We start from the raw sequence: 72089 nt of genomic DNA on the forward strand, positions 1-72089 counted from the left end.
TACATGCACAAATTGACTGGGAGCATCTCCTGTGCAAGGAGTGAATGTGCCACTCAGAGTTTTCAGTCTTTACACATATGAAGTCCCTAAAACTGTGTAAGGTGGAGCACAGCTGCATGTTTGCACCTGCTCCCCAATGACAGGCGCCTCACTGGCCTCACCTCCTTGGCATCCATGCTCTGAATGTGGACATCTGCAAAGGGCTATATATCCAGTCTATGTCACTTGGTGACCACTTTTGTATGGTGCAATTCCATATCACTCAGTAATATCTGAAATGATAATCCGATGAGTTGGGAGAAACACTTCCTGTCAACAAGAAAAGATTCATCCATGGACTAAATGTGGACATCTGCATAGGGGTGACTATACACAACCAGCTGCTCCTAGGTAGGTGCTCCACATAGTTGGACTCCCAAATGTGCAGAGGCTTGGTTGTATAGATGAATGAAGGTATGGGGCCTGAGTGGTGTTGAGTCAGGGCCAGCTGCTCAGTCCTGCTTTACCTTATACATGTGAAAGCCCTACACCAGGGTTAGAGAACCTTTATAAGATACATAGGGGATGGAGCTATTCTCCTATGAGGAAAAACTGCAGCATTTGGTGAATTTTAATTGAGAGAAAAGGCAAGTAAGAGGTGACATGATGAAAGTGTATAAAAGTATGCATGGCATGGATGAAGAACAGTTTTATTTCTCTCATAACACTAAAACTTGTGGACATCTAATGAAGCTGACTCTTGCAAGATTAAATGAAATGAACTGCCTTCAAGTCGATCCCGACTTTTGGTGACCCTATGAATAGGGTTTTCATGATAATTGGTATTCAGAGGTGAGGCTGAGAGGCAGTGAATGGCCCAAGGTCATCCAGTGAACTTCATGGCTGTGTGGGGATTCAAACCCTGGTCTCCCAGGTCACAGTCCAGCACTCTAACCACTACACCATACTGGCTCTCTGTTGCAAGATTAAACACAAACAAAAGAATATACTTCTTCATGCGGCACATAGTTAAACTATGGAATTTGCTCCCACAAGAGGCAGTGATGGCCACCAACTTGAACAGCTTTTTAAAAAGGATAAGACAAATTGATGGAGGATAAGACTATCAATAGCAATGATGGATATGCTCTGCCTTCACAGTCAGAGGTAGTATGCTTCTGAATAGTGTACCAGTTGCTAGAAACTGCAGGAGGGGAGAGTGCTCTTGAGCTCATGTCCTGCTTTGGGACTTCCCACAGGCATCTGGTTGGCCGCTGTGAGAACAGGATGCTGGACTAGATGGGCCGTTGGCCTGATCCAGCAAGCTCTTTTTATGTTCTTAAGATCAGGGGCCACATTCTCTTCTGGACAACCTTCTGAGGGCTACATGGCATTGGTAGGTAGGCAACAAAAAGTGCAAATTTTACCTTCATACAGAAAGCTAGTTTCTACACACACACCTCTCTATTCTCCATCCAGGCAACCACAAGGCATTATCAGAGACCAAGAACATATTCTGGCCAGGCAAAAACACTTGAGGAGGGTATGAAATAGGGTTGGTGAGGGGCATGGCCTTAGGAGAGTTCCGAGGGCCAAACAGGGAGGCCTGGAGGGCTATGTTTGGCCCCCAGGCTTGCGGAGCCCACCTTTGCCGCACATGCACAGACTATGTGAAAAGGGGTAACATAAACTTTGTAGCTAGGCCTTTTCTGAACAGTGATCTGTTAATGCAGCATGACTGTTAATAACATAAAATTTCTATAAATCTAGGTGTACTATATTATTCATTAACAAACATGACATCTCTACCAGATCAGGTTATCAATATCTGTGATGTATTATTATCATCACCATCCCACTCATCTATGAAAGGTACCCAGGGTGGCCTACAGGAAAATCATAAAACTATACAACATATTTGTTTATTTTTGTATCCCGCCCTTCCTTCAGAAAGGGAGGAGAGGGTGGCTACCATCATAAAACAATGCATTAATCATAAAACATCAAACACATGCTCATCAATAAAAACAGCAGCAGATCATCCTTCCCTAATAAAATCACTCATAATGGGCAAATGGGAGATTTCAACAAAATACAAAACAAAACAACCCACAGCAACCACTTAAAGGAAAATAAAAACCTAACAGCAACAAGGTGTTAAGACATTAAAACAGATAGCAATAAAACTAGGTTTTGTACATTAAAAGCCCATTGAACTAAAAGTGTCTTTGTTTTCTATGGAAAGACACACAAAGAGACAGGCTGTTGAATTTCAATTGGGAGAGGATCCCAGAGGTACATCACTGCTCCAGAACAGGCCCTGTCTCACATGCTCACCCACAAAATCTCCTGAGATACTCTTAAGTGCAAAACCCTCTTGCCCCACTTATCTTAATTCCTAAGGCAGGCATCTATGGGACCAAGTGGCCTTACGATAACTTGATCCTAAGCCATTTAGGGCTTTAAATGCTAGAACCAGAACTTTGAATTGAGCCTGGAAGCAAATAGGAATCCATTGAGGTTGTATGTTCTTACCTGTGAGTTCCAGACAAAAAGCTGCATTTTGAACCATTGAAACTTCCACACTGTCTTCAAAAGGCAGCTTTATCACAGAGCTTCATTCCCACAGGGCAGTTCGTGTCTGTTTACATAGTTGGACCCCCCCCCACCCCATTGGGCAGTATTCAATGATCTTGACCCATCAGCGCTAGCGGTAATCCTTGCACTGATGGGACCCTGATTTAACACTACGCTGGATACAACCCATTATAAATTAATTGCATTACTTAATAATATAAATGTAATATATAGTACATGTATATAAGGATATTTAGAAAGATGTTGACAAATGTTTGCATTCATTAAAATTGAAAGTGTTCTGTCATCTACCAGTACTTCTCCTTTCCCCTATTTACAAGTACCCTTGGAGGGAGAGTGGAGAGGAAATGCCATCTGAGAGGGATTGCTAAGGGGTCTCCGTAAGTTTCCAGGTCTTTTGCTGCTAAAGCTTCTGAGCATGATTGAGCAGCAGCATCTTTATTTATTTATATACCACTTGGTTGCAAAAGTGACTTCTAAGCAGTTTACAAGTATAAAACCAGTTGCAACACACACACACACACTTAAAATACACGATAAGACAATTACATCAAAACATTAAAATAAACATCCACAGTTAAAATGCAATAAGGCAAGCCCATTAAAACAGCACACAATTAAAACAGTTATAATTGCAGTTAAAACATTTGACACAGCAGGTTGAAGTCAGGGGCAGGGCCGGTTCTAAAGGGCAGCCAGGTTAGGCACTGGCCCGAGGGCCCCAGAGCTACAGGAGCCCCTGAGGGGCCCTCCGTGCCCCTTCTGCAATCCACGCCCCCCCACGCCCCCCACTTACCTGTCAGCTGGCTTTTTAGCATTGCCCTTAATGAAGATGGCAGCCGCAGCTTCCCTAAGGTACTGAAGCCGCTGCCGTCATCTTAGTTGATGGCAGAGATGTGTGCGTGTAGCACGCAAGTGTGCCATCAACAAAGATGGCGGCGGAGGCTTCATTCCCCTTAGGGAAACCACGGCTGCCATCTTCATTAAGGGCAATGGTAAAGACTAGACAGGTAGGGGGCCATGGGGGGTGCGCAGGGGGCCCATGTGCACACACGTGCATGTGCACTCCCACCCACCCACCGGGGGGCCAGGGCAAGCTGATGCCCAAGGGCCCCTGCATGCCTGGAGCCAGCCCTGGTCAGGGGAATGCTTGTGTAAACAGGTGTGTCTTCGAGAGCTGGTGGAATGGCAATACTGATGAGGCCTCTCAGATTTCATCAGGAAAAGCATTCCACAACATTGGTGCCACCAGTGGAAAAGACCACCTCCATGTTACCACAAGCCAATAGGCATCAGGCTGTGGCAAAACTCATTTCTTGATTCAAATGATTCCATTGTCAACTATAAGCATATTCATATGGAAAGGTGGCATATAAATTCAAGTAATAAATAATAAATAAATAAACTAAAGCTCTGGGAATTGTAGGGTCTGTTTGTGTGTATTCCTTCTAGTAAATGAGGTAGGAGGAGTAAAAAGAGCAACACTTTGCGGAGATGGCAATGCAAGCTCTGAGCATGCTGATAAATCTTCACTAATGAATGAGGGACTGCTTGGCTTAGTTCTGGAAGCTGCAGTATTGCTTTTGTTTTATGCCTCTTTGTCAATGAGTCAGGAGGAATGAATATGACACTTCCTCAGAGTTTGCACAACTGTATCTCCAATTGCTGTTTTTATCTTCCCCTCCCTGTCACAGGATGGTGAGTTTGTAGCCCTGTTGATGTGTTCAGGGCAGATGTGAGTACACTTAAAGTAGGGCGGGAGTGGGAGAATGCATATAAGCCTTGATCCCAACATCCCCTGAATGCAGTAACTACCCTTCAGATGTTCCCATGATCATATGAAGGTCTGTCTGAAGGAGATTTCTCAGCTTAGAATCCTCCTCATAATTGGGAACCCTGAAAATGTGTCCCAACCTATCCCTACTTGGTGGGTGGGTTGGGCTTGGCTCCTAATGGTTCATGAATTCTGAGCGGGAGGAGTTCATTGTTACACCACCATCACTTTCAAATACTTCTCCCTCCCTAGTTGGACTTTGGCCAGGAAAACCTGGATTCTAAACCCCACACAAGTAATACAGTAATACCTCAGTTAACAAAGGAGATGTGTTCCTGGACATACTTCTTTAACAGAAACATTGGTACCAGAGGTAGGAATAATATGTAAAGAATAGGGATAGGTTCCTACATCCGCTCATAGATGGTATGGTAGATGGCAAACACACAGACTGGTCAGTTTCCCCCTAGCCAAGCAAAGGCACAGGCTTGAAGTTTATCCATAGCAAAGCAAATCTGTCAGTGTCACCTTAAAAAAAAAGCCTTCCTTAAAAGGAGCTTCATTCCTGGAGGATTCCTTAACTGAGGTATTACTGTAAAGTTGACTGGCTGTCCTTGTACTCTCTAACCCAGACTTTTTCAACCAGTGTGCCTCCAGATGTTGTTGGACCACAACTCCCATCAGCCTCAGCCAGCATTGCCAATGGTCAGGAAAGATGGGAGTTGTGGTCCAACAACATCTGGAGGCACACTGGTTGGGAAAGGTTGCTCTAACCCATTGCACAAGACTGTTATGACAAAATGAGATAACCCCACGAACGCAAGTCCTTTGAGGAAATATGGGATAGAAATGTGATAAATTATTATATTAAGTTGGATCCAGAGTACACCGATGGATGGAAATATTTCTTTCATCCACAAAGGACTTTTGATCCAACAAAATAGCCAAACACAAACACAAATATCAAACAGTTCAATTCATTTTTAACAGACTACCTTCCCACTGGATTTCTGTTGAAAAACTGATGGCACAAAAGAAATTCAGAATGAATGTGCCTTCCCTTTCTCATGTCTCTTCTGTAAAAAAGAAAATTTTAAAAAGAATATTATATAATGCTATGTCCCAATGTGGTGCCATAATGTGTAATATACAGTAAAAGTGTCTAGGGCTTTTGAAAGCCAGTATAAATCTAACAGGCCAAAATATCTTCTTTTCAATGTGTTCGTTACTCATAAATCTCTCACAAACAGTTGGTCTCAAATTCCAATGGTTCATTTAGAGAGCATGCTGTAGACTGCTCTCCCACAAAAAGCCATTTAATTCCACCATCACCACTACCCTGGGAAAAAAAGGAATCATGTAGGTGTTTTACCTACAGTAGCATTTTGGACACAGTGAGAAACATGCAATGAAGAATTAGGACAAACAATATATTTGACAAGAGTTTAAGTGTTCAGGTGGAAATGAAAAAAAGAAAACCTTCAAAAGCTTGGATTAGTGCATGGACCAAAGCCTAATTGGAATTCTGTTGTCATGAAAGCGCAGATCACAAACGACAGAGTTCCTAAATCCAAATGAGTTTAGAGACGGCTCAAACGTCATAGGAGAGATGTACATTTTATGTCAGCATTAATCCGTCAGTTTTGTCTCCTTTTCCTGCCCCCCCAATCCTCACTGTGCTTTTTAGACTCTTGACATGACACTAAGTAAAAATAAAGGCTAACTTCTGAAGGATAGCTGATTTTGCAAAGAACCTTGACAGAATGGAATTGAAAGTGTCCTGACCAGTCAAATATTGCACAGACGTGCAAATACCTGGATCATACGGTGACAAGATTGTCATAACATTTTGCCTCCACTACCTTTCTTCTTCTTTTAGCATGCTGATTACTCTAAGGGATGTAGTGAAATGTTCTGGCACATGGACAATATAGGCTGGGGACATGCATGGGCCCAAAGATTTGCCTTGTATTTATGCATTTTTAAAATACTTTTCTATTTTTCTGAGTTGCTCTGGACTCTCTCCATTTCTATCTGTAATTCAGATATTGAGCCTCTCTGTATAAAGCCAAACTAGGTGTTTCCCATTTGCTATGATGGGGAATCTGAAATGGCCATAACTCCCCTCCCTTTGGGCCAAAATGGGAAAAGAAGACCATCCACGGTGAATGGAGTCTGCACAATTGCAGACAAATAGATCCAGGGCCTTCTGGGGGGTGGGAGGATAGGAGATTCAATTTCCTCCATAATCCCTTGTTCTTTCTTATCTTAAAATTGAGATATGGTTGAATGGTATGCATTCTTGCTTGCACATACTTAAAAAAAAACCCTTTGCACTTTAATTATTTATTTATTGTATTTATACACCGCCCCATAGCCGAAGCTCTCTGGGTGGTTTACAATAATGAAAAACATTAAAAACAAATATATGAATTTAAAAACACATTTTTTAAAAACAATTTAAAACACAATTTAAAACAGTTTAAAATTGACTTGGGAAGAGGGAAAAGATCCCCACATCACCCTGGTTCACCTCACTATTTGTCCTACATACAGACCTGATGCACACCCCTACTATAGGCTGGGAGGCGTAAACAGGATAGGAAAATGCCTCATGTTTCCTGCTCTGAGCACTTGTTTTGTTTCTCACAATGAGATGTAAAAGTTCAAACCCCTGTCAGAAACTTGCTGGGGTGGGAGTGGCGGGTGGAGAAACATTTTTTCCCAAGCTTTTTGCTTCTTTTGGATCCATATTTGTAAGGTCTTAGAATGTGTGTTGCCCCATTGTCTTCCTATTTCCATTTATCCATCTGCCTTCCCGCTATAGAATAAAATACAAAGGATATATCATTCCCCCTATTTCCAAAGTACAGAGCTGAGTGTGGATTCTTATGAAGCCAAAATGGCACTGACCATGCACAAGAGGGAGGTATTAGCCAGCTCAGGAGAATCCCAAGGTTTGCAGAAGTACAAACAATCCTTTCCAAAGATCTAGAGGGAGGGAACACCCCAAAAACACCACCACACACACACAAAAACCAGCTCTATGAGGACTGACACGTTCAATCGCCATGGTATACTGCCTGTTGGAGAAAAAGAATAGGAAACTATGTAGGAGAGAGAATGGAATGGAGTATCCTGGAGGTTGGCATTGATGGCAGAGTGGAACATTAAAAAAAAAAAGCACTCCACACTGCAACACTTTGTTGCAGGTCCCACTTGTAACTTACTTACTGTCTTACTTTTTAGGATGATTGAGTGGCTTTTTCTTGCCTTAGTGGGGCTCACTGAAACACTTGCACAGCCCTTAACTGCATGCATGTAGCTCTAGTTCTCTTATGTAATCAAGTAATCAAAATGTTAACATCATTTCGCTGTGGATTACAGCTGCACTCTGCCAAGCGAATATAAGATTACAATCATGTCTGGGTCTGGGGAAAGGGGAGGGAAAATTCCCACCTAATCTCCGGCAAACAGCTTGCTGAATCTGTACTCAGTACAGTGTGTGGAAACTAATTTTATTGTTGATTAGGTAGGTACATCTCTGAACTGATGATTTCCACCTCGTAGGGTAACAGAAGGTGAGTGGCTAGAAGTCTTTTCTGTGTATCAACAATTCCCCTGCTGTGACTTCCGGGAAGTGGTGCTGGCTGGTGGTTGTCTCTGAGGGAGCTCTGCCTCAGAGGAAGCTTTTTCCAGGTTAAAAGCCAGCCAAGAGGAATCTTGGACTGGCTCAAATGTTCTCCAAGGTATAGGAGAACCGATCAGATCTCCCACAAGACTTCGTTGAGCTGTCGGCGGCTGGAATTGATCAGGAAATTCCTGAGATAAGAAGGCAAGCCGATCGGCTGAAGACGGAGTCTGGACTTCCACGCAAGCTGCACTGGGATAAAGCGAAGCGTTTTTTCTTTTTAAAACGTTCTTAACCAGCGAGCCCACTTCTACCTAAATCTTATCATTCGGCTTACATTACTGCAATAAAAGGGATTTGTTTATGAATCAGCAACTGAGAAACCTGGGTGAGTCATACCTTTTCTCTTTTAAATATAATTAAGGAAGAAAGAAAATATAAACAACTTATATACTTTTTTTACGACAAAAAGCTGGCTTGAATATGGAGTTATAAAGTTTAAAAACGGATGAGAGGCAATTATTATATTTTGGACTAATTTTCTCTTTGGACTATTTCTTTTTGGATAAATCCGCTGCTCGTATATGCTAATAACTGTTTAGTCTTGGCAACAGAATTGTTTTGCATTCTTGGATGCAGATAAGAACTGCTGGCTGGATTTCAATAATAGGCCTGGAATATTAACTCTTTTTTCGGTGGAGAGAAAAAAGAAAAGAAATAGATTGCCTCTAGGTTCTGAAATAGTGATTAATATTAGAAATTAAAGGCTTCTTTTTGAAAATGGCAACTAAAAAAACAACCAAGGGGCGAAGAGGTTCTATTGATACACAGGAAGAGGATATACCCCCAGAAATGTTTAAAAAAATAATGGAAGGGATCAATGCTATGAAACAGGAAATGAATGAAATGAAAACTGAATTGACAGATATAAGAGACTATATTAAAACACAAGTGGATGAGATTAAAGGGACAATTGGGCAAATAAAGGAGGATGCAAAAAATACTAAAGAAAAGGTACAAACCTTGGAGAATAGAACAGATATACTAAATCTGGAATTAGAAAAAAATTTGGACTATTTAGCTATGACTGAAATGAGAAATAAAGAGCATTGTTTGAGATTCCGTGCAATCCCAGAGGAAACAGGTGAAGACATTAGAGACAAAATTGTTAATGCTTTAGTAAAATTTCTGGACTTGAATGAAGATAGGATGGAATTTGAAATAGACAAAGTTTATAGAATTAACTCCAGATATGCAACAATGAAAAAAATTCCAAGAGATGTGCTTGTTCACTTCGTAAAGAAAACGACCAGAGATATGGTTTTACAGCAACACTTTAAATATACCTTTAAAATTGATGGTAAGGAAATACTGGTGATGAAGGAAATTCCTATTAGACTTTTACGTAAGAGAAAAGAATATGCTTTCCTTACAGAAAAACTTAAGCAATGCAAAATTCAATTTAGGTGGGACGTTCCAGAAGGAGTGATTTTTACATTCAGACAACAGAAATATAGGTTGAATACGGTTCAAAAAGCAAGGGACTTCTTGAGAAAAGCTTCAAAAGATATGGAAGAAGATAAACTCAAAGATATGGATACAGTTCCTGGGAAACAAAGTCAACAAGGATACGCAGAGGAGGGGAAGGAAGATGATGGATCAAAAGGAGCATCAGGCAAATTTTAAAATACACGCTTAACGATGGATTACAAATACCTAACTTGGAATATAAATGGAGCCAACACGGCGCAGAAGAGAAAGAAAGTGTTTCATTATTTGAAAAAATTAAAATTGGATATAATTTGTCTACAAGAAACTCATATTCAGAAGAAAGATTCTAAATATTTGATTTGTAAAAATTTGGGTGAAGAATTTATTTCAGCTGGACCAAAAAAAAAAATGGAGTTGTTCTCTATATTAACCCACAATTGCTTCCTAAATTGGTATTATTGGACGATAGTGGTAGATTTGTGGGGGTTGAAATTACTTTACAAGGTACAAACATTTTGATAGTGGGTATTTATGCCCCCAATGAAGATAAAACAAGGTTTTATACAGGACTTATGGAAAAATTGTCAGAGTTTTCATATGAGCATTGGTGTGTCATGGGTGACTGGAATGGGGTAATCTCACCAAAAATTGATAGGCTTTCTGAAAAAAATATCAAAGAGACACAAGGTAAATTACCGAAGATTTGTTTTGAACTCATGGAACATCTAGAATTGGTGGATACCTGGAGATATATAAATGATAATGCAAAGGAATTTACTTATTTTTCAGAAAGACATAAAACATTTTCGAGGATTGATATGATTTGGATGTCAAAAATTTTAGCGAAGGATATTTTTAAAATGGATATATTACCAAAAACTTTTTCGGACCATAATCCTGTGATATTAACTTTAAAAAAAAAAAATCTTGGATTTAGATGGAGACTAAATGAATCTTTAATACAGAATGATAAAGTAGTACAAGAATGTAAGAAGAAATTAAAGGAGTTCTTTGAATATAATTTACATAAAGGAACAAGTGAAAATATTGTTTGGGATACAAGTAAGGCATTTATGAGGGGATACTTTATTAAATGTAATTCTGAATTAAAAAAAAAGAAACAACAGAAAATGCAATTAATTTTGGAAGAAATAAAACAAAAAGAGGAAGAATTGAAAAAGAATCCAGCTAAAGTTTCTATTGTAAATCAAATTAAAATGTTACAGAAGCAAGTATCAATGTTGACAGTTAGAGAAATTGAAAGGAAATTAAATTTTGCTAAACAAAGGACTTTTGAATTTGCAAATAAACCTGGGAAATGGTTAGCATATAAATTAAGAAAAGAACGTCAAAAAAATATTATTTTAAAGATACAAGAAGGAGATGAGACGCTGACAGACAATGTAAAAATCAAAAAGATTTTTCATCAATATTACTCAACATTGTATAAGTGTCAAGAAATTCCATCTGAAAAAATAGAAGAGTATTTATTTAAACAGAATTTGCCTAAAATTACAGATTTTCAGAGACAAGTTATTAATGGCCCTATTACGTCAAGAGAGATATCTGAAGCTATAAATAAAATTAAATTAGGAAAGGCACCAGGACCAGATGGGCTATCTGCAATGTATTATAAATGTTTGGAGGAAGAACTCCTGCTACCTTTACAGTCTACAATGAATTCTATTTTGCAAGAGGGAAAGATACCGGATAGTTGGAAAAATGCTAATATAACATTAATACCTAAAGAGGACCAAGATTTAACTAAAACAAAAAATTATCGGCCAATATCTCTACTGAACAATGACTATAAAATTTTTACAATGATTTTGGCTGAAAGATTGAAAATAATATTGCAACAATTTATTCAGGAAGATCAATCAGGGTTTTTACCTAAAAGACAATTACGTGACAACGTCAGGAATGTTTTGAATGTGTTGGAATATTTAGAACAACGAAATGATAAACAAGCAGCTCTGATTTTTTTAGATGCTGAAAAAGCATTTGATAATTTGAATTGGAAATTTATGTTCCAGGTTTTGGAGCAAATGGATTTTGGAGACAACTTTATAAAATGGATCAGATCGATTTATACATCACAGAAGGCCCAGATAATTGTTAATGGAGACTTAACGGATTCATGTGAAATACAAAAGGGTACAAGACAGGGATGTCCATTATCTCCCCTTTTATTTATTCTGGTTTTAGAAGTGCTGCTTAGAGATATAAGGCAAGATAAAAGGATTTCGGGATTAAAAATAAAAAAAGAAGAATATAAATTGAGAGCATTTGCTGATGATTTGATAATTGTACTAGAAAACCCTTTGGAAGGAATTCATATACTGATGGACAAACTAAAAGAATTTGGACCTTTAGCAGGATTTAAGATCAACAATCAAAAAACAAAGATGTTGGTGAAAAATTTAACTTTAAGGGAACAGAAAGAGTTAATGGACAAGACAGATTTTACAATAGAAAAAAAGTTGAAATATCTAGGCATCATCATGACAAATAAAAACTCAAAGTTGTTTCACAATAATTACGAAAAATTATGGACAGAGATTAAGAAAGATTTGCTAAGATGGGATAAACTACAACTGTCATTAATGGGTAGAATATCTGTGATAAAAATGAATGTATTACCGAGAATGATGTTTTTGTTTCAAACAATACCTGTAATATCCTCTGATTTACCTTTTAAACAATGGCAAAAAGATATTTCTAAATTTGTATGGCAAGGAAAAAAACCAAGAGTTAAATTTAAATTACTTCAAGACGCTAAAGAAAGAGGAGGACTGGGATTACCAAATTTGAGACTTTATTTTGCTGCCTGCTGTTTAGTCTGGATAAAGGAATGGATCTTATTGAGGAATAAAAGACTATTGGATTTGGAGGGCCACAATTTGAAGTGGGGATGGCATGGATATCTATGGTATGACAAAGTAAAAGTAAATGTAGACTTTAATAATCATTTTATAAGACGTCCTCTGTTGAAAATATGGAATAGATACAAACCAAGGTTTTATTCGAAAATACCATTATGTGTCTCAAGTCAAGAAGCGTTTTATAGAAGAGAAATGTCTGGAAAAGAGAAATGGTTAACTTATCAAGAACTATTAGAAAATGTACATGGAGAACACATAATGAAAGAGAGAGAACAATTGATAAAGGAAGGATATAGTTTTCATTGGTTTGCCTATTTACAATTGTTAGAAAGATATAAAATGGACAAGAAAATGTATGGGTTTGAAATAAATAAATCTGATTTTGAAATAGGTTTGTGTACAAATGATGAAAACATAATTGCAAAAATGTATAAACTTTTATTGAAAATGGATATGGAGGAAGAACAAGTAAAAGAGTGCATGGTAAAGTGGGCAAAAAATTTTGGTCATAACATACAAATGGATCAATGGGAAAATATGTGGAAAAAAGGTTTGAAATTTACATTATGTTATAATCTTAAAGAAAACTTTTATAAAATGATGTACCGTTGGTACATGACTCCAGAAAAGCTGTCAAAAATGTATAGTAATGTCTCTAATGTTTGTTGGAAATGTAAACAACAAGAAGGATCTTTTTATCATATGTGGTGGTCATGTAAAAAGGCAAAATTATTCTGGGCACAGATAGGCAGGAAGATGCAAAAAATTTTAAAAATAAATATTCAGTCAAAACCAGAATTTTTTTTATTGGGCTTTATGGATAAACAAATAGAAAAGAAATATGGAAGAATAATATTATATATGATTACGGCAGCAAGATTATTATATGCACAAAAGTGGAAAATGGATTCAATACCAACAATGGAAGAATGGCTATTGAAATTAATGGACTTAGTAGAAATGGATAAATTGACGTGTTTACTTAGAGAAAAATCGACAGATACATTCCTTAAGGATTGGAAGCCTCTCTTAGACTTTTTGTCGAAAGATCAAAATAAAATGATGATACTGGGATTTGATGATTAATTAAGACAGCTTATGGAGAAAAGGGATTTTGTATGTATATATATTAAGGGACAGGTTTGATGTATATTATATACTTATAGCTGATCTGTGACAAATCGGAAGTCAACCATTTTATTTTCATTTTTTGTTGTAATATTGTTATGTTTTTTCTTACTTTGTTTTGTTTGTTTTTGGAAAAATTTGAATAAAAATTATATAAAAAAAAAAAAAAACAATTCCCCTGCTGTAATCAAGGATGTTTTTATGTAGGCAAAAAAATGACATCCCATCATAATTATAGACTGTACTATTAGAATCGTTGCACCCAGGGAGAAGAGACTAGTAGCAGTCATCTGCAAATGAATGCTCACTTTAAAGAAACTAAAGTGCTGATAAATCACATAAGAAAAAAGTGTTTGAGGCAATAATGATCTGCTATGCCAGCTGCTTAAATATTTATTGCATTTATAATACACTGGCAATAGTTCCGTGTGTGTGTTTTAGCAACATACCTTTTAATTTGCTCTCAAGATCACAGTCTTTGAATGGAGAATTGTCAACTAGCATTGTACTTTTACAACAGTGAAATTGATAAATAAGAGTTGCTAATATATGAATTCTTAACATGATACAGAAAAAAAAGAGGACAGCTGCCCACCACTGCCTACTACCACCATCGTAAATTTATTAATTTCAGAACTTGTATATTCCATCTGTCTGTGTGCTCAGGATACACTATAATATATATATAAAATTGCCACAACAATGGTCCACAAAAACAAATGAACTGGGAATCTTGATAACTAGCAGAACATAATTTATAGTGACTAGGAACTCGCAGCCTATTTGACTAATTGAAAAACAGAAGGGAATTGGATAGCGAACCCCATCCTTAATAGCAAGCCTTGCCTTAACTACCAACAGCCATACTTTACAAAGTACTACAAGCAAAAGACAGTTTTCTGCCCTCCAAAGTGTACAACTTAGACAACGAGGTGAGTGAAACTAAGCACGAAAGAGTGTCAAAGAAACCAGGCATGAACGTGACAAAATCCAGTTGCATGTACTTGACCTTGCTTTCAGTTGCAGATGAGGGCTAAGAGGTTAGTCCTTTTTCAGAAGAAAAGAATGCTAATTGTTAGTGAGGAGCAGTATCTGAAGGAAGATAGCAAATCTTAATGTTCTCTAATCTGACATTCAGCATGAAGATGGCCTTATCTCCCAGCTACACAACCTTACAAATGGAATTACTGTAGTGTAGTGTGTACAATAGATGGATTTATTCTGATGTTTGGCAGTGGTGGGGGTCCAGGGAGGATTAATTCCATGACAACAATGACACATCTCCTTAAATTACACAGTAGAGCGATTAGCTCTAAAGTGGATCAATAAATCCAATAATCTAGGCTCCAGGATAAATGAAATCTGATGCTGGTAACATCACTGTTAAAAACTTAGATAAGACAGAAAACATCCAAGGTTGTGCATTTTCATCATGGCAGAAGTTTTGCTTTGTAGAAGAGCAGAACTAAACTTGAAAGATCCTAATAGGAACAGAATGGTATAATTTCAACAAAATAATGGTAAGCTATGGTTGCAGTGATCTACACGGGATATGGTTCAATACAAATCTTTACTCCCCAAATGGCACTGTTTAGAAATTGGACTCAGCAGCACTTTTCAATCTGGATTTTAATGTTTTATTTTAATACTGACTAAACATACATACACACACAAAACACAAACACATCGCAAAATCCCAAGCAATAGTACCAGTCAGCACCTACCATGGCTAGCTATTAATTAATTAATTAATTTGTATACCTCTTCACCCTTGAAAAAAGCCTCCAAGTGGTTTACAGTGTTGGGGGGAAAATCAAACGAAATTACACATTTAAAACAATATAAAATGTTTAAGAAACCATCTTGAATATTAACATCTTAACATTAACAATAAACATAATAAGAATCAAATTACACATTTTAAGACAATACCAAACATTTTTTTTAAAAAATCTTAAACATTAATATAACCTAAAATAACTAACGTAGTAAATCATAATCACTGCTACTGAATTATAGTAGTGAATGGCAACACCTGCCATCTCCAAAGATGGAGAATTATATTTGTGTATGTTTGTTGGTGGTGTTCTTAGTTTGCTTCTTTCCTATGTTACTAATTTTTCTACAGAGATCTAATCAAGAAAAAAATATTTCTCTCATTATTCATCTTAAGAACATAAGAACATAAGAAGAGCCTGCTGGATCAGGCCAGTGGCCCATCTAGTCCAGCATCCTGTTCTCACAGTGGCCAACCAGGTGCCTGGGGGAAGCCCACAAGCAGGACCCGAGTGCAAGAACACTCTCCCCTCCTGAGGCTTCCGGCAACTGGTTTTCAGAAGCATGCTGATGTCCCTGGCCGCATCCACACCTCGGCTTTATTTCACTTTGAACAGTCTTGGCTTCTCTGAAAGGATCCTGGGAAGTGCAGTTAGGGAAGGATGCTGACAGTTGCTAGGAGATGCCCTGTTCCCTTCACAGACTTTCAATCAGAGCGGCTGACTGTTAAACCATTCTGGCTACTGGAGCTCTGTCAGGGAAATAGGAGTCTCCTCTAGGCACCCTTCACAAACTACACTTCCCAGGATTCTTTGGGGGAAGCCATGGCTATCTCATGTGAAATCAAAGTCTGGTGTGAGTGTAGCCCCCTGATTAGGCAAGCCAAGCAGCTGTGAGTCTGGCTTTTAGAAAACTGACAGTTGGTTCTTACTGGGCATGCCCAACACTATCATTGAGTTCAATGCAAAATTTCTTAAATTAATTAAAAATCAGCCAGGCATTTTTTAAACTTTTAAATAGCAGAAGATGAAGGTCAGAGTATGGGGCAAGGTCAGTAATAGGATTCCAGGTACTCTGTGAACATGGCTGATTTTTAATGAATTTCAACAGATTATGAGAACTCTGACAGAAAAAAATCCAAAAGGACTCTGATTTTTTTCCCTCTCTTTTTAGATTTTGAACTCTCTATTCTTTCTGTTTTGTGTATCGCCACAAAAATTTAAAGGGTTGTTAAGCAAGCTTTTCTGAGTTCAGGACTATAAGTTTTGTAAGGTTTTGTTTTGAAATGAGCTTATAGGAAGGATCAGAATGGCAGGGGGGTATTTTCAATTTAACATTGCAGAATGTGAAAAATCCACCCTGGGTATAGTATACAGCCACTCTTGTGGCTATATAATATCTGATAGTAATGCGACAAAAAAAGTGATTTGACCTTTGGAGACCTGACAATTCTAGTCATGTTTACCACTTCTAAGTGCTCATATCTATTTACTGTTAAGCAATGCTTGGAAAGTCCATTTTAAAAAGGAAATGATTTTAATTCAGGTTCACCCTGTCCAAAAAGGAACTTGTTCCAGTTCAAGTTTGTCCTTTTACAAAATGAACTAGTTCAGTTCATCTAGATGAATTTTTTAGCTATAAAAAGTTCATCTTCAGCAAATGTATTCAGCATTCTGAATGTTACAGTGCTGAACTACAGCATCCAAAAATAAATCAAGGACCATACACAAGTAATAAGATGTCTGAAAAACAGAATGTCAGCAGGTGACCCTTTCCCCATAATTGTATTTCCATAGTAGAAAAGGCTTGCCCTGTTTCATTTGTGCCTGCCACACAGCTGTAAAAGACATAAGTCATCATTTGCTTCCTTCCTGTACCTGTACTTCTCAATGCATACCGCTCCTGTTGGGAGAGAGTGAATCTCTTCAGCAGGGAAGATACAGAAAATGCTTCACAATCCTTCTTTTTGATCACTTAGCAACAGTAATTAAGTGACCTTAGCAACAGCAGCACCATTGTATCTGCCTAATAATTCTTAGAACATTGTCTTGACATATTGCTTTCTAACTTTCTTTATAGATGTCCAATGAACTAACCTTTGTTCTTAAATAAATAAAAAAAAGCTAAGCATCCAAACCTCCTGCTGGGAGAGAGGAGGAAAAGGAGCCTGAAGCTGAACTAGAAATCATTCAAAGTTCTATGCCAAAACAAACTTAATTACCCTTTGGTTCATCTGGCAGTTATGGGAACTACTTTCAGGTGGTTCTGAACTAGTCCAGTGAACTTCCTTCAGCCAAATTAGTTCATTCCAAGCACTACTCGTAAGTGCTTATCTAACCAAGCAAAGGAACAAATGCAAAGGAATCCCACCTCGGGAATTTGACTGGTGCCTTCTCCCCTTCACCTGTCACCAGGCAGCAGTCATTATAGCAGGCTGCAGCAGTGGGAGAGATGTAAAGCACAGGCCACTCCATGAAGAGCAGCTTTAGCAGGCTCCTCCTGTTCACTGAACTGTATCCGTAACAGCTGGTCCTTACAAGAACTATTATTTAACGCCTGAGTTTTCTTTTTCCCTCCTTGCTCTTTCTTTCCCCCCCCCTTTCATGTCACTTCAATCCAAACAGTAACTACAATGCAGCAGCAGAAAACACACACCAAATAAGAGTAGTGCTATCTAAGGCACCTTGAGAAGCAGGAGCAGGCTTTATAGCTAGAGACAGTCAGGGCTCTGTCCTCTTTTAGGCCAGAGGGAGACTGGCCAGGTAGAGAGCAGGGTTTGGGTCTTGCAGATGGTCCCAACTAGATGGTCTCAGGAAGCAGGAGGGTTCATCTGATGATAGAAAGCCCCTCCTCTAAACTAATGAAGGATATGTGTTCTATCCATTTGTCTTTGTACTCACATGTTCTTTCTACCTAAATCAACCCCTGTTTTAAGCAATTGTGCTTCACGTCCACAGTATTTGGTCATATATTTGGGTTTTCTGATTATTATTTTTTTAAGCCCAGAAGTCTAAACAAGAGTTAAAAGAAAAAGAATGTTCACCCACCTTGATGTCATTTCACGTTTAATTCTCCCCCCCAAAAAAGCTTTTTAATCTGCTGTGAATTGCTTTGATTGCTGCTTTGTAGTTGTTTTATTTCTTCAGACTGCTTTTATGTTACTTTTCTGTATGAGGCTGCAATCCTAAATCCTTAGCTACGAGCAGTACGACTGAAGAGGGTGGTGGTGGTGGAGCCAGTGCTGCATCCAAAGCCCTGCCACTCATGCCAGCCAGGCCAGAAGAGCATTAATTCGGACAATTTTCACTGTGCCAGCTCCAAGATGGTGTAGCACAGATGCTGGGTCAGGCCTGTTGCTGGAAACTGGACTGGCTTAGAATCCAATGGATCCCTGGCCAGCCCAAATCTGCCCCTTCCCCACCCCAAAACTCCTCCTCGTTGGAGGCTTATGTTGGCTACTGCTGACAGGGATACTGCTAGCAGCCATTTTTGCCTACTTCCACTTCCAGTGGGAGCCCTCAGGGTGGCAGCACCCCCACCCACCACTGACAGAGCCCAGCACAACCTGGAGGAGGGAGACGTCTGCCACACCTAAGCCCCTCCAGGGAGCAGATTGGGGGTTAGGATTGCTGTACCAATTTGTTTATATCCCACCTTTCTTCCTTCATGGAACTCAAGGTGGCATTTCTTATAATAGGTAGCAGTTCCATCCAGCAGAGCGAACTGCAGGGAGACTGCCATGGAGATCTGGAGGCTGAACTCTAGTGTAAATATCAGGTGGGAGGAGCCTGAGCAGGCACGGTAGATCTGGTAAGCATTCTCTTAATAAAGCTATAGTTATAGCAAGCAGGTTTCAGTCTTCTCTCAGCAAAGAAGGAAATTAAAACATGGTGTCAGAAGTGAATCTACTTTTCTGAAGAAAAGGAGGGCTCAAGCACCACTGCTTGCAAATGCAACAAGCATACTGGTGGCAGAAGAGGCTACTTTGGCAATGGCAGCCAGCATGATTCCAGTTCCAGGACCCATGGACATGGCAGATGATATTTGTAATGATTGGATGTTTTTCAAAGCGCAGTGGGAGAATTATGAAATAAATAGCAACAGGATTGGATGGCAAAGATAAAAAGATTAGGGTTGCAACACTGCTATCAGTGATGGGAAAAGAATGTCATTCGCTCCAGCAGCACCTTGATACTACAGCAGCAGACAGACAAGATCCTTGCAAATTGCTAGAAGCGCTTCAAAGGCATTTTGGACCTACTAGAAATGTTATATATGAATTATATCTCTTTAACAAATGTGCCCAAGAACCTGATGAAACTACAGATCAGTATGTTACTAAATTACGCAAACAGGCAGATTCATGTGCATATAGCACTTTGAAGGAAGAATTGATTAGAGACAGATTGGTTATAGGCACTAAGGACAAGGGAGCACAGATGAGAATGCTCCAAAGACCTGTCTTGACTCTGCAGGAAGCCATAGATATATGCAAGGCTAGTGAACAAACCCTTGTGCAAATGCAAGAAAGGCACCCTTCAGAAGCTGATAGTATGCATTATATCAGCAAAAATAAACATTCTACCATCCATATGCCATCATGCAAAAACATGCATGTGCCATCATGCAAAAATAGTGCTGAGCCCAGAAGATTTCAAAGTAAGAGTTGTGGATACTGTGGCAAAATTCATGATCCTGGCGAATGCCCAGCATTTGGAACTATTTGCAGAAGCGGTGGTAAAAGAAATCATTATGCAAGAGTTTGCAAACAATCTAAACAGAAAAAATCTGCACAGCATGTGAAACAGAAAGGCAATGATGATCTATACAGTAAGTCAGACAGTGATATTTTCTACACGCATGACATCAAAACAGTGCATACTAAGACAAAAAAGTGGTTTATCAAACTTGTATTAGCACCTTGCCCAGAAACTTTGCAGTCCTGGCTCAAGCAAGACGCTGAATGTCAAATCGACAGTGGTGCATCTGTAAATGTAATGGGTTACAGAGATTATCTCAATATTATGCAAGATGGAGAGGCAAAGCCATCACCAAGCAAAGCTAAGCTGAGACTATACGATGGCACAATTCTCACACCACTAGGTCAATGTGTGCTGCAGGCAGAATATCAAGGAAAAAGATATCAGCTAGAATTCCAGATTGTGTATTCCAGGCAAAAGCCCCTCCTATCAGTAAGCACTAGTAACTGTGTGAAACTGGTAACATTAAATACTACACAAGACATCCATACACTCAGACTTGAAACCAACAGTACCTTGGCTATGGGACAAGTACAAGGTGGCGTAGCAAAGGCACAAATTCTTAAAAATTACCATGATGTCTTTGAGGGACTTGGCTGTCTTCCAGGCACCTTACATTTCAAAGTGGATGACACTGTGCAACCAGTGCAACATATGCCACGTAGAGTCCCTGTCACATTAAAAGAAAAAATCATTACTGCAATAAGACAAATGGAAAAAAGATGGAATAATTGCCAAAGTGACAGAACCTACCAAGTAGAAGCATCATGGCAGCCATAGAGAAACCTGTTAAACTTTGCATCTGTATAGATCCAAGTAATTTAAACAAGGCATTATTACGAGCTCACTACCAGATGCCCACCATAGAAGAAATCTTACCAGACCTTGCCAAGGCAAAAATATTCTCTGTCTTAGATGCAAAAGAAGGGTATTGGCAAAACTTATTAGATGAAGAAAGCAGCCACCTTACTATATTTTGGACCCCAGAAGGACATTATAGGTGGCTGAGAATGCCCTTTGGAATAAAACCATCAGCAGAAGAGTATCCGCGCCACCAACAAGATGCACTGGCGGGTCTCAAAGGAATCAATGTAATTGTAGATGACATTTTGGTATATGGCTGTGGAGAGAATGCCATAGCTGACCATGATCGCAACCTCATCTCTCTCCTGGAAAGGGCGAGAAAAGTCAATCTGAAACTTAATAAAAATAAGATGAGGCTACGACTAACAACAGTACCCTATATGGGACACCTCAAGGCTTACAACCAGACCCAGAAAAGGTGAGAGCTATCCAGCAGATGCCTAAACCATCCGTTACCAAATCTCTTCAGCAGTTACTGGGATTTGTTAATTATCTGACTAAATTTCTTCCTTGTCTTTCTGATGTTTGTGAGCCTCTCAGACGGCTATTGGACACGGGCACAACTATGGCTACCTCAACATATTCTATACTGGATCCTTGCCCCTCTTGGCTGATAAAAGCTAGCAGGGTTGGAACCGCCGGCTGGGCCACGGAGGTGATTAATGCCTCAATACGAGAGGGAGTGGTTTCTGGTTGCCTGAAGGAGGCGGTGGTGAGACCACTTCTGAAAAAATCTTCCTTGGACCCAGAAATTTTTAACAATTACAGGCCGGTAGAGAACGTTCCATTCCTGGGCAAGGTTCTAGAAAGAGTGGTTGCGGACCAGCTCCAGGCACTCTTGGATGAGACCGATTATCTAGATCCATTTCATTCGGGGTTCAGGCCCGGTTTTGGCACTGAGATGGCCTTGGTCGCCCTGTATGATGACCTCTGTCGGGAGAAAGACAGGGGGAGTGTAACCCTGTTGATTCTCCTTGATCTCTCAGCGGCTTTTGATACCATCGACCATGGTATCCTTCTGGGGAGACTCGCTGATTTGGGAGTTGGAGGTACTGTATGGCAGTGGTTCTGCTCCTATTTAGCGGGTTGTCTCCAGAAGGTAGTGCTGGGGGAGTCTTGCTCGGCACCCTGGGTCCTCCAATACGGAGTTCCACAGGGGTCAGTACTATCCCCCATGCTTTCTAACATCTACATGAAGCCACTGGGTGCGGTCATCAGGAGTTTTGGAGTGCGTTGCCACCAGTATGCTGATGACATGCAGCTCTACTTCTCCTGTTCATCAATCAATCAATCAATCACTTTATTACAGTCAACAACCCGTCAAGAAAAGTAAAAGTTACAGCCAATTGCAGTCAAATTGTTAAAACTAAAGCTTAGTAATAATAAAACATTTACATCAAAGGATTCATAGTAAGTAGGAGTCGTTTACGCTGGATTGCGTAGAAATACTTAGCAACTGGGATCAAATGAGAGCTGTTATTGCCGGATAGAAGCCATGGCATCCAATGTTCTGGAGATCTATTGGGATGTTTTTGTAAAAAGGGTGCGATATATAGATCCCTTTCCTCGACATATATCGGGCAAGCAAAAAGGACATGGGGAAGTGATTCTATATGTCCTTCTTTGCACAGACAAAGACGTTGCGCCAGGGGCATACCCTTGAATCTACCCTCTAAGAGCGCAGACTCTAAACAGTTAAAGCACGCTTTGGAAAAGGCTAATCTATATTTAGGAGTCGTTAGAACATCTAGGTATGGAGCGTACCTTAGAAAATTGAAGCCCAAATTATGCTGAAGGGGGGAGCATACTTTAGCTGCAGCTTGAATTGTGGATATTCTGTCAATATCCTTGATCTTAGCCCTAATAATCTGCCTAGCCTTATTGAGATCTTGTGTGGAGAGGAATTCTGTTGAAAGGCCTAAATAGGGCAGCTTATCTAAGAAGCATTTCATCCAGATGGATAGGTGCCCATCTTCCCTAAGAAATGACAGGTAACCTGGTGGGCATACGTAAATGATTTTAGTCCAGAAATTAAAGGCAACGGACCATGCTTGGCATTCAACCGAGCTTGATCCCACTTCCATTCTTAAAACAGCATTAGGAACACAGTTTGGGGCTCCAAATATTCGGTGTAGGAAGATAGACAACACTGACTCAACCGTGGGGTTGAAAGCATGTATCCAGATCTGGACACCATATAATAGTTGGGATAATATTTTAGCTCTGAATACCTGGAAAGCTGCCGGAATATGTTGCCCCCCGTTGTTGTAATAATAACGTACAATGCTCTCCAGCGCTGTACGGGCCATTGCGACTGCCGCATGAATGTGTGGCACCCAGGAAAGAGAGGAATGGAATAAGATACCTAGATATTTATATGCTCTGACTTGCTCAATGGAGTGGCCATTAATTTTCCATATGGGAGTTAGAGAGGATTTTGCAAATGCTAGAATTTTGGTTTTGGAGAAATTGATTGTTAATGCATTCTCAAAGCAGTATTTCATAAAAATTCTAATCAAACGTTTGAGGCCAATTTTAGAAAAGGAGAGCAAAGCCGCATCATCAGCGTAAAGCAGAATGGGACAGTTATTTCCTTTAATTTTAGGCGAGTGGAGGTCAGATGAAAAGCATTTGGGGGCCAAATCATTTAGAAAAAGATTAAAGAGGAGTGGGGCCAGCACACACCCTTGTCTGACTCCTCTTGACGTGGTAATTAGGTTGGAGAGATCTCCATTTTGACCACAGCGAACACGGAGGGAAGTATTCAGGTGCAGCTTATATATCAAGAACAACAATCTCTTATCAATAGTTCATCCTTTTCAGGTGAGGCTGTCAAGGTGCTGAACCGATGCCTGGCTGCGGTAATGGACTGGATGAGAGCGAATAAATTGAAGCTCAATCCAGATAAGACTGAGATGCTGCTAGTGGGTGGTTCCCCTGACCAGATGGGAGAGGCTCAACCTGCTCTGGATGGGGTTGCACTCCCCCTGAAGGAGCAGGTCCATAGTTTGGGAGTTCTTTTAGAACCATCCCTGTCACTAGAGGCACAAGTAGCCTCGGTGGCACGGAATGCTTTCTATCAACTTCGGTTGGTGGCCCAACTACACCCCTGTCTGGATAGGGAAAACCTTGCTTCAGTTGTCCATGCACTGGTAACCTCAAAATTGGACTACTGCAATGCACTCTACGTGGGGCTGCCTTTGAAGACAGTTCAGAAGCTGCAGCTCGTGCAAAATGCAGCGGCCAGATTGTTAACAGGGACTCGGAGATGTGAACATATAACTCCGATTCTGGCTCGCTTGCACTGGCTGCCTATATGCTTCCGGGCTCAATTAAAAGTGCTGGTTTTGACTTATAAAGCCTTACACAGCTTGGGACCACAATACCTGGTGGAACGCCTCTCCCGATATGAACCTACCCATACTCTGCGTTCAACATCGAAGGGCCTCCTTCGGGGGCCCACCCAGAGAGAAGCCCGGAAGGTGACAACAAGAAAAGAGGCTTTCTCTGTGGTGGCCCCCAAACTATGGAACTCTCTCCCTGATGAGGTACGCCTGGCACCAACATTGCTGTCCTTCCGGCACCAGGTAAAACCCTTTTTGTTCTCCCAGGCATTTTAACAACATTTTAACAACATTTTAAACATCTATTGTAACACCTACATTTGCACTTACGCTCTTAATATTTTAGTAATCTTAATTACTTAACATCTTAACATCTTAATACTTTTAACTGATTTAATACGCTTTTAATATTTTTTAGGCTTGTGTTGTAGTTGTTTATATGTTTAATTATGTTCTACTACCTTTGGTATATTGTTTTTTAAGCTGTTGATATATGTTTTTACTTGTATATTGGATGTTTTTATGTTGTGCACTGCCCAGAGAGCTACGGCTATTGGGCGGTATAGAAATATAATAAATAAATAAATAAATAAATAAACATGATGCAGCCCTCCAACAGATCAAAGACTTGGTTACTAGGCATCCCATGTTGAAGTATTATGACATGAATGAAGATGTCACCATCCAATATGACGCCAGTGAAACCGGCCTGGGTGCTGTACTTTTGCAAAAAGGACAGTCTTTTGTTTTTGCATCAAGGTCTTTATCACAGACTGAACGGCATTATGCTCAATTGAAAAAGAATGCTTAGCAATAGTATTTGCTTGTAAAAAATTTGACCAATATATACGAGGTCAGAAATGCATTAAGGTTGACAGCGATCATAAGCCTCTAGAAGTTATTTTTAAGAAGTCATTGCTATCAGCTCCAAAACACCTCCAACACATGCTTCTTAGGCTACAATGCTATCCCTTCAAGGTACAATATAAAAAAGGAGCTGAGATGTACATAGCGGATCTCCTATCCAGAGCACCCTTGCCACATGACAGGCACACTGATAAGCAAGACTATGAGATACTCAATTCCCTTGAAGCGCAAGCCAGACAAAAGGAACTACAAAGCATTAATCAAACTGCTTATATGCTCATCTCACATCGAGGACTTCAAAGCGTCCAGGAACATACTTTACAGGACAAAGAGCTGCAAGTATTGATCTCTGTTGTCTTAGCAGGTTGGCTAGACACCCGGGACAAAGCTCCAGTGTCTACTCAAGAATACTGGAACTATCGTGATGAATTAAGTGTCCAAGATGGCATCATATTCAAAGGACACAGATTACTCATTCCAAAGGCCATGAGAAAAGACATATTATCAAGAATACATCACAGTCATTCTGGAATAGAAGCATGTTTGTGGAAAGCTAGAGATGTGGTATACTGGCCAAACATTACTAATGACATCAGAGACCTTGTACACAACTGTGATGTGTGTGCTGAGTTCCAAGCCAGTCAGCAAAAAGAACCATTGGTGATACACAGCATTCCTAACAGACCATGGAGTAAGGTAGGGATGGACCTTTTCACAGAAAATGGCAGCAATTATCTCATTCTGGTATATTACTATTCAGACTTCTGGGAAATGGATACACTGCCAGATACAACATCAGCAACTGTAATAGAAAGAATCATGAACCACTTCAGCAGACTTGGCATACTTGACTGTGTGATTTCCGATGGTGGACCACAGTTCACTTCCAAAGAATTTGCCACATTTTCAAAAGACTGGAAATTTCACCACATAATATCATCTCCCTACAACAGTCAGTCTAATGGCAAAGCTGCATCAGCCATCAAAATTGCAAAAACTCTATTAAAGAAAACAGCAAGAAATAAAGAAAACATATGGCAAGCTATCCTGGAGTGGAGAAATACTCCAACTGCTGGCATAAATAGCAGTCCAGTGCAAAGGCTTATGTCCAGACGCACACGATCCTTTCTACCTACAGCTCTTGCATTATTGAAACCCAAAATTTCAATGAAAGTCACAGATCAGCTGCAACACAAACGCAATGAAACTAAAAGCTGTTATGACAGGGATTCAAAAGAGCTGCCACCTCTGCGCACTGGTTATTATGTACGTGTCCAATTATTTCCTCAAGACAAGACATGTCCTTAGAAAAAGGAACATGCATGGGACAAATAAATCCCTGGGCTTATATTGTTGAAGTCCATGGGCGCTCATATCGATGGAATCGTAAGTTCATTCGCCCAATGAGTTCTCAGGGACTTAAAGACACCTCAGATGTGGTGGATGATGATATACAGGATAATTCCATCATTCCGTGTGCTCATGAAGATGCACACCATACTCCAGGCCCTGAACCACAAAATAAAGAGACACATGTAACTGTATCACCAACAACGAACAGTGACCGTATCAAGAGCACACGTACCTGCAATCATATTAAACCACCTAAACAATACACAGATTTTGTATTAGATGACTGATGGGCAGTTTAATCATCAGTCATTCAGAACCAGGACTACTTTAAAGTTAATTGTTTAGTTCAAGAAGATATACTTAACGTTGTTTGTATGTTCTTATAACAAATATGACATTGGGAATGTTATAATAGGTAGCAGTTCCATCCAGCAGAGGGAACTGCAGGGAGACTGCCATGGAGATCTGGAGGCGGAGCTCTAGTGTAAAGGTCAGGTGGGAGGAGCCTGAGCAGGCACAGTAGATGTAAGCATTCTCTTAATAAAGCTTCAGTTATAGCAAGCAGGTTTCTGTCTTCTCTCAGCAAAGACAGCACTATTAAAACAGCATTCATGCTCCCACCCCCTGCCATTTCCAATGCAGATATTGACCAAACAGTCCTTTAGCAAGGTGACTGTGTAATTTGCCTTCAGACCTTACTGTGGAATCATGCCTAGAAAAATATAAGCTGGAAGATCCAAGGATCTGTACTAGGTGCATTCCAGTGATTAGGTTGTTTGTGCCATGCTTTAAGCTCTTAAAATTTTCTAAGCCGCTTAGAGATTCCTGATGTAGCAAATGTCTAATTAAACTGGGCCCCTTCAGGAGGAAGAGTGGGATATAAATTCAGTAAATAAATAAGTACAATGAAATAATAATAATATTTTTTTTTAAAAAAATGTAAAAATGTGACTATTTTTGAAAGTCCACTCAGCAAAACATACTGGGGTTGTGTGTGTATATAGCTTCTTGCTGGGGTGTGTGCATACCCTCCTTTGATGTCATTATGATGACTGGAATAGAAAAGCCATCAGACACACAGGAGGATGAACTAAGTAGGTGTGGCTTAGAGACAAAAAGAAAAGTAAGGGGATCGAAAACTATAAAAATCTGCAGAGAAAAAGAAAACACAGAGAAAGCCATCTGCAAGGACTGATAACTTCCCTAATGTGTTTTGAAACTACCTTTATCAAGGGAAGATATATTCCCTTCGTACTGCCAAAGCGGAGTTGCTGTTGAAGAAGCATGTTTGAAAGCTTACTGAGCACAGGAAAGTAGTTATGTTGGGTTCTCATGTTTTTTTAAGTCAGTGGAACAAAGCTAGAATTGAAAGCATACAACTCATAGCATTTGTGAAAAGTAACTTTTATTATACATGTACTGTATAGCAATGATTTCCAGTACTTTTGCCACAGTTAGTTGTTTTGACTAGACTAGTAAATCTGCGGCACTGTGGCTTCAGAATACATTTATTTATTTATTATTTGATTTATATCCTGCCCTTCCTCTCAGCAGGAGCCCAGGGTGGCAAACAAAAGCACTAAAAACACTTTAAAACATCATAAAAACAGACATTAAACTACATTAAAACAAAACAACCTTAAAAACTTTTTTTTTAAAAGCTTTGAAGATGTTTTTAAAAAAGATTAAAAAGCATATTGTGGCGCAGAGTGGTAAGCGGCGGTAACACAGCCGAAGCTCTGCTCACGGCCGGAGTTCGATTCCAACGGAAGGAGGAAGTCGAATCTCTGGTAAAAGGGGTCGAGGTCCACTCAGCCTTCCATCCATCCGTGGTCGGTAAAATGAGTACCCAGCATATGCTGGGGGGTAAAGAAAGGCCGGGGAAGGAACTGGCAATCCCACCCCATATATACGGTCTGCCTAGTAAATGTCACAAGACGTCACCCTAAGAGTCGGAAACAACTCGCACTATGTGCAGGGACACCTTTACCTTTTTTAAAAGCATATTAAAAAGCAATTCCAACACAGAAGGAGACTGGGATAAGGTCTCAACTTAAAAGCCTTGTTGAAAGAGGAAGGGCTTCAATAGGCACCAAAAAGATAACAGAGATGGCACCTGTCTAATATTCAAGGGTAGGGAGTTCCACAGGGTTAGGGTTGCCAGATCTCTGTTTTTCAGCCTGAGATTCTGGTTTTTGAGGGTTAGGGTTAGGCTGACTCACCTTAATCTCTGGACTTTCAGCTTTCATAAAAAAAAAAAAGTTTCTAGGTGGTCTGGTTCCAGAGATACACACCAAAACATCAGCCGCCTGCCCCCCAACTTCTTGGTTGCTCGAAGTTCTGCTCTAAGTTCTGTTATTAGTCTTAACATATATTTGGCTGTTTAACTGTTTATTATGTATGCTCTTACTGTTTTTTGTGATTTTATTGTATTTTATTTTATGTTGTACACCGCCCAGAGAGCCTTCTGGCTGTGGGCGGTATAAAAATTGAATAAAATAAAAATAAAATAAAATAAATAATCCCTGCCCTTTCAGTTTTTTAGCCAATAAAAAATCAGGGTTGTGATTGACAAGGAATGATAAAGACAAAAATGTAGAGTCAAATTGTCTGCCTTCAAGTCAATTCTGACTTATGATGACCCTATGAACAGCGTTTTCATGGTAAGAGGTATTCAGAGGGGGTTTACCATTGCTCCCTCTGAGACTGACAGGCAGTGACTGGCCCAAGGCTCAAAAACGTGCTTTTTCCTGCTTTTCTGAACATCTCACAGATTGAATAAGTAAGCTTTCAGTCTTTTTCTCTCTGTGTGTCTTTGCAGATATCTTTGCAGAGGATCCCTAGTCAAGCTTTACCAACAGCACAATCCAAACTCTATCTGCTCAGAAGTAAGTTCTATTGAGTTCTATTGGCCTTAGTACCTTAGTAAGTTTGTTTGGAATTGCAGCCTTCAGGGGTATCCATCTTTACTCCTGAGTGCTCCCTTCTAACATCTCCACAACACTAGGCTTTCTTCCTACAATGGCCTTCTGGTAACTGGCCTGGCCTGAGGGCTCTTAAACCCTCCTTGCCCGAAGCAAGTAGGCTAGATTAAATGTTCCCTACCTAGGCTCTTATTTTCTAAGATAAATGTTTTTGTTTGAATTGTATGCACCAAGCAACTGTGGCTGATGCTTAATGTATCATGCTTAATGACATCACTAGGGCCTGCCCCATGACATCACTCGGGCCCAACCCTGTGACACCACTCAGGCCCGCCCAATGACATCAGTAGGGCCTGTCCCTGAAATCTCAGGTTTGGGGATGCTTCTAACCTGGCAACCCTAGCACTTACCCTATTTTTTTTGTACATTCTAGACAGCCTTCTCTTCTTCTCCCTTGAAAGCATCCATGTTTGTAGAAAGAAAATATTTCATTCCAATAATCTAATGACTTTATAAGCACAGTGTTGCAGATTCATCTACTTATAATTAAAAGTTCTGTCATCTTTGGGAGAAGTGTTTTCTTTATATGAGATTTCCATCAAAATAGCCATCTCATTTGTACCCGGCTGTGCACCAGAGAGCATCACGTTGTGGCATCTGTAGCAATAGAGGCATTAAAAGCATTCTGTAAAGGAAACCCTACTGCTCTTTTGTCTTTCCTATTTTTCTTTAGATATGTTATTTTTGTGGCTTACCAGTATAACTTAGGAGGCTAGATTGAAAAGAAAAGGCAAAGAGTTTTAAAAAATTACATCTTAGATTTTTAAAAGCCTGGGGATTAAGGTTATTATTGCCAGAAAAGTCAATAGGAAGCTTTTATCTTAGGGTTACTGTAGGTGGAACAGAAGGTTCTGCTGCACAGTGAGTACAAAGCAAAAATGTGTCCACACAAGTGTGACAATCCTCATGATCAGATCTGAACAAAATAGGCTTTAAGCCATTTTGTGTTTGGTTTTGGGTTGTAAAATGGTTTTCTTTAGTTTTAGAGGCTCTTCTGTATGAGGGACAAAAAAATCACAGGTAAGTTAACAGTACAAAGGGTGCAGTTCTGCACAAGGGCCAAAAATACACAGAAGGGTCAAAGATTCAGCCCAGGAATCTGGCAGTTAAGCAGAAATAGAAACTTAACCTGAACTCTGCTCTACTCTTCTGACTGGCTACAAGGTTAGGAGAGGAAGTGACAGTATAAAAGTCAAATTGGAAAATAGATTTGTTAGACTTGGAAGAGCTGCAAGAGATAGAAAGTTAAGAAGTTTAAGACAACTGAAACACTGAACAGTTTTAGAGAGCACTGTTAGGACATTGTAGAAGAAAGAAGCAAGGAGAAATATTAATTCAGTTCTTCATATTTCTGCAGCAATTTGCAATTTTTTTAAAGCAAATTCTCATGAAAATTCTAGAGCATTGTAATGCAAGGGGATCCAGAAGGTGAACTGACAGATGTTAATTGATAAGTAGTGGCATGGTTAGGAAAACGGCCTAGAATAGGTAGAGATAGATGTCTTTTCCTCCTTTTGTTTTTATTTGCTCATATGGGTAATTCATGACTAAAAAGGTTTTTCCCTATAAAATCATTTTCTCAAAAACTGTTTTACTTGTTACCTCACTAAAACTTTAAATAAAAGCACTGGTTTATTTTTTTAAAATAAGTTTCTCTGAGGTGTTGTTATCCACCTCATATCACACTACCCACTATAGGGAGTAGGCTGGGCCAGTTAAAATTCAAAAAGTAAAAGGACTGTTTAGTGGAGGCAGCCAGAAAACACACCCATAAAAGATATTCACTGGGGGGCAGTGGTGAGAAGAAGGTGAAGGAGGGGTTGGTTTGGTTGGATTGTTCCACGCATCACCACCCCCATTACCTCTCATGGTGCCATCTACAGCCAATGCTGTCACTCCATGAAATTGCTAAATTGGGGTGGAGAACCTGAAGTTCTCCAGATATTGTTGAACTATAATTCCCACAATCCCTGACCGTTGTTTATAATGGCTGGGGTTGATGGGAGCTGGAGTGCAGCATATGATCTGGTGGGCCAAAGATTCCCCATTCCTGGGCTTAATGGTGCTGTAGAATCAATGAAGAAGGTGGAGCCTTCTCTGAGATAACTGATGCAATGTAAACAATAAGATATTTCAGTGTAATTATTGGCCATGATCCTGCCAAAATTAAGCCCTTTAAGGTCCACCTAAGAGCAGGACTGCAAGTTCAATCTGAGTTAAACCTACAGTTTCTCAAACCAAGTTGGCTCCAAACAGTGAATTCAACATTGTTCCTTTAAGTCCTTAAGTTCTAGACCCCTGCTTCATGTGGGCATTTGGAGGTCCAATGCACTGGGAAGGTTTAAGGTGCCTCCAAAACAAATCTCCATCCTCCGTCAAAAACAAGGCCATGCTCACACACACACACACCCCAGCCACTGTATTTGGGTCCCTTCTCCAGTCTTCAGTGACTGGCTGGAAGTGGGAAAGCAGAAAGAAGGTCCTCCTTTTCCTTCCACTCTACAAACAACCAAACACAAACTCTGGCAGTAGCCTGCCCTGCAGCCAGGCAACAGTAGTTTGGATTTGGATTTTTCTTTTCTTTTTGGATTCTTCCAGGACTGGAGAAACCCGAACTCACTCTACAAAATAGGGTGGGATGGGTTCTGGTTGAGGCGAACATCATGTGAATGATGCCCAGAAAGTTTGGACTCAAACAGCCTCAAATTCACAGTAATGCTCAGTGTGGACAAACCCCGTCTCATTGGTGTCAATGCATGCCTTATATAGATTTCTGTACCTGCCTATTCAGCAGTAACTCCCATTGACTTCAATAGGGTTTACCCTCACATAAGTGGGTATAGAATGCAGCCTTTAAAATATAACTCTTCCCCATTGAAATATATTTAAAAGATGGATATGTACTTAACTTTGAGCTCCGCTAAGGTGTGTAGCAAAAACAAGATTCCACCAATATAAGCCTAACCATTCAATAGCTTATCAAAATGGCACCCGATGAGCTAATACCTTGATTTTTGGCATAAGAGGTCTATAAATGTACCACATTTCAAACCAATCCAATATAAACTGCCATAGGCAGAACAAGTTTTAAAGTGCTGAAAGTTGGCCCTTTGACCTTTTTTTCTCCAGTTTTCATTCATGCTTATCATACATTTCATTTCAATTCTTGGGGAAACTACTGACGTACTTAATTCATGCTTGTCAAAGAGCACACACATACATTGGTGTGGTGGAGTTCTGAGCAATGGCTCAGACTTTATTAAGGTGTTCCTGCCCCACTGAAGTCTACAGAAAACAAATACTGGCAGATAATGCAGGGCATGACAAGTACAAACAATGCTGAAGCCAAAGGCCCTGACAGGAGTGCAATACTTACAGAAGAAGCCACCTAATGGCTACTGTGTGTGATGCCTATTCCTTTCATTATCTAACAGGTTGGTACAGTAGCTAAAGGAGGGCTCACCAACCTTTGGGGGGGCCCATCCTGCCCAGCTACTGATGTAAGCAACCAACAGGCAAGAGTCAACTCACAGGAGGATTCCTGTAGTGATACAGTAAAGCTCAATGCTTCTCAAGGCAATACAAGACCAGGACAACGTGGGGCATCTTTGTTGGTCCCAAGCTCTCCATTCTCCCCATCTGGATTTGGGCCTGAAAGACCAGGGAAAAGCAAGCACAATTTGTGGCATTGCGCATCATCATTGCTGTTCATGGGCATGTCTGTGAAAGCATCACTTAGAATCCAGTTTCCTGGCTTTCTGGAGCTTGAACCAACATTTATTATTTATTTAAAATATTTATACCCCGCCCTTTTTCCAGAGAACTCAGGGCGGCTTACAAAAATAATCATAAAAAAGATTAAAACAGTAAATATACAAAATTAAAAACAATTAAAAATAATAAAATCAAGTACAATTAGTTAACCAATTCAATTAAAAGCTTGTCTAAAAAGGATCATCTTCACCTTAGCACAGAAGGACAAAAGCGAGGAGGCTAATCACACTTCACTAGGGAGCGAATTCCACAATCTGGGGGCGGCCAACAAAAAAGCCATATTCTGTGTCTTTGCAAGAAGAACTTGTGAAAAGGATGGAGTAGTGAGTAAGGCCTCACCGGAGGATCTTAAGAGTCCGGGCAGGTTCATAGAGGGAGATACAGTCTAACAGATAACCTGGACCTAAGCCGTATAAGGCTTTATAGGTCAAAACCAGCACTTTGAATTGTGCCCGGAAACATATTGGCAGCCAGTGGAGCTGGTACAGCAAAGGGGTTGTATGTTCCCTGAGCCCGGCTCCAGTTAACATCCTTAACACTGGTATTAAACCAGCAGGGTTTCTTTGTGATTGATTAAAAGATAGACCAATTGAATCTCACACAAGCAAAGAGCTTCTTTGCATTTACTCTCAGTAAGCCCCCAAGTAATTCAGTGGACTTACTGCCAAATATGCATGCACAGGACTGCAGTCTGGGTTACTGTGAAATCCTCATCAATTCCCTTGGAATTGCTGGATTTTCAGCAAAGTAAACACAAACCAAAGTTTGATCCTAGGCCTTGGAGCTGGATGAGTGTTTTGTTCTTCTTTTTAATCTCTATTTAATTTTTTTTTGCCATCCATTATTAATCTGCATCTGATTCATATATAACAATTTAATGTTAGTACAACAGTTTGCAAACCACTTCACATGTATCAGTTGGGATCCAAAGGTGCCCTGTGCAAGACAGAGCGTATTTCACTTTGGCAAAATGCTCCCTACAACCACCAATTGCTACTTCCTCTTGCATCCCTCCATGTTCCATCACATGTTCTCCATGACCTGAGCAACAGCTTCTCAGAAAGTTGGAAAGCCTCAATTAATGAATGGCATTCCATGTGTGCTCTTTTGGATCAAAGCCCATATCTTCGTGTAATCCTTATAACCTTTTATCGGGTTCCCCCATTCCTACATGGGGAACCTTCCCGGGGATAAATGCCAGTTGTGGGTGAAGCCAGAGGCAAAAGTGGGCAGAGCAATGGATCTAACTCATTATTGTACAGTAGGCTCCATTCTAGCTGTGCAAAAGTCAGAGGTTTCTACACACTTGGGATGGAAAGATCTATCAATTTTGGTTCTCTCTGTTTCTCATTTTTCCAAATTTTAAATTCAGTTCTTCACATTTCTGCAGCAATTTGCAATTTTTTAAAAAATAATTCTCATGAAAATTTTCCAGCATTTTGGTGCAATTTTTTCCTAATAAACACGTTTGTAGGCAGTTTTGACTAATGCACGCATTTCTGCAAGCCGTTTCTCATCATATAAAGCATTTTTGCATGTGCGGATTTGATAGCTTCAGCTTGAAATGTGAACTGAATCAATATTCTCGCCCTTCCCTACCCCCCCACTCCATCATAGAAAGCAAGAGGCATTATCAATGGCACATTCCAGCCAGGCAAAAGAACTCTAGGAGGGCTCAGAGCAGGGCCATTAAGGTATATGGTCTGGGTGGGGCCATGGCCTCAGGAGTGTCCTGAGGGTTAGATAGAGAGGCCTGAAGGTCTGCATCTGGCCCCCAGACCTGAGGTTCCCTGCCTCTGCCTTTCAGAAACACTGTAAATTAGATTATCCCCATGTTGCAGATGGAGGGCTGGAAGTGAGGGCCAAGATAGAGTGATGTTAAAAGTGTGGAATGCCTGGTTTTTGTTACATAGAGAGCAGTTGTGGAGGAAGCCTGAGCAACCTTGGGACTGTGGGGTGTGCTAAAGGGAAGTTTAACTCTTCTTCTTCCTGCCATGGTCCTGACAAATATCACTTTGCTGAAGCTGTTCTTTGCATATTAAGGTTAGTTTCCATTGGCCGTCAACTGTTTATGGCAGAGGCAAGATTTCAGCCAAAGACCTAGTGACTGGTAGTTCAGTATATGAAGAAGTGTGCATTTGCCACCTTTTTTATTTCATTGGGCATATGACTAAGAAGTGAGAGTCAATGTGGGTGAAACTATTCTGAGTCTCTTAGTTTTGACTCAGTATTACAAATCAGTTTTTTTTTAATGTACAGCATCTGCCTAATGTCCTCTTTAGAGATTGTTCATTTTTATACAGTATATGTTTAGAAGCTGGAATTTAGAAAGGATTGTCTACCTCGACATCCCTGACCTAGGATGCCATAAACACAGTCATCGTTCCTGCCCTCAGACTTTCTAGATGTGACATCTAGATCTGCCTTACCCATGTATGCCACAACGCAGGAGTCACCAACTTTTTGGGGGGTCCACAGGCACATTTGCAAACTGTCACAGGCAGCACATACACAACCACAATGAAGTACACACTGCAGCTGACCCTATTGGGTGCAAAAGAATGCTTTCCAGCCTAATTTCAGCAGGGTTGCCAGGGAAGGCCTCTGTGGGCACAAGGGCACCTGTGGGCATCTCACTGGTGTCCCTTACTAATGAAGCTCTGTGCAACTGTGGGGATCTGAATGGCCAGTGAACAATTTACAAAAAGGAGGAATACTTTATCTTCCTCTGGGACCTAAGAGATTAGGTGACATAAAAGCCCCAGCCAGCATGGCCAATGGCCAGGGATGATTGGAGCCGTAGTCCAACAACAACTGGAGGGCCACAGGTTCCCTGTCCCTGATATAGGGTCAACCGTCCCTTGGCTCTATACAAGTGAAGATGTTCCTGCTCATAGCACATAAAATCTACACTTGAATAAGATGCAATGGGATTTGGGATGGATCACAAATAAACTATCATCATCATTGCATTTGTATCCTGCTCTTCCTCCAAGGGGCTCAGGATGGGATGCATGGTGTTTATTCTCACACACAAAAACTAGCTTGGATCCGAATAAGTTGCTTCTCTGTTCACATAAGTTTGGGGTTTCTCTCACTCCATCTCCATATGCAGTTCCCTATACCATTCCCAAGGATCCCCCAACCTTTAGGAAAAGATTGGGGGCAGGCTGCAGAGGGAAGAAAGAGAAGACAAGGCCATTTTCTGTGGACATGGACTCTTTTTTCCATTTACAGAACTAAAGCTAGGATCCAAGCCCTGTGAGGAAGAGGCTAGACAAAGAGATATAGTGGCATGCTCAAGACTTTTTATTCATTTATTACAAGATTTATATCTCATTTTTCTTCTCCAGCTGGAGATGCCCAAAGTGGCTAATGTCAACATAAACACAGGAAAAAACAATAAGCTGACAGTAAAATATTTTATTTATTACATGTCTATTCCATCCTTCCACAAAGGAGTTCAAAGAAGTGCACATGGTTCTTGCCATCTCCATTTTATCCCCATAACAACCCTGTGAGATAGGTTAGGCTGAGAGACAGTGACTGGTCAAAGGTCACCCAGTGAGCTTTATGGCTGAGTCAGGATTTGAACCCTGTTCTCCCAAGTCCTACTTTAACCACTACACCACTCTGGCTCATTGTATATTAAATCACGTAGCTAAAACAAAGTACAAGAGCAGCAATAAAATAACAAAAGCTAGTATCAAGACAGAGCCAGACTAAAATAGAAATCTAAGCAACAGAAAAGCCAAACATTTTAAAAAAATAATAATTTCCAATTGGGGACAAAATACTGGCAAAGAAAGAGACAATGTGACTTCCATGGGCAGGGAGTTCCACATACCAAGTGCCACAATAGGAAAGGCCCTCCCACTTTGCTACCAGATGTACCTTGGAAGACACTGGCACACATTACAAGGGACCCATCAGATGACATTAGAGAGTGTGTTGGCCCATTCAGGAGGAAGATGTATTTTAGGTAACTTGTTCCCAAGCCATATAGGCAGGGCAGGGGTGGGCAGATCTCAGGCTTGTAGGATCCACACTGTTTTTTTACTAGAACCCCAAGATCCACCAGTCGGAACATGATGCAAAAGACATACATTTAGAATTAAAGGATTCTGAGCTTGGGAACTTGGTTTGAATAGCAGAACTGAACTGAGTTCAGAGTCCTTCTACATACAAATCCACTCCTGAATATTGCCAGCTTTCTTCGTTTCAATAGTGTGTGTCCTGATCTACCATTCCTCTACCACTGATTTAGGACTTAAACTAGCCCCTTGAATTGTGCTCAGAAATAGAATGGCAGTCAGCGTACAACTGGTGCAGCAAAAGTGTAACATTATCCCTAAATTTAGTACCAGTTAAGATTTTAAGAGCAGTATTCTGCACTTAATAAAGCTTCTGAATAGTCTTCAAAAGCAGCCGCAAATAGAGCACATTAAGTAATCCAACCTTCATATAACTAATGCATGTGTAATTATGGCAAGGTGTGACTTGCAAGAACAGGCACAGCCTATGCCCCAGCCAAAGCTGACAAAAACATGCTTAAGTAGCAGCTGTGAAGCTGGGTTCAAGAGCATCCCCTATTTGTAAACCTGATCTTTCAAGGGGAAGGCATCCAGAAAGGCTGACATTCTGTCCCTGGGCCAGGAGGCCTTCTGACTAGGAGCACCTCTGGCATGTCCATATTTAATTCCAGTTTGCTTATGTACATCCAGTCATCATCAGTGACCTCAAACACTGATTAAGAACCTCCCCAGTCTCCCTAGACAGAGGTGGTTAGAAGATATAGAACTGCATGAAATCTGCATATTGATGTCAGCCAACTTCATAGCCCCAGGTGATCTCTCCCAGGGTTTTATGTAAATGTAGAAATGCATCTACTTCTGTGTTTAAAGATGTTTTAAAATACTGACAATCATTCCTGTCAGAGAGATTTTCCAACCTTCACTATATTAACATTATCTACGTCTACTTATACAACCATTAAATTGGAAATAGAGCAACTAAATATAGCCATTAATGTCATTTTGTTTTTATTTTCCAAATTGTTAGGTTCTCAAGAATTGCTTAAAGAATCTTCCCCCGGAGAAACGAAAATGCAAAACAGTTTGATTTCCTGTGAATCTGGGACACTTCCTAATTACAGATATACATAACATCCTGCAAGGCTTGATTCAGGCATATCCAAATTATAGGGGAAATAATCTATGACAATCAATAAAGCATCTTCATTAAAAGCACATCTTGATTCTCCTCCCATTCACAGGCACACATATGGACACAAAATAATATTTCAGCAGGAAAACATGTTTTTTTATTCCTCTTTCTAGTTGCATGTACTTGCTCCATAAATCAATATATATGGGAACATTCAAAGGGGACAGAAGTGTTTCTTGCAAGAACACACCAGGGAGCCAAGATAATTTCTTATTAGAATACTAAGTGGAATTTTAGGGAATATTAACTACTTGTCCTTAGTAGGTGTTTTGCTTCATTGAAATTAATTATTTCCTCCTACATTCTCTCTGCACTGTACAAACAAAACCTCACAGAGAATTTCTGCTTGGTAATGTTGTCCAGATCGTAACTACTCTTAACAACAGAGCACATTATAAACATTTCCCACAAAGAGAATTGTTCTTTTAGGTAGCAACTTCCTTTGGAAACAAAAAAAAGAATAAACTGGAGCCAGAGCTGCCAAGCTATCGGTAGGAATGGAAGGAATTTGGCCTGTCCCACTCATAGTGCAATAATGCTACAGCCCTCAGGTTCATGGCCAGAGCAGTCTTTCCTTAACAGGAGAATGTTCTCAGCTGTTTCTTTAGTTTTCTTGGTCTGTGAGCAGGCGCTGTAATCCTAGTTTCTCCCAGCAGAACTCATTCGTAGTCCTCTCCCTATAAAATGCATAGGCTGGCTGGACATTTCATTCCTGGTGGCAAATCTAAGCTTTGCTAAAAAAGAGAGAGAGAACAAAATAAGACACAGATTTGCATAATATTTGCATATACTAACTTATGTCTGCAGATGTCAGTTTCAAAATAATTGCAAAATAATATCTCACCATAATGGGGAAGACTTTGACCAGGTGACATGTGCAACTTCTCAGTCTGCTGTCCAGGTGCTGCTAACTGTCCACAGGCAACCCTTTCTTATCTTTAAAAATACATGATTAAACTGGACTTGGGCTGGAGCGACGTTCAGATAGAGGGTGGTATCCTCTGTAATGTAGGACACATGGTTACCCTAGGCAAATCTTTATATGGTGAAAACAATCATTTCTATGAATCTGTCCCCATATTCTAGGACAAGGACAAGTTTCCCTACTGAACGAATAGTGTGCTGGCATTTAAACTCATTTTAACTCAGTTACTGTAAACCGCCCAGAGAGCTTTGGCTATGGGGCGGTATACTATAATAAATAAATAAAAAAAAATTTGTTATTTTTGTAACTGTTTTTATTATATTTTAAACATTCCTTGGGATGTGCAAAGAAGGTAATAATAATAATAATAATACACACACTGAAATCAAGATTGTAACTGCAGTTCTAAGTTTCCTTACCTTTGACTTTTAAAAAGTTGCTGCCACCATTATACATTCCCATTTTGTTTCATGTGTAAAGCTACCGTACTGAATGACACACCAAGTGAAAGGGGTTTTCAAAGCTGGGAGAGACACAGAAAGCATGAAACATTTTCAGATGGAAGCCAAATTTTAGGCATAGGGAGCTGTATAAAAATCTAAATAGAGACCTGTGAAATGAAAACATTACCTTTAGTTTTTAATCCTGCAGTGCAAGAAATCATGGTTTCTTGACACAATGCACTAATGCACTCTGCATTAGAGCAAACTGTGGGACTTCTAAGCTTGCCAGCTTAAACGTCTTTATTCTCGACAGCAGGCAGCCCCAGGCATTACCATGTCCTCTCTTTTCCTAATTGGTGCATAAGAACTGAAGATTTTATTCACCTGAATTTTTTCCCATTGCCCATACACCCCCATTTTCTCTCCTGGCTGGTGTTCTCGCTATGTGACTTTTTGAAGTAAAAAAGCCCACCATTTTGTCCACACAGTGAATGCAGCAGCAGACAGGAAAGTGTTCTGAAGACATTACCTGCAGCCTTGGAAACTGCAGAGTGGGTGGAAAAGAACTGGAGGTTGGGGCAAGTTTATGGCAGTCCCCGAGAGCCCCTACCACCTCAATCTCTTGTGCTTGCTTCCACCATTCTTGTTCAGCTTCTTACAGCTAAACAAAAAGGGTCCTAATAACACAGCAACACTTGGCTAGAGAAACACTTTTGCTGCTGCTTGCCAACCCTCCCAACACTTAGCTGATGACCAGTGATTAACCTGTTTTGTGATCCATTCCCACATGCTCCTATGTGTCTTGCTGATCTGCAGGGCTGCCTACACCAGGCAAGTGACAAGAACCCATAGATGAGTCAGTGCCCAAACCAGATGAGTCACATCTGGTGCTTGTTATGGGAATAGACTGGCTGCAACAAAATACTGAATAGCACTGGTGGCTGGTGCCTACTAGACCTGGTGGGGCTGCTAAGAAAACATGGGGCCATGGCCAGTGAGAGGTCACAGGGCGTGGCCATGTTGTTCTGGTTTTCTCCCTATCTTCCCTTGCAAAGATATTGTAGACCAGTGATTCTCAAGTGGTGCGCCCAGGCACACTGGTGCGCCCTAAGAGGTGGCTAGGTGTGCCTCAAATATTATGAAAGTATATTTTAAAAATGACAAGAAACCCATTTGTATAGGGTAAGTAATAGTTTTCTATAGTTTATTTTTATTCATCGTTTAAAATATATTAATATATTTTTAATTTTGTACACGAAGTGCGCCAGAAAATTTTTATATGTTTTACAGTGCGCTGCGAACCAAAAAAGTTTGAGAACCACTCTTGAATTTCTATCACGCCTTCTTGTAACATAAAGCTACAGTGGCAGAACCATTGCATCTCCTTCTTGATAAGCATGCTGCATGGCAGTGGACAGCCCGGCATGATAAGGCTTTCCATGATGAAAAACACCTGTTATTGTATGACAATGTCTTGGTGCACTATGATGAATGGAAGCCCTTGATTCTCACGTGTGATGCATCTCCATATGGTACTGGAGCTGTCCTGAGCCACCAACGTGAGAACTCCTGTGAGGTGCCTATCGCTTTCTACTCCAGAACAATGTCTTCAACAGAATAGAATTATGGCCAAATTGAAAAGGAGGCCCTGCCTATTGTGGCTAGCATAAAAAAAAATCCATGACTATGTCTATGGTTGACCAATTGCTACTGACCACAAGCCATTATTGGGATTGTTTGCACCTAACCAGCAGACACCTCAAATATTATCTCCACGCATGTTTCAGTGGGCGATTTTCCTGAACACAAACGATTACACATTGCAACATCCGCCTGGCAGGAGCATTGTTCATGCTGATGCTTTGAGCTGCCTCCCTTTCCCTTCTGCTAGGGTTGATGAAACTCCTCAGCTGGATGTGCTGTTATTAGAGTCATTACCAGAACCACCCCTCCATTCTAGGAATATTGCCACTGCATCGTCCAAAGACCCATGTTGTCCGTGTTCTCAACTGGGTGTGGAGGGGATGGTCATTAGGGAAGCTTGAGGAGAAATTCAGACCATTTGTATCCAAACAACATGAACTATCAGTGCACAAAGGATGCCTCCTGTGGGAAAATAGGGTTGTCATTCCTACTGTGTTGAGACATCGGGTGTTGGAGGCCCTACATGTCGGACACCCTGGTATAGTGCAAATGAAGGCGCTGGGGCACAGCTATGTATGTTGGCCCAAGATGGACAGCGAGATTGAAGAATGCATCAAGAGATGTGAGAAGTCTCAGGTTTCAAGACCAGCTCCACCACATGCCCCAGTGCACCCATGGGAATCAACAAAAACACCATGGTCACGGCTTCATATCGACTTTGCAGGCCCCTTCCAGGGACAAACTTTTTTGATTGTTGTTGATTCATACTCCAAATGGTTAGAAGTGGTTCCGGTATCATCAATGACATCTCGTATTGTTATCAAGACCTTATGCAGGCTTTTCACAACACATGGGTTGCCAGACACCATTGTTTCAGACAATAGGGCCCAGTTCACATCTGCGGAATTCCACACATTCCTGGATAATGGACTGATTCGGCATGTCACTTCAGCCCCTTTTATCCAGCAACCAATGGCCAGGCCGAGAGGATGGTCAGGACAACAAAGGATGCATTGAAACGGGTTGTAGAAGGTGACTGGGACCAACGCCTTGCAAGTTTTCTCCTGACACAACACATCACACCTTGTGCCACAATAGGAAGGAGCCTAGCTGAGCTATTAATGAATTTATTTATTTATTTATTTAATTCAACTTTTATACCGCCCATAGCAAGCTCTCTGGGCAGTGTATATCAATAAAAACACTTCACATATAATATAAAAAACCACTTAATCATCAAATTACAAAAGATATATCAAAAACTGTCTGTTAAAACATTAAATACAAAATACAAATACAAGAATACGAACATGTTAAATATTAAAATATTAAAATGCCTGGGCAAAGAGGAAGGTTTTCACCTGGCGCCGAAAGGACAGTAATGTAGGCGCCAGGCGAACCTCGTCAGGAAGGGTGTTCCATAGTTCGGAGGCCACCACCGAGAAGGCCCTCTTTCTTATAGTCGCCTTCCGGGCGTCTCTCTGTGTCGGCACCCAGAGGAGGGCCTTCGATGTTGAGCGCAGTGTACAGGTAGGCTCATATCGGGAGAGAAGTTTCATCAGGTATTGCAGGCCCGTGCTGTGTAAGGCTTTATAGGTTAAAACCAGCACCTTGAATTGGGCCCGGAAACATATAGGCAGCCAGTGCAAGCGGGCCAGAATCGGTGACTAATGACTCTGCTTGTTCAGTTGCATCCTGACTTGACCGAGGACCAACCAAGGGAATATGTTGCTGTTCAAGAACCTGCATGGGTGTTCACCCCAGGTGACCCTGTGTATGTCAGGAACTACAGTGGTGGTGAAACGTGGATTCCTGCCACTGTGACCCAAGCCACGGGCCCATTGTCCTACAGGGCTCAAACACCAGATGGCCATGTGTTACGTCAACATGTGGACCAGAGGAGAGGACGAAGCCCAGCTCCATCAGTTCTCTCTGAGGGTGCTGGAAATACTCAGGTGGAAAGAGAAAATGAGCCAGTGGCTGCTCCTGATGCCAGAGAAGAGTTGTGCCTGGACCCTGAAGTGGACCATCATGAACCAGAGCCAAATGTAGAACTAGGGAATGCACTATCAACTTCAGTGTAAAATTGTCATCAATTGACCTGCACCAGGGCTCATCCCAAGTATCTTCAGGACTATGAGAACTTGGGGGGAGGCGTGTAGTGTATTGGCCCTCCAGGCTTGCCATACCAGGAACTGCTGAGTCAGCCCCTGGCTGTGGTAGTTTTAGTTCCAGGCCTGCCTTACAAGCAGCACCATGCTGTGGGCCTTGTTCCCTGTATATGATTAGTTATAATAAAGTTCTTGTTGTTGTTTAGATCATCTGTGTGGCCTCTTCATGATACTCTTCACAGAGAATAGTAGATTGACAGAAATGTTTGCAGAGCTTCTCTGTGTTCAAATAGAAGTGTAAAATGTGTGTGGACAAGAAAGAATGTGTGGCCCTGAGATTTGTTTTTTTGGGGGGGGATTGCTTGACATTCTCTTTGGAAGGGCTATGCCCCAGTAGCCTCAATGGACCAGCCTCCACTGCTGAGTAGGGAATGTCATCTCTCATCAGCTGTGAGGAAAGTAGGAGAGGGAAGAACAAGACAGCAAACGGCATTAAGATCAGGAGCCGCTGCAATGGGACTTTATTGTCTCTGATACTGTGCAGAGGAGACAAGAGATAGTGACAGGGTTTGGGATAGAGAGGGGCTCAGTGGTAAAGCACATGCTTTGCATGCAGAAGGTCTCAGACCCAGCTTCTGTTTCTGGCATCTCCAATTAAAAGGATCAGATGGAAGGTGATGGGAAAGATTGCCTGAAGTCAGAGAGCTGCTGCAAGTCACAATAAACAATACTGGGCTGGATGCACCAATGACCTGGTTCATAAAAGTCAGCTTTATATGGACATTGATCTGACTGGTCACATCTCACACCATACATTTAAAGCCCTCTTATACCACTTTAACAGTCATGATTAAGGGTGCTGGGAACTGTAGCTCTGTGAGGAGTCTCCTAATACTCTCAGCACACTTAAACTATAGTTCCCAGGATTCTTTGGGGAGAGCCATGACTATTTAAAGTGGTATAAGAATACTTTATATGTATAGTGTGGATGTGACATGGTACTGTGAGAATACACTGGATCTCAAATCAAAACTGACATATATCTAAGGATTCCTGGAGCAACTTGGTTACACTGAAAGTACATGGCTATTCATATTGCTCAAAACAGTTCCCTGATAACAAATAATCATTGTGTTTAATTAAGTCTCAATGCTAGAGTTGTTGTAATTAGATTCCAGTGACCAATGTGAAGAACGGGTGAGTCTTAGCTTGTTAAATATCCAAGAATCATTATTTCATATTTCTAGTGTCCCCAGTTTTCTGGGGATAAAAAGAGTGTATTTTGTGCTGTTTTAAATTATTTGCCAATTATACATTGTTAATCAAGAGCATCAGGCATCTAGTATATACACCGAAAACAGTTGGGACTGGAATCCGAGGGCATCTTTCCAGTCTCCAAGTAAACGATTGCACAGAGTCTCAATCTGAGTTGTTATGGTAACTTTCATTCTTGGTGTGTGTGTGAATTATTGACTCACACATGTACACACTGCACTGAAATCTGGAGATCTGGACCTCATTCCTATAATGTACTTCATGGATTCCAAGAGATACAGAGGGATAGTCAATACAGACAGATGGGTTTTATTAAAACAGGTCCAACGCAAACTGAAAATGTAGCATGAGGTCTACTGGCATCTTTAATGGGTCTTTCTCAGAGCTTGGAAGTAACTAGTTACAAGTAACGAATTACTTGTAATTCATTACTTTTTCGAGTAACGAGTGAGTAATCCCTTTACATTTTGATTGTAATAGAACTAGGAGTAATTTTATTACTTTTGTGGAGTAATTGTAACGTTTCCAGAATTACTTTTAGGCATTACTTGGGGGGAGCAGGGGAACTCTTCTGCTCCTCTGATTTGTGGATGAAAATCATGTGCCTCAAACTGGGCTTCTGTGCAGTGTCGCTCTTTCCTCGTGCTCTGTGGATGGGCAGGAGGCGACGAGGGAGGAGGCGGAGAGTGAGACGGGGTGGAGTGGAGAAAACAATTATTTAAAAAAACAGATAGTGGTGGTGAAGAATGGAGAGGAGGGGGAAAGGATCTGGAGGTCAAGAACATGGATAAAGGAGGATAAGGAGGCAGCAGCAGAATGGAGATAAAGAACTGTGGAGATGAAAGATGACAACGTGTGTGTGTGTATACTGTGTTTGCACTTGGCACACAAAGTGGCCTCCCCCACCCTCTCTGCCTACTGTGCTGCATTTGCAGTATTTTAACTTTTTTGCATCTCAGGGGAAAATGTTTGCTTGAGTAAGTGTCCCTTAGTTGGTGGCAGGGCAGGGTCCGGGAGGTGGTTAAGTGAGAGAGATTATGCTCTGTCTGAGTGGGGGGGGGAGTTTGCACTTGGTTTGACGTGCAAAGATCTGAGTAGTGGCCTCTGCCTCCCTCCCCACCACCCTTACCAGAGGAGAGACCACCATTGCTATCTTATGAATAAAAATAATTATTCTACTACCTCTGTATGTGTGTGTTTATTTTTAATGTTGTTTTAGGCTACTTAGATGTGCAGTAGCCAAGGCCAGCACCTTGTAGGCGTTTTTTTAAAAAGTAACTGAAATGTAATTGTAGTGATTACTTTGAAGGAAAAGTAAAGTAATCAGTTACTTTCAGAGCAATTGTAATTGTAACAGAAATTACTACTTTTTGGGGCCATGTAACTGTAACTGTAATTTATTACTTTTTAAAAGTAATCTTCCAAGCTCTGGTCTTTCTTCAGGTCCAGCCTATGCAGAGAGACTGAGGACCAAACTAGATGTGACACACAAGGAGTATCTTCTGTGGATTTTTTTTTTGAGTGATGACAGTAGATACAGAGATGATTTTTAAGGGTGGGGCGTAGTATTGGGTGAGGGACAACTCTTTTTCTCTACACCACTGTACCGTGGGTGGGGATGGAAAAATACGTCAATTTTTCCCAATGTTAAATTTAGTCCTCTACATTTCTGCAGCAATCTGTGAATATTTTTTTTTAAATCCTCATGAAAATTCTCCACCATTTCAGTGCAAATGTCTCCAAATAAACACATTTTTTGTAGGCAGGTTTGACAAATGTACACATTTTTGCAAGCCATTTGTCATATCATGCCTTTTTGCATGTTATTTTCATTCATATGTTCATTTTTATGCACACTTTCCCCTAATATATTCATTTTTGTAAATATTGTTGGGTTGGCAAACTGCATATCAAAATTCTAAAAAATGCAAATTTCAAAGGATGGCTGCGTTTCGGCTCCCATATCGTTTCTGAAAGAGCAAATTTGATAAATTCTGCTTCAAATGCCAACTGAATCAAACTTCTCACCCATCCCTAACTCTGGGTCCCCAGATGTTGTTGGACGACAACCCTCATCATCCTTAGCTAGCTGGAGTTGATGGGAGTTGTAGCCCAACAACATCTGGGGGCCCAAGGTTGAAGTACAGTGCTCTATACCAAGGGTTCGCTAATGCAGTGCCCTCCAGATGTTCTCCCATTATCCCTGACCATTCACCATGGTGGATGGGACTGATGGGAGTTGTAGTTCACAACTGTTGGAGGGCACCATGTTGGCTACCCCTGCTCTATGCTGTTTTGTTAATTAGCAAATCCCTCTGAAGTTGTTATTTGCTCTGTGTGGCAAAACAAACAGGTATGGGTACCTTTTGTCTTGCCCTGAGAGGCACATGATATCTATAGTTAAATGCACATACAAAGTGATACCCAACTGAGCCCTGTTTAGTCTGTCTGGTTAATATATGCCATGGCATCCCCACAGCCACTCACCTGAGGAAATAAACAATAGATTTTTTTTTAATTTCAAAGAGGTTGTGGTTTGATCTGGAAGCCAGGGATTTTTCTCACATAAATCAGAGCTGGATAAAATATGAGCCAGGGAAATGGTGGTATTTTGTTGTTCTAGCTTGTTTTGGCTTTGCTTGACCCTTTCTTTTCCATTTTGGGGGAAACTTTAGGCATTTTTCCTGCTCTATTCTGAAATTTATTAACCTTAATAGAGTTCATAAACAATGATATGTCCCTGACTACATTGGCAGCAATGTTTCAATGTACCGTATATTCCGGCATATAAGACGACTGGGCGTATAAGACGACCCCCAACTTTTGACCCTGATCCCCATTTAAAAAGCCAGCGTCCCTCTCCCCTTTCTTCCCTGCGTGGCCAGCGCCCCCTCACCCCATAGCCCGCACCGACCTGTGGGCGGGGATGTGCTGCGCCCCGGCGCGGCCTTTGCCCACCAAGAAGTGGACGTCGCTGAGCACCTCGTTGTTGAAGAGGAAGGCGAAGCGCTCCTGCACGGTCGGCTTCGTCGCCTGCCAGTTGTAGGCCGGCTCCCGCGGCGCCAGCGGGCCAGAGGCGGCGGCGGAGGGCGCCGAGGAGGAGGCCGTAGGGGCAGCTGTCGGCAGCAGGTTCCCACCTCTGCCGCCTCTCGCTGCTGCTGCTGCTGCCGCCGCCCGGTGGTTGTGCATCAGCGGAGGCACCTGCGCGGCCTGCAGCAGCGAGAGCGCCAAAAGCGGCCCGCCGTTGGCCGCCCGAGGAGGAGCAGCCGCCGCCGCCGCGGCCCCGTCGCTCGCCTGAGCAGCCGCGGGCAGAGGAGCAGCAGCAGCGGCGGGAGGCGGCACAGGCAAGGCCGCCACGGAGAAGGACGCGGGGAGGCTGCTGCTGCTGCTGCTCCCCACCCCGGCCACCATTTTGCAACGGAGGAGGAGGCAGAGGAGGCCGTGCAGGGCGCCGCCTTCCCGCGGTGGAGGAGACGGAGATGGCGGGGACGGAGGAGCAATGGGGATTCCCCTCAGGGGAGGGGACGCCGGGCCAGGCTGCGAGCAGGAGAATATTCCGGCGTATAAGACGACTGGGCGTATAAGACGACCCCCAACTTTTGAGAGGATTTTTTTGGGTTAAAAAGTCGTCTTATACGCCGGAATATACGGTATATCACAATAGAGTCAGGCCTGATTTAAAGTCAAAGTTACTTCTTAAGGCACTGGGAGAAATATTTTCAAGCTTCTTACGTACATGCAATCTCATTTTTTATAGGACAAGCCTTTTCTTTTGGAACATTAAGATAAATAATCATTGCAATGCTTTCAATATTTGCTGGGGGAAGGAAATCTTTTTAAAAATCCAAGTGTGCCAGAACTTATGTCACAGGTTGATTCTATAGTCTTTGTAAAAGAAAAAAGAAAAGGAAATTGCTCTTTGTTTTATGTGCCCTTGCATTAAGAAACACATAATAAAGTTTTGGCTCTCTCAGGAAAAGAAATCTATATATTTTAAAACATGGTGGCTAAACTATGGCCTTCTAGATGTTGCTGAACTACAGCTCTCATCATCCCTGACCATTGTCCATGCTGGCTGGGGCTGATGGGAGTTGCGGTTCAGCTACATCTAGAGGGCCACAGGACAGCCACCCTTGTTTTAAAATTTCAACAATGGCTGAAGCTCAATTTGGTTGCTACCAGCAGACCTGGTTGTTTCAGAATCTAATTCAGTGTGGCCCAAATTTTGCCCCATGGCACTCTGACTTGCACCCCCAACATGTTGATTTACACAGGGATCTATTTAGAAGCTGGTCAAAATGGCCACCTCCAATTCATTATCCCACTCACAAGTGGTGAATCTGGAGTGACAGTGACAGTTCTTTCTTTTTTTGGGGGGTGCAATCTCTGAACTATCTGTGTCAGCTTAAATGCCTAACAGTCATCATTACTCTATGAACTTATGCCTTTTTAAAACCAGCACTTTCTGTTTGGCTCTCCATTTCAGTTGCCACAGCAAAAGTAGTTGTCTGAATCCATCCTTATCATAAGGAGTAGGATGCTGAGATATGGAAGGCCATGCAAAGGAATGGCTAAGTCACTCAACTTTGGGGATCCTGCTGACATCACTTCTTTTTTCACACCTGATGGTCACCAGCCCCGGCATTTGCAACTGCATTTACTATGGCACAGCCCACAGTACTTTGTGATAAAGCACTTATTAAGAAAGCAGCAGCATGGAAAAATACCAAGCATTAGGCAGACAGTACATTTTTTGCCAGATTATGTTTGGCTCTAAGCTCTAAAATAGCGCTAAGGAATAATGCGAGAAGAACTTCCTTATTGTGACTGCAGTCTGCTCTCAGTTGTCTAGCTAAATGTTTTGTACATGGGTACAGAGCCATGTACATGTTTCCCTCCCCAACACATTAAAAGAACTATTTTTGCCTCATTAAAGATCATGAAAATAATATAATTATCAAAATACCACTGAGATCTGGTAGCAAATGGAAGTCTGAACAAGCAGTAAAACTGCAAAACAAAAACTCACCAAATACAGTCTATCTGTTGCTACAGAAGGTATGAAATGATGTTCCCACCATTCTATAAATACTTTTTTCTTACTTCTTCTATGAAACAAAATCAACCAAAGACCTCCCCTCAAATCCCGTTTCACCATCAAATATAAAAAGTCACCACGAAGATTAATTTTTGCTGTGCACATTAACACATGCTTTTTCATTGTAAGTTTTCTTAAAACTAAACCGCCTGATCTTGAATTTATACCAACTTACGGCATAATTCTATGCATATCAACAGATAATTAAGTCTAATTGAGTTCAAGGGGCCTCCATTGCCATGTCCCCACCTGATACCCAAAATACCCAACCCGAAATGTCCAATGGCTATCGCAGGTGGCACAACCACTGATGGAAGCTTCCTGCCAACCATGGTGGAACCCTACACACACATAAGCACCATTCCTACCTACTGGTGAAGGCAGGCAAAGGGGGATCCACATGCCACCCTAACCCCCTCCTACTTATCGTCAACACCAGAGAATTAGGATTGTGCCATTAGTCTCTATAGGTATGTAGCTGCAGTTCTGTTAAAATAAGGACCAGCTCCAGGGCTACATATGATCCTCAGAGGAGTACTAGGCAGATCACCAGTTGCCAGTGTTCTTTGTGTTTGTTTTTGGAAAAAATGAGGTTCCAGTATACCTTGATAAAAGCGTTGCGAGTGCCAGCCCACAATGGTTGCTGTGGGCAGGAAAAATAGAGGTACTCGTACTCTGTACCAGTAAGTCCCAACACACACTCTTTCTCTCTTTCTCTCTCTCTTCCTAAAAGGAAGAGAAGATCATCCAGGTAGGGAGTGGTAGCTATGACTGCAGGTCTCACTAGCAGTCCAGTTTAGGGACAAGTGAGCCTTAATCCACCACTTTCCTCAAAGGACGGTAGCTCTGCTGTAAAACTAGTTGCAGACCAGGGCCATAGTCCTTTCTTACAAGCACCACAGAAACATGAAAGGAAAATGATACATTTTAATTAGGAGCTCTGAGTGGAAATGTGCATTTATGCAAGCACTATGCATTTCTTTCACATGTTTGTGTTTTTCAGGGGTTGCTTTTAATGAAACCCTGTTTCTAACCTTAATACACCACTTTTAGTTGGATGTTCATTTGTGTCCCCCACATTCAATATATCTTCTCTTTTTCATACTAAATTCCACACACACTTCCACATTCACTCATCAGCATTTAGCTCCAACTCATTCAGAGCAGCAGCAATTTCTATTGTCTTCATCTCTTATTGATTTCTATTCAGTTAGTTATGCTATAGACAATATTAGTAAAGCTAAAGTTCACCAGCAGGCTCCCAAATGTAGTCCTTTTGTTTCTTTGCCCAACCGAAGATGGGGGAGACAGACCAAAACTTCTAAAAAAAGAATTTTCTATTACATTTTCAGAGATCCCCCCCCTTCCTGTTCTTTTTTTGAGTCCCTCTCCTGTTTGAGAATTCAGTTCCCTTCTCATCCCAGCAAATATTCAGTAAAATGGCTTCCCCAATTTCAATGCCCACCAGTAGGGTGGAGAATTTCATACACAACTGATGAACCAGTTTTAATATAATTATACTATTGTTGAAGGAAGCAAAGAGATTGACCCTTACCCTTCCAGTCCCCCCTTTTTGACCTCATTTCTTCCTTCACCCATTAGTATGAACAAACAATATACTTTAATTCAGGATTAACTGAGCCAAAATTTCTGAGAAGAAAATTCTGTGAGAAGTTTTCTGAGAATTTTCTTATCGGGGAGGGGAAAGGGGAAGAGTTAAGAGAATTCTGCCCCTCCCTGGAGAATATATGGCTGATGACTTCTAAATTTTTGCCACCTACAAAACAAGTGGAGAATTTAGAAAGGCTGTTTTTATTCAACTCATTGGGGAATGATTTTATATTCCTTTATTTGCCCCAGCTTCCATTCCAGCAGTATTCCCTTTCTCATCCTTTTTGGTTTTTTTGAGGGGGGGTCTTTTACCTCAGAAAGCTTTGTCAACAGGACAAAATTAATAAACCATTTTGTTCCCTGGCCTCCCACCCACCGTTTTCAGTTTATGCAGGGCTGAGATTGATCCACACATACATGGTGGCATACATTAGGCAGAAAACTGGATTGATGAGGCTTGTCATTACACTAACTCTTAATGTCATTTCATTTCCCTTTGAGAATCACTGGATGATGCTGTGGGAAAGAAGAGCCCCAATTTGACATTGTGCCATTTACAGTGTATCTCAGGAGTGCTATTTACTTTATGGCATTGTGTGTGTGCGGAGGTGGGGGATAACTAAAGGGGCATTAACTGTTAAAGCATCTAAGGAATCATCTAGAGCTACTTAATAAAATACTGAAACAGTGATGCACAATTTCATTTTCTCCCAAAAGCAAAAAATATGTTTCTGAAAACCTGCAAGAGAGCCCCAAACATTCTCTGTGTTACATCTTTCAGTCTACTAACACTCCTTAAGCAGAAATATTTTGAGACTCTTCATCTGGACAACCACTTGTTCAGTTGCTGCTGCTTTAATGGACACCTGTGATTTTTTCTTATTGGAGATCTGCAGCCGGAGATCTGGTTCAAAATATATTTCTGATGTTTAGCTCCCTCCCCATGCACACCCTGCTCTGCTACATCTTTGATTTCTGTGCCTCACAATTACTCATCCTCCACAGCTCCCTTGAGTGTCCATTTTAGCCCTGCCACTGACACACAGTCCCTCCTGTCTTTAGGCTGTGCCAGAGCTTTCTTTTCATCTTATTGCCATTATTTGTGTCTATTTATAAATTTCCAAGAGCCCATCCTGCTTCCTTTCTTCAACTCCGTTCCTGCTCCAGTTTTCACTCCCTCGGGTCCCTACTCTTCAGGTCCCTTTACTCTCTCCTGAATCCTTCAGCTACTTTCATTCAGTTCAGGGGCATTTTCCTATTACATAAGAACATACAAAGCTGTCTTGTACTTGGCCCATCCAGCTCAGTATTGTCTATCCTGACTGGCCATGGCTCTTCAGGATTTTAGACACAGGTCTCTCCCAGCCCCATCTGGAGATTCTGGGGACTGAACCTGGGGCCTTCTGCATGCAAAGCAGATGTTCTGCCTCTGAGCTATTAACATGAACACTCCTTCATCTTCCCTGTTTGACCAGCACTTCTGACTCTCTCTTCATTGTCAACAGCATGTGCCTTCTCCTCTTCCTAGGTTCTATACGAGACTTCTCCTAAGTCCCTCCTTTACTAAACCTCTTATCCCATCTATGCTTCTTTCCCAGAGGTTCTATTCTTGCTCCACTGCCTACCTCGCTTCTTCGAGTCACTCAGCTTCTAGATTCCCTGCCACTTTGTATCCTTAGAGCACAGCCCAAGGAGTTGTCTGCCCAGGGTGCCACTCAAAGTATCCTTGGGTCTGTGTGATTTCCCCCCCTACCATAGACAAACTGTCCTATCACTTTCATCAGAGAGGCGACAATGTTTGCACCCAAGCTGGCTGGATCTACACATGCAGCAGTGTAAGGTAGTAAAGCAGTGCTACAGTGGAATGTGCTACTTCAGACTGTAAGGGGAAAGAGTACAAATGTGAAAGTTTGTCTAAATTAAAAACAAAAAATCCTACACACACACATGGGGCTTTGCCCCTGCGTGCCGCCACCCCCTCCACACACACACAGGGACTCCCAAACATACACACATTCCAGGCATTCCCAAACACACACATACGTGCACGCAGTGCTGGTGCCAGGCTATTTTGCACCCTAGGCGAGGCTACTTGCACCCCCCAAAAATATTGCTAACTTCAATTTTCAGAAACAGATGTCTTGCAGAAAAAATTAAAAGCACAAAACTTGAAATTGCTAAATTTATTTTAGTTGCATTTCCCCCCAAGGCTTACAAAAACTAATCTGTATAAAACTGTGCCCCTCAAAGGTCAGTACTGAGACCCTCTGAGGTCTGCTCCCTAGGCGGCTGCCTAGTTGGCCTAATGATAGCACTGGCCCTGCGTGCACGCACGCACACAGGCAACTCCTAAAAGCCCCCCCGCACCCACAGGCAACTCCCAAAAGGCTTCTGCACCCATAGGCAACTCGTCAAAAAAACCCCCATGGACTTGCCACCACGTCGTTTAGGCCTCTCACTGGCCTCCCACCTGGCCAGGCTGCCGCTGCTGTCACCCGAGCTCAACCACTTACCTGCCTCCCATGTTATTGCTGCCACCTGCTCACCCGCCTACCCCTGATGTCCGCTCCCAACACTTGCTCGCCCAGCTGGCCTGCTGCCCATAGACTTAAAGGGGGCTTTGGTGAAAATATCTAAGATCAAGCTACTTGTGAATTTCAGTCATAAACTGAACAGTGGATAGTTTATTGCTGAAAGGAAAAGACACTACTGTCAAGATAGGGTGTTTTTTTTTTTAAAAAAAAGAAAACAAACGGAAATACATTCTTGAATTGCCATGTCATTCTCATTTTCAGTGCAGATCTTTTGTCTAATATTCCACTAGACTTGTTTCAGCTTTAACATATTGCTAATCAAAAAACTAAATCCTGCTCACAAGACCTGCTGATCTATGCAGAAAAAAACACCATTTCATGACCAGTGCTCCTTGTATTCTTTAGCACATTTCTATTCCAGAAGGAGTTCAACTATAAAATACAGATTATTTCAGCTAGGACTAAAATCAGGTAGATCTGGGTATGTTTGACTATCCATTAATAGCATGCAACAAAAACAGGTAAGATTATCTGGCATTTCCCACAGGATGTTGAAGGATAATTAAGAATTTGAAGCATGATTACACAAAAGTAAGTCCCATAGAGTGGGACATGATACATCTTAGCATCATGAGGGACAGTTTCAGTTGACAGTTTCTCCTTTTCCCCTTTTCAGTTCAGTTCTCCAGATTTCCACATCAGTTTTATGGGTTTTCCTCATGAAAATTCAGCAGTATTTTAGTGTGAATTCCTTCTAATATATGCATTTTTGTATGTAACTTTGCCTTATACACATTTGTGTAAAACAATTTACCATAATATAATGGTTTTTGTATATGCTATTTTCACCAATATATGTATGTTGCCCTATTATTCTGAAGGATTGCTGTATTTTGGTTCACATGTTATTTTGAAAAAGGTAGATTAGGTAAGTACACCTATAAATGCAGACGGAATTGAATTTTCCCCCCATCTCTACTAATCACTGCTTACTACGAAGTAAGTCACATTGAACTCAGTGGGACTTTTCTGAATAAAAATGCATAGGATTCCACAATTGGAGAAGGAAAGCTGGTGGTTTCAGTAATATATGTGTCTCCAGCCTGTCACGAGATATGAGCAGGATTAAATATAGCCTCTGCAAAACTAAATGCACATCCTGCACTATGAATAAAGTTGCTTATATGAAGCATGCACCTAGGCCTGCTTTATTATAGCCAGCATGACATAATGGTTGGACTAGAAGTGGGGAGATTCAGGTTCAAATTCCCACTTAGCAATGAAACTCACTGGATGATCTTCAGCCAGCCACTTTCTTTCAGCCTTACCTACCTTACAAGATTGTTGTAAGGGTAAATGGGGGAACTATTATGCATGCCACTCTAATGTCTTTCAAGGAATGGTGGCTTATTACTTAAAGCTACAAAAGAAGGCTTCCAAACTGGGTTAGGATTTACTCTTGAGACATGCACAACTTAAAACAGAACATGCTGGTATAAATACAATGGGTACCGCACTCATCGTCTCTCTTGTCTTTTCCTCATGGACATCCAATACTTTACAGGGTTTTTTTGAGTTGCACATTTCATTTTCAAAAGAAATGTATTGCATATTCTAAGGGAGTCAGTTTGTTTTCCTGGCACTGCTTCTTGTACATCTGCAAATACATTTTCAAAACAATTCCGCATGGCCAGTTTTTAATCATTTTACAGATCCCAGTACAGGATATTCTTATACTTTATAATTGGCTTCACACAAGATGCTTGTGGGCAGTACATTCTTTAACACAAACAGTAATACCCAAGCGGTGCTCATGAGCTTGTCAGCCAGGTATCTAAGGGAAACTTTGAAACAAAATAAAAACAAAAATAAGCTGACTGAACCCTTCGCAAATTGTTTATTTCATCCCCCTCTACATTTCTGAAAGGGAGGGAGTGCTACACAAAAGTTATTATTAATGTATCATTGTGAGCACAGAGAATACAATCTGCACTGCGAAGTATGACCAGATGACACTCAGGCTGCTTCTGGAGGACAACTACGAAAGAGTGGAAGGAATCCAAGAGCAATTGCTTGTATGTTTGCTTTTGTTCACTGACATGGAGCAACTTTGCCCCCATTTTGCATTTTACATGTACCCTTAAAAATGTATGAATGTGGCAAGTATGTTTCCAAACAGAGATACCGATTAAGTACACCTGACAAGGGAACAATGAGTAACTGCAATTCTTCTGCTTTTCTGTTCTTTCGTTGTTATTCATCAAATCAGAATTTGCCTGTGCATAAGGCACCACAGCTCAGTGGCAGAACCCATGTGTAGCATGCATAGTCCTAGGTGAAGCCACCTGCACCTCCAGTTAAATAGGATCAGGTAGCAGGTGATGGGAGAGACCTAAGCCTGAGACCCTCAAGAGCTAGCTAGGAGAAGCAATGAGCCATTGAGAGGAGATGGAGACGTTCCCTTGACTTGGCAGTCCTCAGATGAGGCCAGCAGCTACAAGCAGGAAGCAGACCCATGGTTTCACACCTCCCCTGCCTCATTTCCCCCAAACCAAATCACATCTTAATCACTTTCTTTCATGCTATATTTTATGTTACATAATTTATATATATATATATATATATATATATATATATATTCATATTAGAGTTATGCACACATCTTTTAGAAAAATAGAAAAGGGCACATGACTGTGCATGTTCAAATATGTGCATGTGTTTACCTGGGTAAAAATACAGTACACTTAAGATCCTCCCACTTTTTATAGCACTGCCCACTGGCTTGGAGCAGCTAAATGTCATTATAAATAAAGAGACAACACTGTATTCTATACAGTGTGCCCTGTGAACAACAATTGCACTTGTGGAATGTATCAGTATGGGGATACCTCACAAACAAAACTGACTTCAGGACTCCTGGCAAAGGATTAGGATAGAATGAGTGGGAAAAAAAGGGGGGGGAGTGCAGCTTGATTATTAAGTGGATTGGATCAAAATTTCAATCAAGCTGTTGGAATTCCATAACTTCATCTAACACTACTAAATGAGAGCAATGAAAACAGCCAGCCATGATGGCAACAATGTGGCTAGCACAATGCAAATCAAGTGTATTTAATATAAGATTTCTGTATCTTGTCACATTCTGTCTCACAGGCTGCTTTCACACATGGGGCTAATAGCACTAGTTTACCGGATTAAAATGGTAGCGCTTCGTTCCATATTTCAAAAATCCCTTTCACACTGCAGTACCTGTTATCCCAGCATTTTGCGCAACAGTCTTTCACACACAGAGCACAGTTTTTCTCCCCTCCCTTCATTTGGCCTCACGCGACACCAAATGAGCTGGTTTGAGGTCTGTTCTTTTGGTGCATGGGGGGGTTGAAAGAGGCGCGATTGCGATCAGCTGAGAGGCGCGGCAGTGCAGCAGCAGAGGCTCTGGTTGAGCACAAGCAGCAGCAGCACAGGCTGCTCTCAGGAGCAGCTGGGATCGGCTGGGAGGCGCAGCAGTGGCAGCGCAGCAGCGCGCGAAGGCTGCATGCTGGGAGGGCTGCTGGTAAGGGCAGGAATGCACTGCATGCTGGGAGGGCTGTTGGTAAGGGCGGGAATGCACTGCATGCTGGGATGGCTGTCACGTGAGCAGCAGCAGCTAGCGCAAAACTCCAGCAATCTTCCGGTTTCCCAGCCTGCTATCGGGATTTTTCAGGTATCATTTATTACAGAAATTAGCGCTAAGCTTTCAATGCATTCCACCAGAATTCTGGAGCTACCCGTTATGTCGTGTGAAAGCTCAAATTTTATGCACAAATTAACAGGAAATAAATCATCAGAATAATGGAATAAAGTGCAGTGTGAAAGGGGCCACAGTGTGGGGAGCAAGTAAAATTTGACCCTCAAAGAGGTTTAACATGATAAACACAGAGGTGATTTCCCCCTCTACCTTTTAGTGAGCTTATTCCGAGGATGCTCATTGCCAATGTGAACTTTGGCCAGAATAAACAAGGAAAGATTTCAGCAGCAGATCTCATTTAATCTATATTTTAATTGTTTTCTATTGTAAATCCATTTACTTTCATATCAGACTTGTGGCATGCCAAGACAGCTTACCATTATCATAATTTTAGAAAAACACAGAAACTGAGAATACAGAAAGAATTCTCCAGGGAGAGGTAGTCAAGGCAGAATTGGAAGTAGGAGGAAAGTCTTTGAAAAGAAGCAGAAAGAAACAGATGAAGCAGAAGGGACAATCAGCTCCTGTTCTAAAAAAAAAAAAGTTACAGCAAAATCACCAGATTGTCTGAACAGAAGGCTGGAGAGTCCCAAGCAGTGACACATTTTTCATGCGAAATGCATCTTCCCTTTCCAATACTTGTACTCAGCTGATTGGATGATATCTGAAAGATATCCATCAACATCCTTTGAAAAATAAATAAATAATTAAAAATGGTCTGATTACTGATTATTATTTCTTGGGAAAGTTAATCTCGCTCTCTAACCTCTAAGAAGCAAAGGAGGAAATTGAGGATTTGTCTGAGTGCTTAATGAGAATGCAGAGGGCTGTGAACAAATGGGAGCTCCACTACTGATGCAAATAGCAGCCTTGGAAATTTCGGGAAGTAGGAGGGAATCTGGATTGGGATTCTGGCAAAGGCGAATCATGCCATGATTACAATCCAATTCATGCAATTATTAATTGTGTGAATAATGTATCTCTTTAGGTAACGGTCCATGGGTGCTAAAGTCTGGCAACATTTGGAGGGCCACAGATTCCCCACCCGCAGAGTACAGGACATGGAATAATGGGCTCAAGTCAGAGGACGCCAGATTTCAGATGAACATCAGGAAAAGCATCCTAACTGTGAAAGCGGTACAACTGTGGAACCAATTACCTAGGGAGGTGATGAGCAATCCAACACTGGAGGTATTCAAGAAGAAGCTGGATAGCCACCTGTCGGGTATGCTTTAACTTGGATTCCTGCATTGAACAAGGGGTTGGACTCAATAGCCTTATAGGCCCCTTCCAACTCTACTATTCTTTGAACTTCAAGTTGAATCAATTTTATTAACTCAGCCATAGACAAGCATAGATAAACTTTCTTCTTGAGAGCTACTGTTTTTAGATTAAAGCTACAATCCTGTACTTACTTACCTGGAAGTAAGCCCCACTGAATATGGTGAGACATAAAATTGTCCTGCATAGCTGCAGTCCTGTGCACATGTATTGAAATCCCATTGAACTCACTGGAGCTTATGATGAATCATCATCTGAAAGAAGCCTACAATGACAGGCCATCATCATGTCATATAACTGAAACTGTAATATGAAGAAAAAATACAGAGTCAATTTGTAAAAGGTCATTCCCCCAATATAACACTGGGGATAGTTTTGCTCCTCCCCTGCCCGAGTATGGAATACCCTTTATAAGCTGGACCTTATCATCAGGTTATAGTGTGAGTGCTGCCCCTCCCATAGGGCTGTAGGTTAAGGCTAGCTACCCTTTATGAGAATGAGTAGAAATCTGTTTTATGCATCCATCTTTTTTGTTTATTTCCCACTGCTATCCATCTGGAAGATGGCATGTTGTTTAGGCCAATTGGTTTCTAATTATTGGTCACATTGAGGCAGCTAGAGTGGACACTGGGGAAAGGCTGCAACTCAGTGGTAAAGCATCTGCCTTGCATGCAGAAAGTTCCAAGTTTCACTTGGGAAAGGGAAAAATCAATACCTACAAACAAACAAAACCAGCACCAAAGCAATGGTCAATACCGGTCAAAGTTCAAACCCAAGATGTGCTTCATAAAACCTTGCAGCTAGACATAACATCTCTAGGGTTGCAGAAGACCACAGCAAAAACATTTATCCCCAATGGAATAAATCATGTAAAACCTTACAGCTCAAGGGTGAATCCAAAAGGTTATAAGCCTGTAGAAATTTAGACTTCAGCTCTACCCTAGCAGGGCAGGACTACTACTTTAAGAAACAGCTCTTAATTTTTTTAAAAAAGGGTGTGGGTTATGCCAGGACACCACAGTCCCACAGAACATAGTGGATGTCATTAAATATCTCACCAGAGCATTCAATACGATATGCTGATTTGGAAACCTAACCAACAGCTCTTCACAGGTTACTGTTATACTGAGTTAAAATCATCTTGTAATAAAATAACTTTTTCATATACACACAAAAGTCAGATGAACCCACAAAAGAAAAAAAACAAGGATTTCAACAACTTAATTTGGCTTCTGATTTCATTATAAAGTAATTCATAGAGATGAGAGGTCAAGGAATGGAAAAAGAAGTACTTTATATACATACCATGAATTTAGCATTTGACTTTGATTAGAGTTCAAATGCCCTTTATTTTATTTCATTTTTAAAATCCAAACAACTATTTTTTCAAGCTGAATAAACCAAACAGTAGACATACGCCAGAAGCAGCAAAGAAATACTTCCTATCCGTTACAATAAAATTCTATGAACAAGTGCAAAGCCCTGACTGACAAAGCATCTAGGTAACAAGTGAGTTAGGCAAAAAGACAGGATAACATTTGTTTATCAGAGCATCAGTTAAAACTGTAACAAGACCATAGCAAATCCAGGAACTAACCTCCAATGGGATAAATCCTGTAAAAACTTACAGCTCAAGAGTAAGCTAGACGTTATAAGCCTGTAGAAACTTAATTTTCAGCTTTACCTTAGCAGGGCAGCATTCAGGGACAATGGTAAACAGCAACCAGAAACCAAGAATAAGTCTCATTTGGAGAGGGGGAAAGGTAAATAAACAAATATATAGTTCCAGACAATGCAGACCTTGCTAGTGGAAAACTCAGCTTGTCAGCTTTGGCATTCACCTTAAGTCCAGTGTAGGATTCGGTTTTAGATTAAAAATGAGCATCTACTAAGTGTAAGGGTATGTCTCAGTTTAAGTTTAAATGTTCTGCTTTCAGTTCAATTCTAAAAAGAATTAAAAGATTAGCTCATTTTTAAAAACTAGAGTGTAAGGTTAGGTCACATTTGCACTATACACTTAAAGAAGTCTTATGCCACTTTAAAACAGTCATGGCTTCCCCCAAACAAACCTGGGAACTACAGTTTGTTAATGGTGCTGAAAGTTGTAAAGAGACTCCTATTCCCCTCACAAAGCTACAATTCCCAGAGTTCCCTGTGGAGAAGGATTCATTGTTAAACCACTCTGGTTTAAATGTACACTGATGATGGGGCCTAAATTACAATTTAACATTAGAAGATAACCTACATGGTTAGGGTTGCCAGGTCCGAAGCATCCCAAAACCTGAGATTTTAGGGGCGGGCCCAAGTGATGATATGGGGTGGGCCCAAGTGATGTCACAGGGTGGGCCCAAGTGATGTCATTAAGCATGATACATTAAGCATCAATCACAGTTGCTTGGAGCGTACAATTAAAAAAAATATCTGACTGGAAATTAAGCTAGACATTTTAGCTAAAAGATGGAGCCTGGGTAGTGAACATTTAATCTAGCCTACTTGCTTTTGGCAAGAAGGGTTTAGGTGCCTTCAGGCCAGGCCAGTCACCAGAAGGTCACTGTAGGAAGAAAGGAGCCTAGTGTTGTGGAGATGATAGATGGGCGCATTCGGGAGTAAAGATGGATGCCCCTGAAGGCTGCAATTCTTAACACACATACTAAGGGACTAAGCCCCCATAGAACTCAACAGGTCTTACTTCTGAGTAGATATAGTTTGGATTGTGCTGTTGGTAAAGCTTGACTAGGGATCCTCTGCAAAGACATCCATATCCAAGCAGGGTTGGCAACCCCCTGCCTGGAATGCCCTGCCCTTATCTTTTAATGTGGCTGCTCCAAACTTCTTTACAGATTTGACCTTTCACTTCAGAAAGAGGTGTGAGAAATGAGTAAGAGTAAGAAGATTCTCTACCCTTTCTGTCTGCATAGATGCCTTCATCCTTCCCCTGCGCCCAGCAGCTCTGGGCCAGGCGGGATGCAGTGGCATCTCATAGAGGACACCCTCCCCTTTCCTGGGGTATATGATTTGTCCTGTCCCAGAGCAGATTTTGGGGAGGGCACCCCCAATTACTTATTTTTCCTGTTTGTCTTTTTCTGCTTTGATTTTGTATAGATGCCCTCTTCTGTGCCCTGCACCCAGCAGAAGCTCTGGGCCAGGTGGGACGAAGTGGCATCTCATAGAGGACACCCTCCCCTTTCCTGGGGTATATGATTTGTGCTGTCCCAGAGCAGATTTAGGGGTGGGTACCCCCAGTTACTTATTTTTTTCTATGTGTTTTTGTCCATTTTGATTTTGCATTGATGCACCCATGCGTGCCCAGTGCCCAGCAGAAGCTCTGGGCTGGATGGGATGCACTGGCATCTCATAGAGCACACCCTCCCCTTTCCTGGGGTATATGATTTGTCCTGGCCCAGAGCCGAGTTTGGGGTGGGCACCCCCAGTTACTTATTTTTTTCTACGTCTTTTTGTCCATTTTGATTTTACATAGATGCCCTCCTCCGTGCCCTGCACCCAGCAGAAGCTCTGGGCCAGGTGGGACACAGTGGCATCTCGTAGAGGACACCCTCCCCTTTCCTGGGGTATATGATTTGTCCTGTCCCAGAGCAGAGTTTGGGGTGGGCACCCCCAGTTACTTATTTTTTATGATTTTATGACATCATTATGTATTTATGATAATATCAGAAGCCTGATGATTTTGATTGCATAAATGTATTGTTATTCTTGACGGGGAGAGTCCCCCAATCACAGTGATATATCATACAGGGTATCCCAACATATATTTTGGGGTTCAGATACATGTTAATTTTGGTTTCAAGTTGCTGCAGTTGTCAACTCTTCTTTTTTAGTGTTTTGAACTTTCAAGCAAATAAGGAACTGGGAACTAGGAACCAACTTCAGCAGTTAAATAGATTAAACAGTCACAGGGGGGCGGCTGACGTTTTGGTGTATATCTCGGGAACCAGACCACCTAGAAACTTTTTTTTAATTGAAGCTGAGAGTCTGGAGATTAAGGGGTGCTAGCCGGAGAGCCGGAGGGCCCCCAAAAACTGGAGACTGGCCAAAATCCAGAGACCTGGTAACTCTATACATGGTGTGTGTTTTTTTAAAAAAACCTCAGATCAAGCTCTATGTAGGTGTGGTTTAAAATTATTAAACGTAGTATATAAACTAAAGACAACAGCAGACTTCAGTCCAAATTAAAAGCTCAAAATCAGTTAAAAAGTAGTTCAGTTTTAAAACAGTCAGATTATTGCATTCTCCGAGGGCCTTGAACTGCGCAGATCCTCACTTTAATTCTCACTTAATCATCCATTTTTTGTCCATTCCTGACAAAACTCCCACAACTTTCCTTTAAACCCCTCTAAATCACCACCTATTTTCCACGTCCACTCAATTGACAAAAATCCCCATTTCAAAAGACTGAACTAATCTAAATTCCCCATTCAAATTTCTGTCTGCTGGAATTTGGTGAATTTGAGGCCCTCCTGCTCTGACATAATTAGCAGCAGTGCAAAGCTACCCAGTGCTATAAATTTAAGGAAAATGAACATGGAGCTTGCTCCATAGGCAAGAGGAGAGCTCTGGCCATTGCAGTGTCTTGGCCCCAGTAACAACCTGTAAGGTAACAAGTGAGTAAGGCAGCTCTGCAAGTTAAACAGTGAAGCATATACTATGTTCCCTCTCTCTCGTGTGTGTGTATCTATCTATCTATCTATCTATCTATCTATCTATCTATCTATCTATCTATCTATCTATCTATCTATCTATCTATCTATCTATCTATCTATCTATCTATCTATCTATCTATCCACGTACATGCACGTGCAAGCATGCACTTTTTTTTTGCCCTAACAAATCCCAGCATCCAAAGTACCTCAATAACTGACAATAACAAGTAGAAAGCCAATAGCAGTAAATGGTGGGGTCTATTCTATGACAAAATGTCGTATGTACAACTGTGGCCTGCTGGACAGAAACCATGGGTGTGTGCTTCGTGCAATGAGCTCCTGGCTCTCCGGGAACAATTTCATTCCCCTGAGGGCAAAGAAGCTGACCAGGAGAAGCTGAGACAGTCAGTGAAATTAGTGGTGGAGGCTTCAGGGACATGACTGAGCTATCCCACTCTTGAGTGACAGCTCCTCTACTGTCACAGAGAAGGAGGGTCTCGAGGACAGAGGGCATAACTCTGAGGAAGAAGAAAATGATCTCTTAGAAGAGACTTTGGAGGGGCAGACAGACATCCCCCAGCAGTGAGGATACTGCTCTGGGGTGCTAAGACTGTGGATATCATAGATCATCTTAGATAGCTTGATAGATGGGGTGGGGAGGAGCCAGTGATTGTGGAGCAAATACAGTGCTCAACTTTACAATAGATACAGAGCTAGGGATATTTAAGAAAAGGACACAGGGAGCCTACGTAGCATAATGGCTGGCATGTTGAACCAGCAGAGGAGACAATGCCACGAAGATCACCAAACAGCTTTGAAAAAGCCTCTTTCAGTCTAACATACCTCACAGGAATGTTGTGGGGATATACCTTAGTATATTGTTTTGAGCTTCTTGGAAGAAGTTTGAGATACAAACATGGTAAATCACTTTGCCATGATATTTAGAGGTGACTTGCAAATCATAGAAACATGACAAAGTGATACATCAAGAGCCATCAACAGCATATATTTATTTTTATCACACAAGAGCATATGTTGTGCTGTGCAATAATATTACTGAGATTGCATAATGTTTACAATGGATGAAAAGTAGCAATGCTGAATCATTTCTAATGAAGAGTACAGTAGACAACATACAATCACTGAATAAGGTAGTGGTCTTTTTGTTTTTGAGGCCTTTTCTGTACTATACATGTAAAGTAGTATTATACTAGTTTAAACAGCCATGGCTTCCCCCAAAGAATCCTGGGAAATATAGTTTAAGGTTGAGGTGAGTGTTTAGGAGATCTCTTTTCCTTTCACAATGGTAGAGCTCTCAGAGTTCCCTTGAAAAATGGATTGATTGCTAAACCACTCTGGGAATTGTATCTCTGGGAGGGGAATAAGGGGTTTCTAACAACCCAGAGCACCCTTAACAAACTACAGTTTCTAGGATTCATAAGGGGAAGCCATGGCTGTTTAAAGAGTTATTCACTAATAGGCAAAAAACCTTGCAGTTTAAGAAGGAAGAAGAGCTGAAGGAAGGGGGAGGGAATGGCAAAAGGAAGGTGATGTGAGGGGGGAGGAGGAGGGGAGGGCAGGTTTGATCATTTCCATACTTATTGAATTCAGTGGGATTTACTCCTGTGCTATCATGCTTGAAAATGGAAATGGACTGCCTTCAAGTCGATCCCCATCTATGGTGACCCTTTGAATAGGTAAATGGTATTCAGAGGGGGTTTATCATTGCCTTCCTCTGAGGCTGAGAGGCAGTGACTGGCCCAAGGTTACCCAGTGAGCTTCATGGCTGTGTGGGGATTTGAACCCTGGTCTCCCAGGTCGTAGTCCTAGGATAGGTAAAACTGACCATGGGGGAGGAGGAGGGGGAGGACAGAGCGGAGGGGAAGGAGGAGGAAAGGGAAGGAGGGTATTGGAAGGGAATAAGGGAGGGGTGAAAGAAGGGAGAGGAAAGGGGCAAGAGGGAGGGGATAGGAGGGAGGAGGAGGGGAGGGCAGATTTGACCATTTGCATGCTTTTTGAGTTCAGTGGCATTTACTCCTGCGCAGTCATGCTTAGGATAGGTGAAACTGAACTGGGGGAGGGGCGGGGGAGAGGAAGAGGGTGGGAAAGGGAGGGGGAAGGGGGAGGGGAGGAGATTGGGTGGGTGGGCACTAGGCAGAGGGGAAGCCCCTTTCCTTTCCAAAAGGAAAACATTGGGAACATTATCATTCTTTTTCAATTTCTCCCACCTTTTTATTCTACATTAGGCACATGTAGCCTCCCATCCAAATTTAAACCAAAGCTGTCCCTGGCTACATTGACACCAGACTGTTATTTCACTTTAGGTAGTCATGGCTTCTCACAAAGAATCCTGGGAAGTGCAGTTAGTGAAGGGTGATGACAATTGCTAGGAGATGCCCTGTTCCACTCACAGAGGTTCAAACAGAGCGGCTGACTTTTAAGCCACTCTGGCCACTGGAGTTCTGTCAGGGAAATAGGAGTCTCCTCTCAGCACCCTTCACAAACTACACTTCCCAGGATTCTTTGGGGGAAGCCATGACTATCTAAGTGAAATCAAAGTCTAGTGTGGGTATGGCCCCTGATTAGGCAAGCCCAACAACTGTGAGTCTGGCTTTTAGAACACTGACAGTTGGTTCTTACTGAGCATGCCCGACATTATCATTGAGTTCAAGCCAAAATTTCTTATATTAATTAAAAATCAGCCAGGCATTTTTTAAACTTTTAAACTGCAGAATATGAAGGTCAGAGCATGGGGCAAGGTCAATAATAGGAGTAAAGGTACTCTGTGAACATGGCTGATTTTTAATGAATTTCAACAGATTAGGAGAACTCTGACAGAAAAAAGTCCAAAAGGGCTCTGGTTGGTTTTTCTCTCTTTTTACACTTTGAACTCTCTATTCTCTCTGACTGTTTTGTGTATCACCATGAAAATTTAGAGGGTTGTTAAGCAAGCGTTTCTGAGTTCAGGACTATAAGTTTTGTAAGGTTTTGTTTTGAAATGAGCTTATGGGAAGGATCAGAATGGCATGGGTGGGTATTTTCAATTTAACATTGCAGAATGCGAACAATCCATGCTGATTATAGTATACAGCCACTCTTGTGGCTGTATAATAAAACAAAAAATAAAATAAAGCTAACTTGCCTAACTTTAATACATCAAACCAGGTAGAGTTAATGACCCCACACGAAGCCAGAATATAGCACAGAGATGTCCATAGGTGTTAGAATTGAAGATGTGAGGCATAGATCAAAGGAACCAAATCACTTTTCTAGAGTAAGTCCTAGCACTATAAGCCAACTTTCTCTGCCAGGCAGAGGGCTAGTTGTCTGGAACTAAGAAATTAAGAAACTTAGCAAGAAACTTTTTCACATAGGCCAATTCTCTGACTAGAGGTTTGAGCAAAGTAACCATTTTTCTGACTCAGAGAAATCTTTTGTTGACAGTTACCAGGATGGGGGACCCTACCCTACTACTGGTGTGGGGAAATTTTGGCCTTCCAGATGTTTAGTGAACTACAACTGCTATAAGCCCTGGCGATTGGCCATGCTTCCTGGGCTCGATGGGAATTTTACTTCAGGAATATCTGGAGGACCAAGGGTTCCCCACACCTGCCCTAGAGTGAAGACTTAGTTTACTTGAAATTTTTGGGCCAATCTCAAGCTGAGTATTCCTATTTGTTCAAATGCAGAATTATGAGCTTGACTGACCCACAAAACAGTAGGCGAAATTCAGTTATTCCCCCTTCCCAGAACTTGGAAGATTACTTTAAAAAAGTAACAAATTACAGTTACAATTACATGGCTCAAAAAAGTAGTAATTGCCGTTACAATTGCTCTGAAACTAACTGATTACTTTGCTTTTTCTCAAAAGTAATCACTACAATTACATTTCAGTTCCTTTAAAAAAAACACCTACAAGGTGCTGGCCTTGGCTGCTGCACATCTAAATAGACTAAAACAACATTAAAAATAAACACACACATACAGAGGTGGTAGAATAATTCTTTTTATCCATAAGATAGCAATGGTGGTCTCTCCGCTGGTAAGGGAGGTGGGGAGGGAGGCAGAGGCCACTACTCAGATCTCTGCATGTCAAACTAAGTAACCCCCTCCTCAGCCAGCAAGCATAATCTCTCTCCCGGACCCTGCCCTGCCACCAACTAAGGGACACTCACTCAAGCAAACATTTTCCCCTGAAATGCAAAAAAGTTAAAATACTGCGAATGCAGCACAGTAGCCAGAGAGGACGGTGGAGGCCACTTTGTGTGCTAAGTGCAAATGCAGTATTCACACACACACACACACACACATGTTGTCATCTTTCACCTCCACAGTTCTTTATCTCCATTCTGCTTCTGCCTCCTTCTCCTCCTTTATCCATGTCCTTGCCCTCTGGCTCCTTTTCCCCTCCACTCCATTCTTCACCACCACCATCCATTTTTTAAGCAATTGTTTTCTCTACTCCACCCTGTCTCATTCTCCACCTCCTCCCTTGTCGCCTCCTACCCACCCACAGAGCATGAGGGAAGAGCGATGCCGCACAGAAGCCCTGTTTGAGGCACATGATTTTCATCCACAAATCAGAGGAGCAGAAGATTTCCCCTGCTTCCCCCCAAGTAATGTCCAAAAGTAATGCTGGAAACATTACAATTACTCCACAAAAGTAATAAAATTACTCCTGGTTCTATTACAATCAAAATGTAAAGGAACTACCCACTCGTTCCTCAAAAAGTAATGAATTACAAATAATTTGTTACTTGTAAAGAATTACTTCCAAGCTCTTCCCCCTCCACACTAAAATTGTAACAGCTGCTGTTGCAGGAAAGACAAAGGGAATGTTGACAAAACAATGCTGATGTTTCTTCATATCTGTGAATGTTTCCTGGATGAGCAGTATAGAGACCAAGACCTGGCAGATGAATGGGTGTGAAACAGCAATTTTATACTAGACTGTTTGGGAGTAGAAGGGCTCCAGAATAGGAAGGCGCTATAGCTCCATGGTGGAGCACATGCTTTACATGTAGAAGGTTCCAGATTCAATCCCTTCCATTGTGATGATGTTGTTGATGATGATGATGATGATGATTAGATTTATTACTCACCCTTCATGAAGTCCCAGAGTGGGTTACAACAAATAAAAAAATACAATTTTAAAATCACAACAGCAACAAAACAGTACAATTTTAAAACACATAAAACCATTCCAAGATGTAACAGAACAATATAAATCTCCAGATTAAAAAAAGATTAGGCAGTAGTTGTGCGCACACTGACCACATGATTTGGTTCAAATAATGATTCGCTGCTTTGGAAAACAGCCTGCGTCTGTCTATTAAAGGCTTTGTAGGCGACCCGGTTCTGCTCTGGGTCTATCATGGCCCATGAGCATCCCAATTGGAGGTCGGTTATTATCAAAGGTACTATGGACTTTGAAGAAGCACAAGTACAGGGTGAAAGGGACAAGTGAGCTAAGTGGAAGACACGTCAAATCTTCATCACGACTGTCTTCCATCTGGGAACCTATGTCCTCACTGTGGAAGGCTGTGTGGATCTAGAATTGGCCTGCACAGTCACTTACAGACCCACTGTTAAAGATTTTATCTTGGAAGACAATCTTACTCAGCCACGAGTCATCGCCAATGAATGAATGAATCAGAGTCTGCTTCTTTCCTTCCATTCGCTGTTGCAAAACTTTAAAAAACAGCTATGACTTTTTTCTTTTTGAGAGAAGTAGATTACATTTGCAGGCATAGTAGCCTCTCAAGAGAGGATAATAAAGCTTGCCAAAATACAGGCAAGTAGTCCAAAGGGTTTTTAACTGGACATCTTTAAAGTTTGTTTTGTAGTTGTTGTTTGTCAGTAACTTTTTTTGTCTTGGGATAGAAGTGGATGTAACTTGCAGGCAAGATGGCTCTTTCTGAGGACATGAACCAAACCAAAATTCCAAAGAAAAGCTGCAGTGATTTTCCTGCAAGGGCAGCTGTTATAGTTTTAGTGCATGAAAAGAGGAATAACCTTTTCTCCTCTAGAGTTTATGGGCAACTAGTCTGAAAACTGCAGGCGTGAGAGTGATGCCCAGGTTACAAAACCCACCAAATTGCAGACAAGCAGATCCAAGGGCTTTTGCGCTAGACACCTTTAAAGTTGATTTTGGAGTGGGAAGAACGACAAGGAATTCACATTCCAAATAAAGTCATTCCTTTGATTACAAACTTGGCCTGTCACAAGCTTGGTATCCCCACTCTCCCCACTCTGTATTTGTTTCTTCCTCCTTCACTCCATTACGGTAAGTTTACTTCCACTTTCAGCAGACACTACGGCACTTTTTAAAATGTCTGCATCAGTGGGGGATCACAAAGCACTTCAGGGGTCCCTGCTTCACCTTATGCCACCTCATACAGATCCTGCTTAGCCTCTAACTAATTTTTAAAAAATGACTCTTAAGATACTCCACTTCACCTTGGTATTCATCTGAATCCAATGCACACCCCTATGAGATAGAAGGTATATAAGACCACATCATGGGGCCCTGCGCATTGTAATGATCTAAATCAGTGGGTCTAAAATTAGGTTTTAGCTGTGCCAACAAACATTCCCCCCCCCCCAAAAATACTAGTGTCTTAATGTTTGTTTCATTGTTGCATGGAACATTGAATTGATGTTGGATGCTTCCATGCAGAAGAGCCCAGTAGAGATTTAGGCCCTGGCATCTCGAGTTAAAGTGATCAGGTAGCAGTTGATAGGAAAGACCCCTGCCTGGTGGAGCATCACCGCTTGGTGTATATCGACAAATAGTCTGAGCTACAGTCTTGTAGGAAGAACTATCTGAAGTGTTCTCTGGATGCTTTTCTGCCAAATTTGCATGCAAATTTGCAAATAAAGCAAATGTTAACACTATATTCTCCTGTATCTTCTCCCTCAAAAGAAATGAAACAGGCAAAGTAGGTGAAAAATGTTCTGAACGCCCCCCCCCGCAGTGTGAACTTGCCCAAATTCAATGGGAATTGCCAAAAGGATATGTAAGGATGCTCAATTTGTAAGACAGAACCAATCAACAGCAGAGGCATTACTAGATAATTATGCTGCAGCCTGGGGGGCTCAATTTGACAATATACATAGCATAATGTTTAATCCTGCCCCAATACTGACAGTCCAATTATAAGTGGTAACACAGGAGACATATATTTTCCCACACTGGAAAATTGCTTAGTGGAAAGCTTTGGATCACAAGTGTGACCCATAGGGTACACATTCCTTCAGCATAACTGGCGTGATCAAATATGCAGGTTCCCCCCTCATCTGCTCTTCATTTAATAGTAACAAAAATGTATTGGGAGACTTCAGAAGAAAGGGTGGGATAAAAATCCAATTAATAATAATAATAACAACAACAACAACAACAACAACAACAATAATAATAATAATAGCTGCTTAAGAAAAATTGTAGGAATGTACATCATGCTCCACTAGTGAAAGTTGAGGAAATATCATGAATATCATGAAAATGTTATTTTTTGCAGAAATGTTCAATTGCAGTGTGAAAACTAGCAAGACTTGTTTGAGTAGCTTTGCCATTTAATTTCAATAAGAGAGCAATAATATGATTTTTTTAAAAAAAACCTGGCAAGCTTCTTTTGGTATCCCAGCACTGAATTTTCACCAGAATTCATGGTTGATAATCTCTGACAGAACTAGTACCAACTAAGATTTTCATTTAAAATCCATTCTCTTGCTTTCTCTGTTATTGCTGCTTTGGGCAAGCACTGCCACTCGAGGAGAGGAGCTACACACCTGCAAAGAGATCCGGCAAAGGCACATGGGGCTGTTTCACACATACATGTACATCTCTGGATGACTTGGAGCTGAACATACAAACTAACTCCATTAAGAAGCATTGAGTCTGAGACAATATGACGTTATTGCATTGTTATTGAAAGATGTTGCTATTGCTTTTTTAACAATAATATTTTTATTTAATTTTTTGTAAACTGTATTGTTCTTTTCTGATGTTTATTTTTTATTTGTGTTTGTTTTTTGTTAGCCGCCTTGAGGGTCTTTTTGGCCAAAAGGCGGCATAGAAATAAACTGTAACATAACATAACATAACATTCTCATAATGCATTGCATAGACTAGGTGAAGTATGTGATATGCAGTGGAATAAACAGAGAAACAGAGCTCTGTTATTTTGTAACTACTGTGGATGTCCACAGAGCAATGTTCAAATGCTACTCGCATTTATTTCAGTGGAATATGGACACAATCAATACTCTTAAGGATTGTGTGCAGTCCTGTTTCATTGATTTGCTCCATTATCTTGCCAGAATGTTATTTTGGAAGTATACTTCTT

The 72089-nt window shown here is 41.2% G+C and overlaps 1 long non-coding RNA gene across 1 annotated transcript; it reads right to left on the minus strand.

Annotated features, from left to right (window-relative positions):
- Positions 1 to 38237: 38237 nt before the first annotated feature.
- On the minus strand, positions 38238 to 60650 carry LOC133378110 (uncharacterized). Its single transcript, XR_009760861.1, has 5 exons — positions 60389 to 60650; positions 59222 to 59386; positions 39779 to 39882; positions 39279 to 39435; positions 38238 to 39168 (listed from the first exon to the last, which is right to left on the minus strand). It is a non-coding gene; the product is annotated as an uncharacterized LOC133378110 (long non-coding RNA).
- Positions 60651 to 72089: the final 11439 nt, after the last annotated feature.

This window comes from Rhineura floridana, chromosome 2 (genome assembly GCF_030035675.1).
Source record: "Rhineura floridana isolate rRhiFlo1 chromosome 2, rRhiFlo1.hap2, whole genome shotgun sequence".
NCBI classification, from domain to species: Eukaryota; Metazoa; Chordata; class Lepidosauria; order Squamata; family Rhineuridae; genus Rhineura; species Rhineura floridana.